Genomic DNA, 72089 nt, shown 5'->3' with positions numbered 1-72089 from the left:
TCTGCAGGCTCAATACCACATAGAAGCTGCCAAGGCCTGAGGCTTGCATGCTCTGAAGCCACAGACTGAGCTCTGTGCTGGTCCCTTTTAGCCATGGCTAGAGTGGCTTGGATACAGGGCACTAAGTCCCTAGGCTGCACACAGCATGGAGACACTGGGCCCAGCCCATGAAACCACTTTTTCTGGATAGGCCTCTGGGCCTGTAATTTAGGGAGGGGCTGCCACAAAGGTCTCTGATATGCACTGGAGACATTTTCTCCATGTTCTTGGTGATTTACATTCAGCTCCTTGTTACTTAAGCAAATTTCTGCAGTTGGCTTGAATTTCTCCTCAGAAAGTGGGTTTTTCTTTTCTATTGGATTGTCAGTCTGCAAATTTTCCAACTTTTTATGCTCTGTTTCTCTTTTGAAACTGAATGCCTTTAACAGCACCCAAGTCACCTCTTGCATGCTTTGCTTCATAAAAGTTTCTTCCACTGGATACTCTAAATCAGCTCTCTCAAGTTCAAAGTTCCACAAATATCTAAAGCAGGGGCAAAATGCCCCCAATCTCTTTGCTAAAACATAACAAGAGTCACCTTTGCTCCAGTACCCAACAAGTTCCTCATCTCCATTTAAGATCCACCTCAGCCTGGATTTCATTGTCTATATCATTATCAGCATTTTGGTCAAAGCCATTCAACAAGTCTCTAGAAGTTCCAAACTTTCCCATATTTTCCTGTCTTCTTTTGAGCCCTCCAAACGATTCCAACCTCTGCCTGTTACCCAGTTCCAAAGTCGCTTTAACATTTTTTGGTATCTTTTCAGCAACACCCCACTCCTGGTACCAATTTTCTGTATTAGTCAGTTTTCATGCTGCTAATAAAGACATACCTGAGACTGGCCAATTTACAAAGGAAAGAGGTTTATTGGACTTACAGTTCCACAGGGCTGGGGAGGCCTCATAATCACGGCAGAAGGCAAGGAGAAGGAAGTCACATGTTACATGGATGGCAGCAGGCAAAGAGAGAGCTTGTGCAGAGAAACTTCCATTTTTAAAACCATCAGATCTCATGAGACAATTCACTATCACAAGAACAGCACAGGAAAGACCTGCAACATGATTCAATAATCTCTCACTGGGTCCCTCCTACAATGCATGGGAATTATGGGAGGTACAAGATGAGATTATTTGGGGGGACATAGAGCCAAACAATATCAACAGTATCTTTTGTATATTCTGAACATCTGGATATGGAAAGGTTAAGAGATTTGGGGAAAATAATGTAAACAAATATTTAGTGGTAAATCCATGATGAATATCTAAATGTTTTGATTCTTATTATATTTATGAATACTTGAAGTACAACAGAACTCACAGACTCTAAAATAAGTATGGCCAAAAGTAGCTTGTTAACTCAGAGGAAATCATATTTTTGCTTAGAGTTTTGTCCATAGGGACTGGAATCATACCTTGACCATAGTATAAATGACTTCAAGAACTGAGTGAATTCAAGATGCACTTATATAAAACTATAGCACAAAATGAAATCTGTATCATACAATGCTTCCCTCCTCTACTCCCACCTCTACACTCAAAGGGAGTTTATATTGGAATGAAAGGATTCATGGAGGATCAGAGCAGAAGCACAATCAGTAATAATGAGTAACACAGTTATTCACTAGTTTCTAAAATGTGGACGCAATCCTGTGTCACTGGATGAAGGGTAAAGAGTTTTACTTATTGAGCATTACATCCTGAAAGGCACTGAGTAATTCACAGATAAAGAGATTTAATTATTTCGTATGTTTCTGGAGGACAGATGTCACTACCTCAGTTGGATGTAATTGGGAGTCTGTTTGAAAGCCTAAAAGTTGAGGTCAAAGAGAAAATGTTTCTGGACTTAGAAGTCCCTTTTCATTCCTTCTGATTAACTCTATTAGAGGAGATGAATATTCCCCAGAGGAATTGGCTTGCCTCATATTAAACGTGGCCTCGATGTTTTTTCTTTTCCTAAATAATCAAATGACCATATATATTAAGAAGTTATTAGTCTGACATTATTTCTCAAATGTAGAAATTATCTTAAATTAATGTAAATATATATGTTTGGTACATCAATGGAGTGAATAATATAAATGGTACTGTCACATTGTGTCCCTCTGGATATTTACAAGAATATAGGAAAGTTTGAGTTTCAAACAGTGGTACACCCAATTGCCTTCCAGGACTTTCCCCAACCACCTACACAAATATAACTGGATTTACAGCAGATCAAATTGCTGAAAATTTTAAGTAACTTTTTAAAAACCTCCACAAATGTCTTAGTTAGAGCAGAATATATACACAGAACATATTATTGGCATTTTTCCAATGTGGAAGTTAAATTGTTTGACTCTTAGAAAAACAATTTCTGTGAAATTTTCAGAACTCATTTGAATTATTTCTCCTTACAGGATAGACTCTTTTGAGACTTTTATCACGTCCTTCCTTGGCTGAAGAAAAAGAGATTAAGCCATTGTTTTCTTCATTTATACAACGAGATAGAAATATTGTCAGAACTGCCCTGAGATTGCACTCGTTGTGAAAAAAAAATTAGATCAGATAAAAAAAAAAAAAAAGGTGTTTGTAGCTTTATAAAAACAAGTCCTTAATACTTCTTAAGGGATCATTTGAACTTCCCGGCTTAGAAAATTGCTGCTTTAATTTTCTTTCAGGGCACTTCAAGCTGAAATTTATAATTCTCCTTTAAGTCTAAAACAGAAGTTACATGATACTACCTGCAATTTTTCTAACTAAAAACAACCAGATTCACATGCTCCGAACTTGGAAAATGAATTTGTTACATGACTGTGGTAGCAAGAGATGCATTACATAAACAGTGGGGAGTTGGTGTATTCCCAAAGTTTTTCATTTATTGGATTTTACTTTCTATAATTTAATATTTGAAATAAAAGAAATTGTAGTAGGTAAATAAAGCCAAGGTCTCTAGAGACAGAAAGTTCTAGATTTTTAATCTGTCTGCACAACTAATGATCTCTATGACTGTGTGTCTCAGTTTGCTTATTTTGAAAATGAGGATGTTCATTTCACATTGTAGTTTGGATGATTACTTGTGCTTACTGCATATAACGCACTCAGCATAATATGTGTTCAAAAATAAAATATCATAAGGCCTAAAATATCCAAATAATCAAGTTATTTTTCCAGAGTTCTTTCATACATAGATCATTTAAGTCAAATTCAGAATAGTTAAACAAGAAAACAAACAATACAATAAGTATTAATATACAGAGATTTGACTGGCGGGATTTTAGAAGTACAAATCATGCCAGCAGGATTTTATTTTATTCATCCCTCACTTGGGTCTTTGTATCTGTTGGCTTTATTTTCAGTAAAGATGTCTCCATATAATAGTAAACTTGTTGGTCATTTGTTCAGACTTATTTGTTTCTCAGAAATTCTAGACACAGAACTCCCCAATGTCTAGAAAAATGCTGAATAAGAGCTTTGGTTGGCCTTGAATTGAGTTGGGTCTCTAACCTAAACCATCACAATTGCCAGGAAATGGCTGTTCTCTGACCTGCTTCATGAGACCCTGTGCTTCACATTATGTCAGGAGAGAATCAGGTAAGCTTCTTTAAAACACAGAAGAGATTCTGTTACCAGGAGATGGGGTGGTTAAGCATGTAGGGAAGAAAAAAAAAATCTATCTAGCTCTCTATTTATCTATCTATCTCTATTTATCTGTCTACAAATCCTAGGCTTCTCTTCCAATTGCCGTCAATCATTTTGGAGTCATCAATAATTTAAGAGTTTTAAAAAGGGGTACTGAGAACAAAATACGATCAACTTTGATGCTCTATTGGTAGATAGATGCAATATGTTAAACAAGAAAATATTAAACACGGAAAAGTACCTAATCACATATTCCACTACCTGTGAGAATAATGTCACACAAGTAATGTAGCTTTGGAAAACTTAACTGATAATATGACAGTAAAAAGGACAAGATAGCATCTTTGTAAATTAATTTTGTCCTCATGGAAGTCCTAAAAGTGTCTAGCAGAGCCCCAGGTATCTGCAGACCCCTCGTTCAAAAAGCTTGCTCGAGCCCATCATGTCACCATATATGGGAAATACACAAGAAATCTTTCCCTCCCCTCCATGCATACAGCCACTTCTGTGGATAAGGTGGAACTAATTCACTCTACTGTAGCCAACTCTAGCAGTTCTAACTGTTATAATGCCACTGGGATAATCTTTATAGGCTTCAAATTTAAAAGCCATAGACTTATTCAGCATATTTAACTATTTTCTATTTCTGTACATAATGGATCAAACCCACTTTCTATTATATAATTTTTTTTTTAAATTTGGGCCTTGCCTCTTCTTTCATCTCTTCATTGCATTCTATATTTGAACAATACTAAACAAGATGATCAGAAAAATGCGCTCAGAGACCTTTACTTGAAACAATGCTCTGGCATCTCCTATAATTCATTTCAGTATTTCTCACCATAAAGTTCACTCTAACAAAACTTTTCAATTTATAGTATTTTATTTGTATCCAAGAGGTAGGTTTACTTACAATTTATATATGTTCCTTGATACTTTCAACATGGATTCAAACTCCCAATTAAACTTAAAAAAACATCAGGGGAATAAACTCAAAGGATACTTGTCTTGAAAGATTGCCCTAGAACTCTGCAAACGACCACTCAATTTGTAAACGGGATCACTAATTAAATGTGAAATATATGCATGTCCATTTGGATGATCAGGATTGTAACTGTAGGACCTCACTTACAAATCCAATTCTGCATCGTTTCTTTTACATTTCAAATTAAGAGAAACAATTCTATTTTTAGATTTGTGTCATAAAACTTTAATATTTTTATTACTAAATTTCAATGGAAATGTTTATGATTATTTGAGTCTGTGTCTGCACACAAAAATCTATGAGTTTGTAAATTGAATATGTGATATAAAATTTCTTACATTTGTAAAAATTTACATTATGTCTCATATAGCTCAAGTGCTTTGTAATAAATTATATGACATAGTCTTTAAATGTACATAATGAAATGTATAATACGGAAATAGCTGTTTGAAAGTTTTTTCTTAAAAATAAATGTCAATGAGAAGGCAAAATTTATTTATTCATTTATTTATTTTATTTTATTTTTTTGAGACAAGGTTCTGCTCTGTCATCCAGGCTGGAGTGCAGTGACACGATCACAGCTCATTGCAGCCTCTACCTCCTAGGCTCAAGTAATTCCCCTACCTCAGCCTCCCAAGTATCTGGGACTACAGGCACGTGCCACAATGCCCAGCTAATTTTTGTATTTTTAGTAAAGACAGGGTTTTGCCATGTTGCCCAGGATTGTCTCGAATTCCTGGGCTCAAGCTATCTTCCTGTCTCTGCTTCCCAAAGTGCTGAGATTACAGGCATAAGCCATAAGCCACTGTCCTTGGAAAAAAAATTAATTTCTAATTGTTGTAATAATTAAAGGAGCTATGTACATGTAAAGCACTCAGAAAAGTGCCTCAAACTTGAGTATTACATATGTTAGCCACTATTATTAAAGTAAATATTGGAATAATTTTAGGATTCTTAATTACTTGAAAAATAATAAACATACTATATTTTACTTTAATTTTTATGAGTATAATTCAAACAAATGAACTACATTAGTAGTTAAAATAGACAATAAGTGGAGGCATGGAAACATTTTAAGAATCACATATTTTACACATTGAATTTGGTGGTATAAAACTTGTACCATTCACAGTGCAGAACTCCTCTGGAATGTTTAAGAATCCTTAAAGAGGGCTGGGTGCGGTGGCTCACGCCTGTAATCCCAGCACTTTGGGAGGCCGAAGTGGGCGGATCACCTGAGGTCAGGAAACCATACTGGCCAATATGGCGAAGCCACATGTCTACTAAAAATACAAAAACTAGCCGGGGCGTGGTTTTGCACACCAAGCCACTCAGGAGACTGAGGAATGAGAATCGCTTAAACCTGGGAGGCAGAGGTTGCAGTGAGCCGAGATTGTGCCACTGAACTCCAGCCTGGGTGACAGAGTGAGACTCTGTCTCAAAATTAAAAAAAAAAAAAAGAATTCTTAAAGAAAGGAAATGGCTACTGTACATACCATGGAGTGGGAGTGGAACAAAAGTAGGTAGAACTTCAGTAGCCTAGGATGGTTTCAGAAACATTGATGAACTGTAGTTAAGACAGGCTTAGAAAACACTGTAATTGAAAATTTAATACTTTTGTAATAAAGGATAATTGGCAGAAAAACAATAAACTGCCTTGTTGGTTTGCTGATAATTGTATAGGTCAAGAGAAAGTATTAAAAAGTAAGGGGCATTTAAGAAATGTTTATTATATCTATTTCAGAAGTTAAAATTCTAAAGAGTAAAAAATATTATAATTATCTTGGAGATGAAGGGGAAGTGGTAGGTTCTGTAATTTGCAAAAAGTATATGTTCCAGAACAATTATCGAGGAAATGAGAGATTGTGCCTTGGGAAAATATACATTTTCCTCTACCAGGCCTGGGAAAGTTATGCCTGATGTTGGCAAACTCTGGTGCTGGAGGCAGTGGGGGCTATCTAAGATATTGTTGAGAACCTTGAAGGCTCTTTAAATTCTACCCTTTTTGCAAGCTAGCATGCAAACCTGTGACAAATTTACAAATGCTGGTAGAAGATATGAGACTCCTTGGTCAGAAACAAAGGATTTTATTATTCACAGCAATAGGATTAGCCATAGTAACAGCATTGTCTTGCACAGTTCACCAAACCTTAATTTTTAGAAAGTAAAGGGAAGGGAATCATTGGACAATTGCACACACGGTGGACCACTTTGGGAAAAGGATTTTTATAATGGGCAGTAAATATGCATATCCACTGCTCCAGATGGAGACATTATCTCTATATTCCATAGCTGTTTACTCTAAAAATATCCTTGAAGATGTAGTTTGGAACAGGGTGGTCAGTGCCTCTATTTGCAATACATATATGAGACAGCTTAAGGATGTGTCTTCCCCTAACAGGTGGATGCTACTATTCTCATCAGCAGTACTGAATACCAAAATGCTAGGATACAATATCTTAAAAATATTTTTAACCCAGTATTTAAATTCCAACAAAACTCAAAAAAGCTAGTGGGAAGGCAGAATAGCGGTTTCTTTTTTGGTCATGAATAAAACCACAAATTTACTTCTAATATAACAAATTCTTAAGATGAGTTTAATCATCAACTATCATTACAGGAAGCAAGTAATTGATGTTTAAAACTGAAAAATCAAGAGCACTATAAATATATCATTTAAGAATAAAGAAATAGGTGCCAAGAAAATCTTAACAATTTGGAATTAATTGCATTTTGAAAGTAAATATGGGGGTTTGGCAGGTATATGTAGTTATAGGTACAATACAGATACAGACAGAGATAAAGATACAGATGTAGAAATAATATGGATGTTTACATGGACATGAATGTGTATGTGGACATGTTTGTGGACAAGTTCATATATACATACATGTATGTGTGGCTGTGCCAGTGAATGTTTTGCAAATTTCAATTTTTTTAATGCTATAGATTTTCTTAAATCTCATTTTTTAAATATTTTATGTGATTAGCCTATTATGTTTTATGTTTTATCTATCCTGAGAATGTATGTTCCCTGAAGGAAGATCTTTGAAATACCTTAAGAACATAGAACATGAAATGAGTACTTGTAGAATCACTAAATTCAGCAACCAAGACAGGTAAGATGGTAGGTCAAATATTACATGGAAGATTACTCATATTTGGAGCTTTTAAGAAATACAAATGTCCTAGACTGTCTATAACACTAATAGATACTATAAACATTAAATGATTGTCATTAAGAAGTCATCAGTAATAGAATACTTAAATAGTAAGCCTAAGGAGAACACTCAAGAAAGAAAAAAAACTTTCTAAAGTCACTGCTTGGTAAATCAAAATATTCTTTTGGAAGAGAAAAAATAAATTGTGAGATGCTAATAACTGATTAAAAACATTTTAGCTTTCAGCGTATGTATTTTTGAATGATCTTTTTTCAGTAGGAGCAAGGCATCATTAAACCTAAAGAATACAAGGTAATAATAAAGTTCCTAAGATGTGATGACACAGATACTCATTAATGAGCTGTAGAAAATTTTGCTTATGACAGTGCGTGTGATGGTGATAATAAATGAATGTCATCAAGTGGCACCTAATTAGCGTGATTAAACAACTTTAGTACTCACCAGAGAATTCATTGAATCAATGTGCTTCTATTTATACATAGAACATGTTTTTCATTTGGGATCAATGTCTTGCCTCTACAGCACCTTTCGTAGAGCTCTTTCCTTGTTTTTACTCTCACGTATCTGACCGGTCTGCTATCAGGCAGCTTGCCTGTATAAGCATGAATGACCTTGGAAATTATGTGGCACCCTGTAAAGCATTTGATGGGACTCTTCACAGTGAATTTGATGAGAATGAATATCAGGAGCTCTAGCATAGTCTGAAACCCAAGCCGTATTCACTTTCCCTTAAATAGCCTTAGACAACTTAAATGAACTTGAAGATTCTAGAGTGAATACATGCAAAAGTGAATGCATATATCACATCACTAGAAAAATTTCTTTGTGGAAAAAGGTCACCAGTTGTAAATTAAGACTTAGGCTAAACATTCATTAATAACAAGCACAACTCAAATCCCATTATATAGTTCTATGTTGGCATTTATAGAAGCAACTTTGCATAATGGATAAGGGTAATTTATGCACATCAAATTTAATAAAATTATGTGATATTATTCCGCAAATGATGAATAATTATATAGTCATATGTATCCCTCAAGTTTATCGTATGTTCAATATCAAACTTATTTATGCACCTAAATTTCACAAAGGCACATTTTAACAATTTGCGTATCTTTAATCCCAACATTTTTACACAAAAATGTTTCTTTTTGTAAAGTTGTTACATTATTTACTTAACAAAGGAACATATTTTAAAAATTAAATTAGAATCTGTAACTATTAGCGCAAGTTGAACCTAGGGAAAGAAAATAAGGCAATAATTCTGGTCTTTTAGGAGTCATGTGTCATGTATGCTCACTTTCTTCAACTAGAAAATTAAAATCTAAGTCTCTTTGTTGCCAGGGTTATTTATGAGACTCAATTAGCCATGGCTAAATACCTTTAAAATTTTTAATTTGCTAAGTATAATGCACTTATTTATTTTGGGAGATAAAAAATAAATTTGAATGTAGCACTCTACTGAGTTCAGTGTTGGGCAAGTAAAGCCTGATTATATGTAAGCTCTACCTTTGATATAATCATTTTTGTTTTCTGAATTTAAATTTGATTCCTCTCCAGTCAACATTCATGTTATAGAAGATTGAAATTTTGTTCTCCCAAATATTGAAAATATTTTGACACCAAGAAGAAGACAGCATATCTGAATGGAAAGAGCCAGAGAATTCGAGTAGAGGAACTTCATAACTTGTTTGCTCCATACAATATGTGACACAACTTCTCAACCTATAATTTGAGAGAATAACATTTATTATCAAAAGTTTTCTTTAATTAAAAATTAAATGAAATAAACATGGAGACAACCTGTCTTATGATGGAGGTACCTGTCATAATAAATGATGACTGAGCCTGAATTCTCTCTGTTTCTTAACTGCATACATACATACATTTAGTTATCTGAAACAAAAACATCTGGCTTGACCTCTTCAAATTAGACTTTACTTCCCATTTTAGGCTTTAAAAAATAGTTACAAATACAATAAGAACACTTATTTGATTAAGTCAAGGGATAGATTCTAAAGCTCTAGGATCATAACTAGCTACATCTGGCAGCTACCAATGTTCTAATTCATTCCCTATCTAGTCTAGTTCTTTATTATTCTTTCTGAAATATGACCAGTGGTATTCAAAATAGCCCGGTTATTATTCCTTTTTTTGTTAGCTCTTCTAGTTAATTAGATGATTTTCCAATTTTCTCAGTAATACTAAAATGATAAGATTGCTTTAGGGTTTCTAAGATTTTTTTAGAAGGACTGAAACCATGTAAATTAATAAGACTAGTAAGATGATACTTTAGGCACAATGTCCAATATATGTGAGCCATATATGTAAATTTTCTAGTGTTCATATTTGAAAAGTAAAAAGAATTGTGATAGCAATATTAATAATATATTTTACTTAATCCTATATGTAAGTTTATTATAATTTAACCATAAAATCCATACTAAGTCTTTTAAAATGATTACTTTACCCTATTCTTTGAAATCCAGTATTTTACCATTGTAATAGCTTTCAATTGAGACTAGCCATATTTCTGATACTCAAAAAAACACCTGTGGGGTGCTGGAGAGGATGTGGAGAAATAGGAACACCTTTACACTGTTGGTGGGACTATAAACGAGTTCAACCATTGTGGAAGTCAGTGTGGCGATTCCTCAGGGATCTAGAACTAGAAATACCATTTGACCCAGACATCCCATTACTGGGTATATACCCAAAGGATTATAAATCATGCTGCTATAAAGACACATGCACATGTATGTTTATTGTGGCACTATTCACAATAGCAAAGACTTGGAACCAACCCAAATGTCCAACAATGATAGACTGGATTAAGAAAATGTGGCACATATACACTGTGGAATACTATGCAGCCATAAAAAATGATGAGTTCATGTCCTTTGTAGGGACATGGATGAAGCTGGAAACCATCATTCTCAGCAAACTATCGCAAGGACAAAAAATCAAACACCGCATGTTCTCACTCATAGGTGGGAATTTAACAATGAGAACACATGGACACAGGAAGGGGAACATCACACTCCGGGCCCTGTTGTGGAGTGGGGGGAGGGGAGAGGGATAGCATTAGGAGATATACCTAATGTTAAATGACCAGTTAATGGGTGCAGCACACCAACATGGCACATGTATACATATCTAACAAACCTGCACGTTGTGCACATGTACCCTAAAACGTAAAGTATAATTAAAAAAAAAAAAAAAAACACCTGTGGCTACTAGATACCATAGTGTTAGCTTATTGCGGATGATAAAATATCTGAGATTCTATGGCTTTTAGTTTATTTTATCTACTTTTTATTAATTTATTTTAGTGAAAGTGCACTGAAATATGTGATTACATGGCATGCCTATAGCTACAGAAATTCTATGGGGATTAGAGGCATAGCTAGGATTCATTAACTGCTATCTTGAAGAAACATTTAAATATCCTTACTTAGATATGCCTATTGTACGGCTTTATTATTTTATATTTTAATGAATCTTATGAGCTTAACTTGAGCTACAGAAGCATGACAAAAATCTTGAGATATTTAGAAGAGATTAGTTGTTTCCACATTTCCTCTAACTATGGCCTTATTGGATCCTAGCACAAGTGTAAGGCAATGGAGTATACTGTTTCCTATAATCTGCATTTTAAAAATACACGAGGTCTCCATCATGTGGTTGTAGGTACCATGGCCTTATATTAGACTGGGTCAATGAAACTCTTTGACTAAAACATTCCTTTCCAGGGGACATTCATGTTATGAAAGATTGAAATTTTGTTCTCCCAAATATTGAAAATATTTTGCCCCCCAGAAGAAGACAACGTATCTGAATGGAAAGAGCCAGAGAATTAGAGTAGAGCAACTTCACAAGTAGTTTGCACTATACAATATGTGATGCAACTTCTCAACCTACAATTTGAGAAGAGTAATGTTTATTATCAAAAGTTTAGTTTTAAGTTTATTAAAAGTCCAAGTCCAACATATGAAGTAAATATTTCACATTTAAAGTTAATTGACTCGTGTAGTTTTTATCCTACTTGACTTACTGAAAATGTTGACCTGCCTGGCTACTCCATTCTTGATGAAATGCTCTCCTTGGCTTTCATGGTACCGTGTTGCCTTTCTTCTTAGGTCTCTGGTGTTTCTTTGGTATTTTTTATACTTGCTCCTCTTTTCTGACCTTCAATATTAGTATAAACTTAATCATCTTTCTTTTTTTCATTTTAAAGTTTTGGGTAACGATTTATATTCAGGCTTCAACAATACCAATATCTACATTTCCAATTCAGATTTGAAAATGCATACTCATATATGCAAATGCCCAATGGATAGCTCTACTTTAATACCTTACTGGTTCTTAAATATAAATGTGATTAAAACTTACTCCATCATTGCTTACCTCAGTCAGTAACAAGACCCTCTTTGTGTCTATGAGTTGCCCATACTGGAAACCTATGAATCATTTTTGACTCATTTTGATTCTTTTCTGGAAACCACATATTCATACGCCAAGCCCAATAAAATAATAATTATTGAGCCTCATAATTATCAGTTATTGACATCAGATTTTTCCACCCATCTAGCTACATTTTTCCGGCAGTGTTCTCTTTCTCCACATAAACTATTTCAAACATGTCTTATTAACTGGCCTTTTACTTCTGGGCTATCCTATATGATCTTCTTGTCTTTCATTTTGATGAGCTCCCGTCTGTTCTCCAGAATTCAGGCATAACTGGAAAACTAAATGCAAATGTGGTTATGACACTCTCTTTACCTGCATAACACCAATAGTTGGGATTTAACTTCGATGCCACTTCTTTCAATAATTGAAGGGCCTGAGCTTCAATTTATTTTGCTAAAGCATTAGTAGTAGTGTAAGTTGTATTATGTATTCTGTCCAGAGAAAGCAGAGAGATAGATTGATGTTGTTTCACTCTTTCCCTTTGCATTAGTTTATTCTCACACTGCTATAAAGAACTACCCAAAACTGGATAATTTATGAAGAAAAGAGGTTTAATTGACTCACAGTTCTGTAGGCTGTACAAGAAGCATGACTGAGAGGCCTCAGGAAACTTACAATCATCACAGAAGGTGAAAGGGAAGAAAACACATCTTCACGTGGTGGCAGGAGAGAGAGAGAAGGGGGAGGAACTACACACTTTCGAAACAACCAGATCTCATGAGAACTCATTCATTAACACAAGCACAGCAATGAGGGAGTTTTCACCCGTGACTGAGTCATCTCCCATCTGGCCCCTCATACAACACATGGGGATTACAATTTGACATGAGATTTGGGTAGGGACATAGAGCCAAACTGTATCATTCCACCCTTGGCTCCTCCCAAACCTCATGTCCTCCCCACATTTCAAAACACAAGTATGCCTTCCCCAAAGCCCCTCAAAGTCTTAACTCATTCCAGCATTAACTTAAAAGTCCAAGTCCAAAGTGTCATGTGAGACAAGGCAAATCCTTCCACCTATGAGCCTGTAAAACCACAAGTAAGTTACTTCCAAGACACAATAGGGGTACGAGCATTGGGTGAATGCTCCCATTCCAAAAGGCAGAAATTGGCCAAAACCAAGGGGCTACAGGCCCCATGCAAGTCTGAAACCCAGCAGGGCAGTCACTACATCTTAAAGCTACTCTTCTTTGACTCCGTGTCTCAAATTCAAGCTGCACTGATGCAAGGGGTGAGCTCCCAAGACCTTTGATAGCTTGGCCTCTGTGGCTCTGCAGGGTACAGCTCCAGCTGCTCCTTTCATGAGCTGGCATTGAGTGTCTGTGGCTTTTCTAGGTGCATGATGCAAGCTGTAGGTTCACATACCATTCCGGAGTCTGGAGGATGGTGGCTCTCTTGTTACAGCTCCACTAGGCAGTGCCCCAGTGGGGACTCTACGTGGGGTCTCCAACCCAACATTTCCTCTCCGTACTGTCCTAATAGAGGTTCTCCATGAGAGCTATATCCCTGCAGCCGACTTCTGCCTTGACATCTAGGCATTTCCATATATCCTCTGAAATCTACACAGAGGCTTGAAAATCTCAAGTTTAGCCTTCTGCGCACCCACAAGCTAAAACACCATGTGGAAGGCACCATCCTTGCACCTTCTGAAGCAACAGCCCAAGCTGTACCTTGGCCCCTTTTAGCCATGGCTGGAACTAGAGCAGCTGGGACACAGCGCACCATGTCCCAAAGCTGCACAGAGCACTAGAGCTCTGGACTTGGCCCACAAAACTATTTTTTCCCTCCTATGCTGCCAGGCCTGTGATGGGAAGGGCTGTCATGAAAGTCTTTGAAATGCCCTGGAGGCATTTTCTCCATTGTCTTGGCTATTAACATTCAGCTCTTCTTTATTTATGCAAATTTCTGCAGCCTTGAAGTTCTCCCCAGAAAATGGGTTTTTCTTTTTTATAAGGTGGAGTTGTAATTGTTCCAAACTTTTATGCTCTGCTTCTCTTTTAAATGTAAATTCTAGTTTCAGGTCATTTCTGTGTTAATGCAATGATCTAGGCATTTAAAAGAAACCAGGCCTCCTCTTGACTGCTTTACTGCTTAGAAATTTCTTCTGCCAGATACCCTAAATCATGTCTCTCAAGTTCAAATTTCAACAGATCTATAGAGAAGGAGAACAATGTCACTAGTCTCTTTGTTAAAGTATAGGAAAAGTGACTTTTACTCTAGATTCCAATAAATTCCTTATCTCCATCTAAGACCACCTCAGCCTGAACTTAATTGTTCATATCACTATAAGCATTTTTGTCTAAACCATTCCACAAGTCTCTAGGAAGTTCCAAACTTTTCCTTATTTCTCTGTCTGCTTCTGATCCTTCCAAACTGTTTCAACCTCTGCCCATTACCCAGTTCCAAGGTCACTTCCACCTTTTCAAGTAGCTTTATAGAAATGCCCCACTCCCAGTATCAATTTTCTGTATTAGTTCATTCTCACACTGCTACAAAAAACTACTGGAGACTGGATAATATATGAAGAAGAGAGGTTTTGTTGACTCACAATTCCACAGGCTGTAAAGGAAGCATGGAAAGAAGGCCTCAGAAAACTTACAATCATGGCGGAAGGCCAAAGGGAAAGCAAACAGGTCTTCACATGGCAGCAGGAGAGAGAGAGAGAAGGGCAAAATGTTACACACTTTTTTAAACAGCCAGATATCATGAGAACTCATTCACTATCACAAGAACAGCAAGGGGGAAATCCACCCCCAAGATCCGATCACCTCCCACCAGGCCTGTCTTCCAACACATGGGGATCACAATTTGACAAGAGATTTTGGTGGAGACACAGAGCCAAACCATATCACCCTCCCTGAAGATTAGGCTCAATTCCACTCTTTGCTGATGCTTGTAATTTCTGAGACTCAGTAATATTGCTTTCCCTTCTTTTCCCAGATTTTGTCTTTCCAACCTGCAGCTTAGTGAATGGTTTCCTTGCCCCATTCAGTGATGAATCCTTAGCAGATATACTGGCTCTCTTGTACCAACTTGGACTACTTGAGAGGAGAAAGAACCTTTGAAAATATCTCTTCTGATGAAGCAAACAAGGTAGACCCCGTGGGAGTAATACTATGTGTGTCTGTGAGGATGGGTAACTATTTTATGCCCCCTTTCTGTGTAAACACAGCACACTTCCATTTCACTCAGCGGTGACACAGATTCTCAACAAAACACCTTTTTACCTGAGTTCCAATGGAAGTGCAGCACCAGCAACTTTCTATATTTTTAACTACGACCTAATTGAATATTTTCTTTTTCAAATTATTTTCAACTACTTTAAATCTTTTTCCAGGTATGGTAAGAGAATTTCTTATTTTCACATTCTGACTTGTGAGACCTTCACTTATATTATGTCTTATTTCTTCCTGGTGGACTATTTGTTTATATCACATTCTGCGACTCTTTTGAATCAACTGTCAAAGCAAAAGTTGAACAAGACAAAGTTAAACAGTGAAAGAACACTCTGCAGAAGGCTCCTATAATAGGGCTGAGAAGCCAGAACTCAGTCTGAGCTCAACTTTCGTGAAACAAGAAGCTGGAGTATTTTTAAGAGATGGGGTTTGAAGGACCATAGACCATGTGTATTGACTTTATGCAAGAAAGAAGAAAACTTTTTCTTATCTTCATGACAGGAGGTGGCTTTATAACTCAGAACAAGGTGCCCACAAAGATAGACTTCCACCCTCTCATAGAAACAGAGAGATTGGGTACTTTTTGATGAAGACATTTCGAAGCAATGGCTCTCAGATTCTTGTGAAAGAGATCCCTGTGTTGTAAGACTGTAAAAAAACCTTTCCCCCCCCCCAATATTTACATCTCAAATAAGATGAGAAAGAATTTACAACATGTGAAAGCAAAATAGAATCCCAGGGTCCCAAACTCACTGTGCCAAAGAAAAAATTAAGCTTGGGAACTGAGTCACCAATACTGTCTTTCTTTTATTCCCAAACAAGTAGCTGTAATTTCAGAACTCATTGTTATAGCCTTATTTCCTCTCCTCTATCTTTTCACGTTTACTTTATTTTATATAAAATGTAGATTCAAGAGTAAGAGACTATGTACCATTATTTTCCTCTATTCCCCCTTTACACGTGTAAATTGTAGATCTACCGAAGCTAATAAGACTCACGAAAGCTAAAGTTGTAGGAGCAGATAGGTGGTAATTCGTTTACTTTTCATCATAAAGGGTCTAAAACAGCACCTCTATAACAGAAGACAGGTTAACAAGAGAAAAACATAACACAATTATTGCATACACATATGTGCACGCCAATATGGAAGTCATACAAAACATTAAAACTTAAGAAAAGGGCCAGATGGTTGATGCTTGAATGCCCTTTTAACTGGGGAGAAGGTAGTGGGGGAGCAGGAGCAAAAGATTTTTAGGGAAAATAAATGGATCTGGAGACCACGATTAAGTTGTAAATATTTCTCTTTAGAATGTGAATGAGGCTTTGAGGCAGACGTTATCTTGTGAAATGTCCAGGTATGGTTGCATTCCTCAATTTTCTTTTCTAAGATAGATAATAAGATATCAGGAAGGGGATGGAAGGCAATTTTGTTCCTTTTTGGGCATCTGGTTTCCAGGTAGATAGTGAACTTCATACAACAGCCTCATCTTGTGCTTTGGGAGAGATAGAAGACTGAGAAACAGAGCAGGTGAGAAGAAGATCACACAGGCCTTGCAGCTGCTTCTACAGTTCACGAAGTCAATGCACTGTATTTTGGGCTATTGGTTTCTGGCCCCCAGCCCTATCTTGGTTACCATAAGTCTTAGATTTTGATCCATAAGGAAAAAATGGAAATTGAGAACATTTGTCTCTCTCTGAAAAAAACTTTTCCTTCCATATCTTATACTGAACCAACAGCAACAACAACAGAAAGATATGTTTTTCTTTCTGTTGTTGTCCTATGTTAACAATGCAATTTCAAAGTCAGTGAACAGATGGTGAGACAGGAATCATACAAAAAAAGACAGAAAGAAAAAAGATGGGGCACTTTGGCGGCCCATGCCCGTAATCCCGCCACTTTGAGAATTGCTTGATGTCAGGAGTTTGAGACCCACCTGGGCAACTTAGTAAGACTCCATCTTTACAAAATAAAACAAAAACAAAAACAAAAACTCAGATATAGTGGCAAGTGCCTATAGTCCCACTACTCCAGCTACTTGGGAGGCTAATGTGGGAGAATGGCTCGAACCCAGGACTTCAAGGCTGCAGTAAGCTATGATCACCACTACAATTCAACCTGGACAACAAACCAAAACCCCGTCATGAACACACACACACACACAGAGGCAGGAAAAAAAGAATAAAAGAGGGAAGGATAGGATATAGTGTGGTTTAAAAGAGGTATCTACTTACAGAAGTCGTAAAGTATTATCCACAGAACTTACTGACTGATTGCAATTGCCTGTTTAATAATTTCCCTTCTAATGTTGATGTTGAAATCTATAAGGGCCAGACCTATTTTGTCCATCATTTTTCAACTAACCTAGGGTCCGAAATATAGCAGCTGCTTCATAAATGTTAATGAATGAGTGAAACTAGTAGAAAACTTCTGATAGGAAGTAAAATATTAGATACTTGTTTTAGACATATATGGAAATTTAAAAGCTTTCTTCCCTCTCTACCTAGTGTTTTTTTCAAATACAATTTAAATATAAGGCTTATTTGGATAAATATTTTTTTCTCTGAAATACCAGAACTCTGCCAGCTTTCCATTTATTTTTAAATTTTAATTTGTTCTTAGTCCCCATTTCATGACAGATTGTTTGACAATATCTCTGACAAAGTAGAGTAATCAATAATCTCACAGCGCCAAACACGGCTCGTTTGTGAGGACAGTCTGTCTCTCTTATTTCTGATTTTTAAACTTTTTTTTTAGCACATCTGCTGAATTACAACAGGAAGAAAACCTAATGTCGTCTTCCTTGAATGGCTGAATCTGAGACAGCAACTTGAAAAAAAGAGCTACACGTTAAAAGCATGAACTATTCTAATTAGGTGTGTAGTAGGGATTGTATTACATCCACAAGGAAATATCCATACAAATACTGATCAATGATAAGCACTCTTTTAAAATTAAGATTGACAGATTTAACAAATAAAAATCCAGGACACCGAGTTAAAGTTATTTTTCAGATGAACAATAAATAATATGTTAGTATATGTCATGAAGCCTTTATGATTCTTTTATTTTGGAATATTATCTTGCTTTTATCTGAAATTCAAATTCAACTGAGTGTCTTGTATTTTCTCTGGCAATGTTACTTAGGATGGATCTTCCGGAAACCAGTCTTTTGTGATGTGATTCAGGAGATTCAGAACGAGAGTAAAACTTTGACACTCAAACTTGCAGCCCACTTTGATCCAGTAATACGGAAGAGAATCAGTTTGAAAATTCAGAGAAAAAAGATAAGTACTTTTTTTTAGAATATCTTTTTTCTACATTAAGTATTTTTAATTGCATTACATTAATCATTTTTCTGATAGTAAATGTTTCTAGGAGTGCTGATTATCCATCATTCTTCAGTTTGTACTGAATTCAATTTAAGAAGTTGTGGAGGCTGTTGGATTATTCAATATAGTCTGAAAAATGCTGCTGTTTTATTCTGATTCGTACAATATACAATTGATCATCCCTCTATAAGAAATGAATTTTCCATAATGCTTTTTTATTCTCTTTTCAGTGTGCTCAACATATTCTTGAGAAATCTAATATTTCATGGCAAAATAATTATTTACATCACAGAAATATGCATTTTTCATTAGCTGTAGAAGAACAAAACATATGACAACTATTAAAAATAATATACTTTTGGCTGGGTGCAGTGGATCACACCTGTAATCCCAGCACTTTGGGAAGCCAAGGCGGTTGGATTGCCTGAGCCCAGGAGTTAGAGAACAGCCTGGGCAACATGGCGAAAACCCATCTCTATTACAAATACAAAAAAAAAAAAAAATTAGCCAGGCATGGTGGCACACACCTGTAATCCCAGCTACATGGGAGGCTGAAGCACAAGAATCACTTGAACCTGGGAGGCGGAGGTTGCAGTGAGCCAAGACCATGCCACTGCACTCCAGTCTGTGTGAGAGAGCAAGAGTCTGCCTCAAATAACAATAATGATGATAATAATAATAATAATATACTTTTGATAATTTTCTATAGACTTTCTGTTTTTAACTTATTTAATTGAATTGTTTCAAGTTAATAGCCATATTAGCGATATCATGTCATTTAATGTGAAAGACAATGATTATATTTATTCAAATGAGATATGTGTGTGCATGTGTATGTGTACATGTCTCTGATGAACCTAACACAACAATCTAAGTGGTAAAATGGTTTAATGCTACCCAACTATATAGAAAATAAATTTCTATTTACTTGTATTCAATACATATTTGTACTCACAAAAAGTAATACATGTTTTGGTGCTGAATATATAAATTAAATTTTTTTAATTGGGTTTTTTGAGTATTCTTGGATTAGGCTTAATATTGGCTATAAAACAGTAAATTCACTAATGCCTTAAAATGAATGCAGCTAATTTTATTTCCCTATGCTCTTGAGAACAAATAACCTTTAGATATTTCTTCAAATTCAGGAAAACATAAGTTATGATGCTGTCCAGGGTCAGAATGCAGCATTCTCCCCTGATTGATTCTGACAGTGCTAGACAATGAAAGTTTATGTGCACATACACAATGAAGTGATGTATTTCCAATTATTGCCAAGTCCAAAAGTGCACAGAGCACTGGACAAGTCCTCTGGGCCTAATGTCTAATTATATGTACCGTATTTATTGATATATCATTTTCTCAGTGGTAACAGGACATCTCATTTCCAATAGATAGATAGATAGATAGATAGATAGAGAGAGAGAGAGAGAGAGAGAGAGAGAGAGAGAGATGACAGATTATTTTTTGAGACGGAGCCTCGCTGTCACCCAGTCTGGAGTGCAATGGCATGATCTTGGCTTACTGCAACCTCTGCCTCCCAGGTTCAAGCTATTCTCTTGCCTCAGCTTCCCGAGTAGTTAGGATTACAGGCGCCTGCCACCACACCTGGCTAAAATTTTTATTTTATTTTATTTTTATTTTTAGTAGCTATGGGGTTTCACCGTGTTGGCCAGTCTGGTCTCAAACTCCTGACCTCAGATGATCCACCCACCTTGGCCTCCCAAAGTGCTGGGATTACAGGCCTGAGCCACTGCACCCAGCCCACAAAATATATTTTTGATGTCAAGTACGGCACCCTTAAATTCTTTGTTCTGAAAACAACTCTCTAGTGAAAATCCTATTTAAAAATACATACATCTTTTAAACATAATGTTCAATATGCATAATATTTTGCTGACAACTATGAATCTCTACAATTTTTAGAATTTTAAATAATTTATAGAGCTAGAGTTCTTGGGGCTTGCTAAAGAATAAGAAGGGCTCAAGAATGACACTAGGAATTATTATTTAATCAAATATATCATATCAATGGCAATTGAATGTGAGAAGAATGGGGGAATGCATCTTTAAAAACAGAATCAGGTATTCTGTTTTAGCAATATTACTTTTGAGATCTCTATTAAACATCTGGTAAGAGATATTCTTGCATTTTTGCTGGTCTGAGCCAAAAGATTAATTTTGTTTCACCCTCTGATGTGAAGTACTTGTTCAAAACTTTAATCTGCTCCTTGGCAAAATATGTTTTCTAGAACTGTTTGTTGCTCTCACAGAATAATTTGGGTTTTACTAGTTCAATTATTTGTAAGGAATTCCTAGGGAAGACGTAATTCCAGAGTGGTTTGGTTTGGGTCTATTTATTTTTTAATAAAAAATCACAATGCAAAGATTTTCTTCTTTTCAATTGCCTCAAAGACAAGAATATTTTCAGGTAGCTTTTATCTGTGAATCTCAACATGGGCTTGTCTTCTATTTGTACACTTAATCAATGGGGTAGAATCAGGAATGTTACTCTTGTTCTTCCTTTCTGACATTGGGCTCGCAACACTGAAATTTCTCCAAGGCTGCTCTCCTTCACTTTTGCATGACTATTATAAAATGCAAATAGCTTTTGACAACCTGAATAAATATTTTATAGTGTTTTTTCTTATTTCTCACAGTGGAGTTTCTACTTCATTCTCCATAGTCTTGTAAACTTCAGAGATTTCCAAGAGAAAACAGAAAATGCTGTGGTACCAAGTTTGTAGTGAAAGCATCCACCATCGTTCTAAATGTATAATATTATGAACAGAATAATAAAGACCACATAAATGTTTTAACAATAACTTTGGTCTAAGTACAATTTGATGTTTAAAGATAAACTGGAATTATTTTATTAAAATTAAAATTATAAGCTATATGATATGGGTTTTGAAAACTACATTATACATTAATGCAGACAGTAAAGTGTAAAAACAAGTTAGAAATCTGTTATCTTTTAGATTTAGCCAACACTTAACCCTCTCCCTAACTTGCAAGAATGACCTATTGGTGTTAACAAATATATGGTGAGAAGGTTTCACGACACAGAAACCAGATCCTTTATTTTTCTGTAGACCCACAGCTAAGGTACATGTTTAGTCAATCTGATGATCCTGCTCAGGATTTTGAATGTTGAGGGCATGTTGCAAAATATAGTTCGAAATGTTTTGTAGTAGCAGTTATACCCTTTGACCTTAGTGCTATAGTGCTGGTGTATTTCCTTCAGCCCATCTCTCTTGGTGACATAACCCTCTGCACAATTTGACTGATCGCTTCTCTTTCCATGTCGTGGGTTTCTCTACATGGCAACCCTGATCTCCATGTACATGAAGAGTTAATGGCACAGAAAACACAATATTTTCAATTAAGAAATTGAAGTCAGCTTTGTAATTGAAAATATTGTGTTTATTGTGTCAATGCAATGTAAACATGCATGTATACACAAAGTAAAAATATTAGCAGTAAGATATTATATCACCAACATGGTTTGTATTAAGGCTTGTACTTTTTACAGTTGTTTGACATTCGGCAAGTAACACTGAAATGTTAAAATGATCTTAATACTATGTAGCATCTGTTTTAAATTAAATAAAATAATAGGTTTAAATGTATAATAACATCACATATTATTAAACATATAGAAGAATTACATCTTTGTGAGATAATTAACATAATCTATCAAAACTTTAAGGGTAGGCTGAGTGTGCACAGTGTCTCATGCCTGTAATCCCAGCACTTCAGGAGGCCAACGTGGGTGGATCACTTGAGGTCAGGAGTTCAAGACCAGCCTGACCAACATGGCGAAACCTGGACTCTACTAAATACAAAAATTAGCTGGGCATGGCAGTGCACGCCTGTGGTCCCAGCTACTTGGGAGGTAGAGGCACAAAAATATCTTGAACCCTGGAATAGGAGGTTGCAGTGAGCTGAGATTGCACCACTGTACTCCAGCCTGAGCCACAGAGTGAGGCGCTGTCCCCACACCACCAAAAAAATAAGAACTTTAAGGGTATATTCCCTACATATCTATGATCCAGTAACTTTGCTTCATGGAATCTTCAAGAGAAACAACAAAAAAGTAAGCACATAACGACAGTGGTAATAATAATAATCATGATACATTTGAAGCAAACTAAATAAGGCAGTGACTAAATCATCTGTCATACTACGGAATATAATGCAATTGCAAAAAATTGACCAAAATTATTAATTTTCTATATGTATGTATGTGTGTGTGTAGCAATGTGAATGTGTTTCCAAAGCAAGTTGTACAGTGTTGACAAAGTTCTAATAATAATATGTGTCGTATCAATGTTTACAAAATGAAATTAAATCTAAGTAATGTTCTGTGTTTTTATGGATACATTTATGTTTGCAGATACATAAAAATTGTCTGAAAGATATGCTTTAAAATAATAATTGTTTCCTCTAGTGAGAGTGTGAGGTCACTGTCAATGTTGAAGTTTGGGTTATCTTGAAGAAAAACGTTATTAAAAAGAATAATATATTTACTGCCTGCGCAATTAAAATTGAATTTAATGAAGAGGGAAAACTATTCCAAGATCATATTTTATTGAATTTGAGCAAAAGGTAATGTTACTATTTTGAATGCAAGCCAACACAAACACACTTTATCTATTTAAATATAGCTGATCTAAAACAAAGTTTTCTGGTGTCAACAGTCTCTATATCTGTAGTGGGTACTCTCGATTTAATAGAAAACTAATTACTGCACAACTTAAAAAAGTGCAATCAAAAGGAAAACAATTAGTTGAATTGAAGTTTATAGAGAATAATGATAATTTAATGAAAAAATAGCAATTGTAGTCAGCCTTGATTAACAGAATTTCTATTTATATAATTTCACTAAATTTAAACATTATAAAACAAAAAAAATCCTACTATCCTATGGGTTTTATGAAAGTCAGTTTTCTGTTATGGACCAATATTTTGTTTTCCATTTGTGGAAGAAAAATTTCACATAATTATTTAGGTTTACTTTGTTTTCTGTATTAGAAAAACTTCCTTTAAGAAGACTATTCTTGACTTCAAGTGAAATTATTCACAGTAACTATCACCCTGTGATACTCCCAAGAAAGAGTGCCAATGGTGTATATTTCAGCCCACTTGATAGATATTGGGCACAACTTGCATGCATAATGTTGGCATTTAACCATTGCTCCAGATATTGTGTTCAGTGGGTTCTAGATAATTGTTAATTTTTGTTGTTTTCCCAAGACTTAAAAAAATTGTATTATTTAAATACTTTCATTCTACATAGTTATTTAAATATCTTTATTAAAAGTTCCTAAAATGCAGTCTCAGAGAACTACAGTTGAGTACCTCGAGAGTAGTCATAGACTTGGTGTACAAGGAATTGCTTCTTACTTGACTGCTCTATAGAGCTGTAGTTCTCAAAGTGTTGTCCATAGATGCTTGTGAAACTCTAACACTCATTCAGGTAGTTTGTGTGTTAAAATTACTTTCAAAATAATGCTAAGACTTATTTCTGGTCTTTTTTATTGTATTGATATTTGGACTGATGGTATAAAAGCAATTGTAGGTGAAACTACTAGTGCCTTACAGTCCTACTAGTGCTCACAGTCCTGACACTGTCTTTGCATTTGCAGGAAAAATTTAAAAAGGAGAGGAGGACGGGTAGGAGGAGAAAGAAAAAGCCATCGGTTTCAATTAGGCATTTCTTCTAGCAGAAACAACAACAACAACAACAAAAACAACAACAACAACAAACCAGCAAAACCTCAACCTTTGGATAGATACATTTTAATACATTGAGTGATGAAATAAAGTGTATTCATAAAGCATTTTGCTGCATACCAAAGTACAATTGTCTCTCAAAGAGAAAATGCTTCTGTGATTTTTTTGGACTACAAACTAAAATAGCCACTTTTAAAAAAAAGGAACACTATTTTTATTTGCAAGAATGACAGATAAACTATGTTTAATTGAATTTCTGCATGCGGTGATAGTTTCTTGAAAATAGATGAAGTGAACCTGTCACCTGTAGGAAAACAAGTGTTCGTAGTCAATGATAAAATCTGAGCTTTCAAGTTAAAAAATTAGAATTTTACAAAACTCATATTTGCCACCATGTGCTTGACACCATTCAAACTTGCAGGATTTGCTGATCAAATCAGTGGAGAGAATAATTTTGAGTTTAAAAAATATTATTTAATAAAATATATCAACATTTGGAAGACTTGCATAGCTCAGTGAATAAATACTTTCCAAATAACCAAGAACCCGATGATACAAAATTATGCACAGATTAAAGATCCATTAAAAATGCAAGACAGAATAACATTTTTTAAATTATTGTCTGAAAAGTTTGTTTACATGTTTTCAGATTCCACAATGCGATTAATCTTTAATAAACGAATGCTTGTTGAATGCCATAGTGTCAAAATTGAGTATCTATATTTATTTGATGAGACTTGAGCACCATGTATTAAGTTAGACCATAAAAAGATGAGGCAAATTAAAGATTTAATCCAGGCAGTCATTTTCTAACCACTACTTATAAATATCAGGTTCAGTGTCAGTTATTTCACTGTCAGTGCAACCTGAGAATTCAAGTTCTTATTTCCTCAGGCTGGGAATGTTCAGCCTGAAGCGCATGAGTTTTGTGGGGCTACTTCTATGGCTCACACGGTATATCTCCCTTTGTTTCCATCCTTTAGAGACTAATTTTATTATAGAAACATATACCAGTGAAGACTTCACATTTTAATGCTGCAAACATGCTGATCAGTACTCTGATAAAAAATAAAGCATGATGAAAAAATAGTTATTGATAAAGGATGCTCTTTTTGTTTTTTGTTTTTTTTTAAGACGGAGTTTCGCTTTTGTTGCCCAGACCGGAGTGCAGTGGCGCAATCTCGGCTCACAGCAACCTCTACCTCCCGGGTTCAAGCGATTCTCCTGCCTCAGCCTCCCAAGTAGCTGGATTACAGGCATGCACCGCCACGTCCGGCTAATTTTGTATTTTTAGTAGACTAGGTGGACAAACAGCTTCTCTGAAGAGGTGACCAGCAAGTAAACAAGCTCTGAAAATATGTGGGTAAGAACTTACCTGGAATTGGGAGGTAAGTACCTGTTTGTCATGTTGGATGGAGAGAAATAAGTCTCAGTTGTGTCAGCCAAAGTTAATTAAGCAGGGAATGATAAGAGATAGGTGGGAGAAGTTGTCAAGTAAGAGGTCATAGAAGTCCCTATGGGCATAAATGAAAATGTATATAGAAGGGTGATATATTTTGAATATCTGCTTCTTCTAAATCTCATGTTGAACTGTACCCCCTCCCCTCCATTTTGGAGGTGGGGCCTAGTGGGAAGCTTTTGGGTCCTGGGTGCAGACCCTTCATAAATGGCTTGGTGCTGTATTTGTGATAGTGAGTGAGTTCTCTATTAGCTCACATGAGAGCTGGTTGTTTAGAAGACATGTAACACACCTGATCCCGCTTTGCCTGCTTCCATAACTGTAGGTTTCCTGAGGCCCTCACCAAATGCAGATGCTGGCACTGTGCTTCTTTTCCATCTGCAGAATCACGAGTCAAAATAAACCGCTTTTCTTTACAAATTATCCAGCCTCAGATATTCCTCTGTAGTAACACAAGTTTAATTATCCTTTGTGTTAACAAAGGGTAATTAAAAGTTAAGATGGAAGTCAAATTTCTTTGGCTCAATTCTAGCTCTATCCTGTATTACCAGTGTCAGGCTGTTTAACCTACAGCACTTCCATTTTTTTCTTGTGGGCTCCTGAGAGTAACCATCATATTTCGAGAAAGAGTATTTGTAAGTATTTATACCTACTTAAAACTCTGCATGACACATGGTAAACATTATAGACACCTTAGCTGTCATTGGTAGTAGTATCAAATGTAATGAGGATTATTAGCTATTATAACTATTAATGATTGTGATTCAAGAACTTTCAGAGAGTGTTAAATGGGAAAATGTCATAACCTGGTTCAAAATTTTAAAAAATCACTCTGGCCTCCATGGAAAGAAATGGCACAGCGAAGGTAAGAGAGAAAATTTGGAGAACACCCAACAGGCTAATGGAATAATCCATGTGGACAGTGATGGCAGTCCAACAGATAGCAGCAGTAAAAGGGGCATTGGTTAGATTCAGGAAATACATTTGAAGATAGCCTATAATTGGAAAAAAAGTACCATTTTATTTCTACTTGTATATGCTTATTTGTTTGTTTGTTTCTGGCTTTTTTCTCTTTTCTTTAGCTTGCTACATTCCATATCTAGTTGACTGGCCTATTATTTTACTTGAATAGTTGACTTCAAATGCAATATTTATTTTTCAAAATGTGTTAAATCTAAAAATAAAATATCGCATTAGTTATACTCAATGTTTATAATTTCTAAACCTTTGTCTCAAAATATTTAGTACCCAAGGAATTAAGAGTTCTCTAAATCTTATGTGCCTCTTGTTATTATCATTTGTATGCTTCTGTCCCCTGAAATAAATTAAACTCCTGGTCCATATATGCTCTCTGAACTTTATATTAAAAGTCTCGCATTTCCTGCACACAACTACTCATTCTCTCTGGGGCAACACGTCTGGCTCATCCTCTTAATCTGAGCTTTCAAACCTTTATGTTCATAGAAGACACCTGGGGATCTTGTCCAATTGTGTATCCTGATTCAGTAGTCCTGGATAGTTGCCTAAGAGTTTGCATTTCAAACAAGCTGCCAGGTCCTGTTAATGCTACTTGTCTGTGGAACACACTTTGTGTAGTGATGCTCTGAATCTCCCCTAAATTTTTAATGACCTTCTATAATATCAGAGGCTTCCATGCTGGTTTCATTTACATCGGTTTTCATCTATGTGCTGAAAGTTAGCCAATTAATACACAAATCTTTTGTATACACACAGAAGCCAAGAGCAGCAAAGTTCTGTTCCAGTGTATGCTTCCACTGAATTTGTGTTTCTTAAGGGCAATTTTAATGTCGATATACATTGTTGATAAATAATTCTTGGCATATAAATTTCAGTATTCATATGAAAGGGACAGGTTTTCTAAACAGAGTATACAAATCTTTCCTTTTTCTTTTCCTAATGTGGTGGGTAATGCTGAAGATTAATAATGAAGGGCGGGCCGAGGGACTGTTATCCTCAGAAGAGAGGGTCTTACAGTGCAAGGACCATGAAGTTAAAGTGGCACAATTGATGAGGTCAAAGCCCTGATTTATGCTCACTTGGTCATCCCGCCTAATTTGAAGTTGTGTTTTATAAACTTAAAGTCATGTTTGTTTATCACACATTTAGTATACACGTTGCTTTGTTCATTCCTGGACACTGAAATATTTAATAGCAGAAGAAAATTGTCAAGGGCCATGTGCTTTGAGATTGGTAAGAGGTTTTTACAGTTTGAAATTGTTTTCAAAAGCTGCCATCAGTGCCTTCGAGGAATGCTTGTCATAAAACAATGGTTTAATTTGCTCCCAATGAAAAAGATGAAGAGGAAGGCAAGTGGAGAAAGAACATGAAACTAAATGAAGTAAGGAAAACACTGAATATCTCAACTGATTTTTATTATTGATGTCCCCCTTTCATTGTTACAGAAACATTATTTCCATAGACGGTTTGATCTTTGTAACATCTTAGTGGGTCTCCTGAGAGTCAGACAGAAATATACCAATATAATAAGAAATCATTATGAAGCTAGGCGAGGTGGCTCACGTCTGTAATCCCAGCACTTTGGGAGGCCGACATGGGTGGATAACCTGAGGTCAGGACCAAAATGGTGAAAGACCGTCTCTACTAAAAATACAAAAATTATTAGCCAGGTGTGGTGGCTTGCACCTGTAGTCCCTACTAATCAGGAGGCTGATAAAGGATAATTGCTTGAACCTGGGAGGTGGAGGCTGCAGTGAGCCGAGATCGCCCCACTGCACTCCAGCCTGTGTAACAGAGCGAGACTGCATCTCAAATGAAAAAAAAAAAAAGAAATCATTTTGAGTCCTTTGAAAATACTTCAAGCAATAAGCATCACATTTAAAGAACATAATATAGGCTGCATTAACAACCTTCAGATTTGTTTTCCTCTGATTTGGATATATATATATATATATATATATATATATATATATATATTTTTTTTTTGAGATGGGGTCTCGCTCTGTCGCCCAGGCTGGAGTGCAGTGGCGCAATCTCAGCTCACTGCAAGCTCCACCCCCCAGGTTCACGCCGTTCTCCTGCCTCAGCCTCCTGAGTAGCTGGGACTACAGGCGCCTGCCACTACGCCCAGCTAATTTGAAATATTTTTTAAATGTTATTAACTCTTTTGACAAAATATACATGCATACTCATACACACATATGCACACCAGAAAGCATCATGTCCACAATTATATGGAATCAAATTAATAAGGAATCCTAGTTTTTAAAAAATAGTGAGTTTTTAATTGATTCACACCAGCAAAATTTATTAAGAATAGGGTAATCATTTTAGAGTTTCAGTACATGTATATTTGTGTCTTTATATCTCCACAAAAAGCTGTGCCTTTCCAAGCATCCTTTCTCCCATTATTACTTTTTTAATTAATTTTTTCTAATTTTTCATTTTTGGGGTACATAGTAGGTGTATACATTTGTGGATTGCATGAGGTGTTTTGATACAGGCATGCCTTGTGTAATAATCATATCATGGTAAATTGGTATCTATCACCTCAACATTTATCCTTTGTGTTACAATACAATTATACTATTTTAGTTGTTTTAAAATGTACAATTTTCATTTGTGACTATAATCACTCTGTTGTGCTAGCAAATACTAGGTCTTATTCATTCTTTCTAGTTATTTTTTATACCTATTAGCCATCTCCACTACCCCCCACAACCCACTACTACCCTTCCCTGCCTCTGGCAACCATCTTTCTACTCTCTGTCTCCATGAGTTCAATTGTTTTAATTTTTATCTCCCACAAATAAGTGAGAACATATGAAGTTTGCCTTTCTGTGCCTGGCTTATTTTACTTAACATAATGACCTTCTGTTCCATTCATGTTGTTGCAAATGACAAGATCTCATTCTTTTTTATGGCTGAATGGTACTCCATTGCATATATGTACCACTTTTCTTTATCCATTCATCTGTTGATGGACACTTAGATTGCTTCCAAAGCTTGGCTATTGTGAATAGCGTTGCAATAAACATGGAGTGCAGATATCTCTTCCATATACTGTTTTCTTTTTTTTTTTTTTGGTATATACCTAAAAGCAGGATTGCTAGATTGTATCGTAGCTCTATTTTCAGTGTTTTGAAGGACCTTCAAACTGTTCTCCATAGCGGTTGTACTAATTTACATTTCCACAGACAGTGTATGAGGATTCCCTTTTCTCCACATCCTCGCCAGCATTTGTTATTGTCTGTCTTTGGGTAAAAGCAATTTTAACTGGGGTGAAATTATAACTCATTGTAATTTTGATTTGTAATTCCTCTGATAATTAATGATGTCGAGCACCTTTTTATATAACTATTTGCCATTTGCATGTATTCTTTTGAGACATGTCTATTCAGATATTTTTGCCTGTTTTTAATCAGATTATTAGAGTTTTTCCCATAGAGTTGTTTAAGCACCTTATATACTCTGGGTACTAATCCCTTGTCAGACAGATAGTTTGCAAATATTTTTGTCCATTCTGTGGATTGTCTCTTCACTTTTTTGATTGTTTCTTTTGTTGTACAGATGGTTTGTAACTTGAAGTGATCCTATTTGTCCAATTTCGCTTTTGTTGCCTATGCTTGTGGGATATTACTCAAGAAATCTGTGCCCACTTCCATGTCCGGGAGAGTTTCCCCATGTATTATTTCAGTAATTTCATACTTTGAGGTCTTAGATTTAAGCCTTTAATCCATTTTTATTTGTTTTTGTATATGGAGAGAGATAGAGTTCTAGTAGTTTCATTCTTCTGTATATGGATATCTAGTTTTTCCAGCACCATTTATTAAAGGGACTGCCCTTTCCCCAAAGTACATTCTTGGCAACTTTGTCAAAAATGAGTTCGTTGTAGATGTATGGATTTATTTTGGGGTTCTCTGTTCTGTTCCCCTGGTCTATATGTCTGTTTGTATGTCAGTATCATGTTGTTTTGTTCATTACAGCTCTGTAGTATAATTTGAATCAGTTAATTTGATTCCTCCAATTTTGTTCTTTTTGCTTAGGATAGCTTTGGCTATTCTGGTTCTTTTGTGGTTCCATATAAATTTTGGGATTGTTTTTTCTATTTCTGTGAAGAATGTCATTGGCATTTTGATGGGGATCACATTGGATCCATAGATTGCTTTGAGTATTGTGGACATTTTAACAATATTGATTCTTCTAATCCATGACAATAAAATATTTTTTCATTATTTTGTGTCTTCAATGTCTTTCATCAATGTTTTATAGTTTCCATTGTAGAAAACTTTCACTTTTTTGAATAAGTTGATTCCTGGGTATTTTACTTTATCTGTAGCTATTATCAATGGGAATACTTTCTTGATTTCTTTTTCAGATTATTCATTGTTGGTATACAAAAATGCTACTGATTTTTGTATGTTGATATTGTATCCTGCAACTTCACCAAATTTGTTTATCAGTTATAATAGGCTTTTTTTGGTGGAATCTTTTGGTTTGGTTTTTTTTTTTGGAATATATAATCATATCATCTGCAAATAAGGATAATTTAACTTTTTTTCTTTCCAATTTGGATGCCTTTTCTTTTTCTTGTCTGAATGCTCTAGCTAAGACTTCCAGTACTATATTGAATAATGGTGGTGAGAATGGGCATCCTTGTTGTGTTCCAGATCTTAGAGGAAAGGCTTTCAATTTTCCCCCTTTCATTATGATACTAGCTATGGACCTGTAATATAAGGCTTTTATTATGTTGAAATATGTTTCTTCTATACCCAGTTTTCTGATGGTTTTCACCAGAAAGAGATGTTGAATTTTATTACATGTTTTTTTCAGCATCAATTAAAATAATCATATAGATTTTGCCCTTCATTCTGTTGATAAGATGTATCACATTGATTGATTTGCATATGTTGAACCATCCTTGCATTTCTGAGATAAATCCCCCTTGGTCATTGATATGGTTAGGCTTTTTGTCTCCACCCAAATCTCATATTGAATTGTAATTATCATAATCTCTATGTGTCAAGGGAGAGTCCAGGTGGAGGTAATTGAATCATGGGGCTGGGGAGGGGGGTATTCCCCATGCTCTTCTCATGATAGTGAGTGAGTTCTCATGATCTCTGATTGTTGTATAAGGGACTCTTCCCCCTTCACACAACACTTCTTCTTCCTGCCACCTTGTGAAGAAGGTGACTTGCTTCCCCTTTGTCTTCCACCATGATTATGAATTTCCTGAAGCCTCCCCGGCTATACTAGACTGTGAGTCAATTAAACCTCTTTCCCTTATAAGTTATCCAGTCTTGAGGAGTTCTTTATAGCAGTATGAAAATGAACTAATACAGTCATAAGGAATAATCTTTTTCATGTGTTGAATTTGGTTTGCTAGTATTTTTTGGGAATTTTTGCATCAATATTGATCAGTGACATTAGCCTGTAGTTTTGTTTTGTTTTGTTTTGTTTTTTTTTTTTGATGTGTCTTTGTCTGGTTTTGCTATCAGGGTAATACTGGCCTTGTAGAATAAATTGGGAATTATTCTCTTCTTTAGTTTTTGGAAAAGTGTGAGTAACCCTGGTATTAGTTCTTCTTTAAGGATTTGGTAGAATTCAGCAGTAAAGCATCTGGTCCTAATGTTTTCTTTGCTGGGAGAATTCTTATTGTGGCTTTGATCTCATCACTTGTTATTGGTCTGTGCAGGTTTTGTATTTTTTTTATGATTCAATCTCAGTAGGTTGTATGTGTCTAGGAATTTGTCCATTTCTTCTAGATTTTCTAATTTATTCACATATAATTGCTCATAGTAGCTACTAAATATCCTTTGAACTTTTGCTATATCAGTGGTAATATCTCCCTTTTCATCTTTAATTTTATTTATGTGGGTCTTTATCTTTTCAAAAAACCAATTTTTCTTTTATTAATCTTTTGTATTGTTTTCTTTGTTTCAATTTTATTTATCTGTGCTCTGATCTTCATTATTTCTTTTCTTCTAAGTCTGGGTGTGGTTTGCTCTTCCTTTTTAGTTCTTTAAGATGTATTGTAAGATTGTTTATTTGAACTTTTTCTTCTGTTTTGATGTAGGCACTTATATCTATAAACTTCCTTCTTAGTACTGCTTTTGCTGTATCATTAGGTTTTGGTATGTTGTGTTTCCATTATCTTTTTTTTTTTTCAAGAACGTTTTCAATTTTCTTCTTAATTTGATACTGATACAATGGTCATTCAGGAGCATATATTGTTTAATTTCCATGTGTTTGTATAGTTTAGAAAATTATTCCTTATTAATTTCTAGTTTTAGTCCATTGTGTCTTGAGAAGATGCTTAATATTATTTCATTGTTTTTTTAAATGTTTTAAGACTTGTTTTGTGACCTAATATATGGTCTATCCTTGAGAATGACTCATATGCTGAGAAAAAGAATGTGTATTCTGCAGCCATTGGATGGAATGTTCTGAAAATATCTATTAGGGTCCATTTTTTCTATAGTGCAGATTAAATCTAATGTTTCTTTGTTGATTTTCTGCCTGGAAAAATCTGTCCAATGCTGTGAGTGGGATGTTGAGGTCTCCAGTTATTATTATATTGAGGTCTCTCTTTTAGCTCTAATAATATTTGCTATATATATCCAGGTGCTCCAGTTTTGTGTGCACATGTATTTACAATTGTTGTATCCCATTGCTAATTTGACCCCTCTATCATTATACAATGACTTCTTGTTCCCTTCTTATAGCTTTTGTCTTGAAATTTATTTTGTTTGATATAAGTAAAGCTAGCCCTATTCTTTTTTGGTTTCCATTGGCATGGAATATCTTTTTTCATCCGTTTATTTTCTCTTTATAGGAGAAATATGTTCTTATAACCAACAGATCAGTGGGTCTTATATTTTTTATCCATTCAGCCAGTCTATGTCTTTTTGTTGGATACTTTAGTCCATTTACATTCAGTATCTCATTAATAAGTAAGAACTTACTCCCGTCATTTTATTTGTTTTCTGGTGTGTGTGTGTGTGTCTGTTGCATGTTTTTTGATTTGAGAATACTATGAGGCTTGCAGATAATATCTTATAATCCATTATTTTAAGCTGATAACAACACTGCTTGCATAAATAAACAACCAGGAAAGAAAAAAATAGTAAAAGCTCTACATTTTAATATCATCCCCCTCCATTTCTTAACTTTTTGTTCTTTCTATTTTGTAGTATTTATGCCTTGAGAAGTTGTTCTGGTTATTATTTTTGATTGATTCATCTTCTAGTCTTTCTTAAGATAATAGTAGTTAACACACAGTTTAATGTTATAATGTATAGTGTTTTTCTGTGTAGCAGTTTACATACCACAGTTTAATGTTATAATGTACAGTGTTTTTCTGTGTACTTACTATTATCAATGAGTTTTGTACCTTCAAATGATGTCTTATTGCTCATTAACGTCCTTTACTTTCTGATTGAAGTATTTTCTTTAGCAATAGGACAGGTCTGGAGTTGATAAAAGTCCTCAGCTTTTGTTTGTCTGGAAAAGTCTTTATTTCTCCTTCCTGATTGACAGATATTTTTGCCAGACATAATAGTCTACTGTAAATTTTTTTTTCTTTCAACATTTTAAATATATTATGCCACTTTCTCCTGATCTGTAAGGATTCCACCAAGATGTCTGCTGCCAGATGTACTGAAGTTCCATCTTTTCTCTTGCTGCTTTCAAGATCTTTTTTAAATCCTTGACCTTTGGGAGTTTGAATATTAAATGCTGTTAGGTAGTCTTCTTTGAGGTGAATCTCTTTGGCATTCTGAAACCTTCTTGTACTTGGATATTGATATCTTTCTCTAGGTTTGGGAAGCTCTCTGTTATTGTTTCTTCGAATAAACTGTCTACCCCTAACTCTTTCTCTACTTCCTCTTTAAGGCCCTCTGATATGTGCCATTTTAAGACTATTTCCTAGATTTTGTAGGCATAAGTCGTTTTTTAAATTCTTTTTTCCTTTTGTCTCCTCTGTGTATTTTCAAATACCATGTCATCAAGCTCACAAATTTCTTTTCTTTTGCTTGATCAATTCTGCTATTAAGAGACTAGTATGCATTATTCAATGTCAATTGCATTTTTCAACTCCAGAATTTCTGTTTGATTTTTAAATATTATTTCCATCTTTTTGTTAAATTTATCAAATAGAATTCTGAATTCCTTCTCTGTGTTATCTTGACTCTCTTTGAGTTTCTTCAATACGGCCATATTGAATTCTCTGTCTAAATGTCACATAGCTCTGTTTCTCCAAGATTCGTCCTTGGTGCCTCATTTAGTTTGTTTGGTTATAACATGTTTTCCTTAATGGTCTTGATGCCTGTTGATGTTTGTTGGTGTTTGGGCACTTATTGTTGTCTTCTGTCTGGGCTTGTTTGTACTCGTGCTTCTTGGGAATGCTTTCCAGGTATTAAAAAGGACTTGGGTGTTGTAATCTAGACATGTCTACAGTAACAGGGCAGCCCAAATGCAGTAATGCTGTGGTTCTTGAAGACCCTTAGAGGTACCACCTTGATATTCTTAGATAAGATCCGAAAAAAATTGCCAGATTACCAGAAACATAATCTCATTGTCTTTCCTTACTTTCTCCCAAACAAACAGACTGTCTCTCTGTGACGAGCTGTCTGGTGCTAGGGATTGGGTGATACAAGTACTCCTGTGACCACCACCCTTAAAACTGCACTGGGTCAGACTTAAAGCCAGCACAACACTGGATCTCCCCCAAGGTCTGCTATAGCCATTACCTGGCTACTGTCTATGTTTTCTCAAGGCTTTAGGGCTCTACTATCATCAGGAAGCAAAGCCAGCCAGCCTTATGTGCTTTTCTTCAGGGCAGTGAGTTCCCTCTGATTTCACACAGGTCCAGAGATGCCTTCTAGGAGCTAGGGACTGGAGCCAACAACCTTAGAAATCTACCTGGTGTTTCATTCCACTGTGACTAAGCTGGCCCTCAAACCATGAAACACAGTCCTTCCTACTCTTCCCTCCCCTTTCCACAGGCAAAAGAGCCTCACCACATGGCCAACACCACCAGAGGCCCACAGGGAGTACTGCCAGGATACCACCGATGTTCACTTAAGGCTCAAAGCCTCTTCAGTCAGCTTTTGGTGAATGCTGCTAGGCCTGGGACTCACCCTTCAGGGCAGTAAGTTCTCTTCTGGCCCAGGGAAGGTCCAGAAATGCCATCTAATAGCCAAGGCCTGGAATAAGGGGATTCAAGAGTCTGCTTGGTACGCTACTCTACTGTGGCCAAGCTGGTATCTAAGGTGCAAGATGAAGTCTACTTTACTTTTCACTCTGCTTTTCTTATAAAGAAGGAGTCTCTTACCACAGCCATCACAACTGGGAATGTGCTGGGTCTCACCTGAAGCCGTCTCAGATTCTCACCCAAAGCCCATGTTGTACTATCTCATTATTATTGCTGTTTATTCAGGTCCCAAGGGCTTTTTAGTCAGCAGGTGATGGTTTTTGCCAGGACTGGGTCCTTCCCTCCAAGGTAGTGGGTTTCCTTCTGGCCTACTGTGTGTCTAGAATTGTCATCCAGGAACTAGCACCTCGAATTAGGGCTTCACAACTTTGACTGATGCCCTATCCTACTGTGGCTGAACAAGTGTGCAAGATGCAAGAACAAAGTCTTCTTTATTATTTCCTGTCATCTCCTCAAGAGGAACACAGGGGTCTCTTTTGGAGCCATGAGCTACCTGGGCTTGGGAGAGAGGTGGTACAAACACTCCCTTAGCTGCCCTGGCTGGTATCTCAGTAGTTGGCATGTCCTCCAAGTCCACTGGCTCTGAGCCTAGTTCAGCTCTAGGACTTGTGGACTAGACTGCCCTTCAGTTTATTTGCAGTCCTTGTGGACTACACTGCCTTTCCAGTCTATTTATGGCCCCAGAGCACTTCAGTTCACATTTGCAAGACCTGCTGGAACTCAAGTTCTGACCACTAGGATGGGCAATTCCCCTCTGTCTAGGGCTGGTCTGAATGCTCTCTCTGTGGTCAGGTATCAGCTGAGTTATGCCCAGTTTCGCTTTCCCTTGTGACAGGGCACCACTGAGTTCAATGCAAAGTCTTACAATTGCTGCACTCTCCCTCTTCCAAGTGCACAGGTTTCTCTGCAGCATGAGGGCACTGTGGGATGACAGGGGAAGGGGTAGCATTGACAGTTGAAGACTGTCTGTCTTCCCCTCTCCAGTGCCTCTTTGAAAAATATGAAGTCAAAACTAGGTACTGTGAGTGCTCACTTTATTATTGATTCTTACGAAGATGTGTGTGTGTGTGTGTGTGTGTGTGTGTGTAGATAGTTGTTGAACTTGGTGTTCCTGTGGAGGGCAGAATTGTTGGAGTTTTCCATTCCACCATCTTGCTCCACCTCTTCTCCACAGTGTCTTCCATTATTTTCTTTTTGTGGTACTAAACAATCTCTAGCATGGCTGTTTTGGCAAGTCACAAAAGCTCATGCAGATATTTTATTGTGCTGCTGCTACTCTGGAATGTGTGCAGAATCACCATGGGCATTATCATCATCAACACCATCACCAACATGATTAACAGAAAGAAAAATAAAACCAAGAAAACTGTAATATGAAAGGAGAATCTGAAGACATAAACTTTATACAATAGTTATGGAGTCAAACTGGCATAATTGCAGTGTTTTATTAGTTGATACTAAGCCATTTACTTTGAGAAACACTCATGCTAAATGACATAGAGGAAAAATAACATAAAGTGATTCATGTAGCAAATTTAAATTTTGCATCTGTTTTTCAGTTAAGATTAAGAATATGGAATTCAATTAAATGCAGTTATATATGCTTTTACTTTCATGTATATGCAAGAGTTATGAGCTTGTCTGTTGTTAAACTGTCATAATTGCAAATAGAAATAGAAACTACAAATTCCGAAATATTTCAAGTACTATGAAAGGTTTGGTTTTAAAATGTCTAGCATCATAATTATTGAGGGTTAGGTACATCATTATTTAAAAGATCAAAAATTGTGTATTTTATTTAGAAAACATTTGCTGATATAATTAGGCATTTTGGAATATGGCAGTGCATGAATGCATGCTTGTTGTGTGAGTATGTATGGGGATATGCACATACTACAACATATTGAACATGTATATAGATTTTACCCTAAACTAAAAGTAACCGTATAGTAGTAATTGAATAGAATTTAACTATCATTTCCATCATGACTGTAATATATTTTTTTAAAAAGCATGAAGAGTGGAATAGAGACTTATTTAAAAGAGTTAACTGGCAGATGAGTCACAGTAAAATTTTTTTAAAAATAAATTGTTTGGTTAGAAAGTTAAAACATGATTAATGTTGAAAAATAACTAATAGAAATAGAGTGAGAAAGTTTTACTCAGAAAATTGAGTAAATAATTCAAAATAGTTAAGAAATAGACACACTCACAATTATAATTTGGGTCCTTAACACACCCTTGTAGACACACAACTGTATGAACTATTGACCATAAATCAGTAGACTATTGATCTAATCAATATTATCAACTAACAGGATGTATTTGACATGCATAGAATACTTCAACAAAAAACAGAGGAATACACTTTCTTCATGAGTCTATAGAACATTGAACAAGATAGACCACAACCTGGGTGATGAAACAAAACTCAACATTTCAAAGAATTAAAATCCTGCCGAGATTTATATCTAACTATAACAAACTCGAACTAGAAATCAATAACAGGGAGATAACAAAAATTATCTAAACACTTGGAAATTAAACAGCACACTTATAAATAGTTCGTGTGTCTAACACATGGGAAGCCTCAAAATAAATTTTTTTAGTGCATAAAACTTAAAAAAATGGGGACAAACATTCATCAAAGTATGTGTGATGTGGCCAAGACGGTTCTGGGAGGAAAATTTATAGCACTAAATTTTACATTAGAAAAGAAAGTTATCAAATAGATAATAGAACTTGCTTTCTCAAGAAATGCAAACCAGTAGAGAAAAAATAAACTCAAAGCCAGCAGAAGGAAAATAATAAAGATAGCAGTAATAGTTGAAATTGAAAATATAAAAACAATAGAGAAAAATCAGTGAAAGGAAGAGTTAGTACTTTGAAAGATTAAATAAAAGTGTTGAACTGCTAGTGAGACTGCCAAAAATAGAGAAGCTAATAATCATTAATGTCAGGAATAAACTAGAGGTATTACTATAGATTCTGCTGTCATCAAGTGGATAATAAGGGGATACAGTGATTAACTTTACACTCATTAATTTGATCAATTAGGAAAAAAAATAACCAATTTCTTAAAACGACAAACCACTGAAGCCCAACTCAGGATGAAATAGGCACTCTGAATAGTCCTGTCACCATTAAGGTACTGAATTTGTATTTAAGAAGCTCCTGAAACAAGATTTCTTCTGGCTTAGATGGTTTCAGTTGAGAATTATTTCAAATGTTTAAGGAAGAATTAACACCAACTTCATACAATCTCTTTCAGAAACTAGAATTGAAGAAAGGATTTCTCAACGAATTTTATGAACCCAGTATTTCCCTGTCCCAAATCAAAATTAGCTCAAATAAGAAAAATCTAGACAAGTATCTTATGAACTCAGACACAAAAGCTAACAAAAAATATCTGCAAACTGAATTTAATAATGTATACACATCATTATAAACTATGATCAAGTTAGATTTATTTTTGTTATGCAAGTCCAGTTCAATATTTGAAAATTAATCAGTGTAATCTACCACATCAACAGACTAAAGGAAATTTCTATGATTATATAAATTGACTAAAAACAAAACCCTTTTGTCAAACTCCAACACACAGGTCAACAATTAGAAATAGAGAATTACCTAAATGTAATATGGAGTGCCTACCCAAAACAAAACAGAGCAAAACAGAAACCAAAAAACTGCATCTAAAATTATTTGTAATGGCAAAACCCTGAATCCTCCCTATACCTCAAGGTTAGAAACAAGACAAATATGTCCACTCATATGAACTTTATTTAATGAACTACTGGTAGTTCTTTCTACTGTTGTAAGTCAAGAGAAGGAAACAAAGAGCAAGTGGATTGAAAAGATGTTGTCTGTCTTTGTAGATGACATAATTGTTTATGTAGAAAATCTTAAGTAAGTTACAAAAAAAATCAGCTGAAACTAATAAGTGATTACAACAAGGCCACAAGACCCAAGAACACAGGACAAAATATACAACCAACAGGACAAAATATACAACCAACAAAAATCATCACATGTCTATATACTAACAATAAACATTGAAATAAAATTTTAAAAAATACATGTATACTTCCTCCAAAAAACATATACTTAATTATAAACTTAATAAAACATATACAGGAAATGTCAGTTGAAAAATGCAAAATAATGATGAAAGAAATTTTCAAAGTGCTAAATAAATGAAGAGATATATTGGGTGAATAGATTGAAAGACTTGGCAAAGTAAAGACATTAATTCTACCAAGTTGATCTATAGGTTTAGGCACGTGCTACCAAAATTCCAGCAAGGGGTTTTTTCTGTAGACAAAAGACAAAAATATTTTGAAATTTACACAGAAAGTCACAGTCACTAGAATAGCCACACCAGTCCTGATAATGGAAAATAAAGTAGAAAAAATTACCCCACTCAACGTAAAGTACTATATAGCTATTAGTAATAATATAGTCTAGTCTTGGTGGAGGTATAGATACATAGCTTAATTGAAGGGAACAAAAAGCCCAAATATACTAAATCCACAAACATACCCCTAACTAATTTTTGACAAAGTTCCAAAGGCAATTCATTGCAGAAAAGATAACATTTTCAAATAATGGTTCTCAAGCAATTGAACACTTACAGATAAAAAAAAAAAAAAGGCAAGTAAAAAATAAATAAGAACTCAACCTTCAAACCTCTCACATTTTATACAAAATTTAACTCATAATAAGCCACAGATTAAATGTAAAATATAAAAGTGTGAAACTTGTAGCTAAAAATATAGAACAAATACTTGGAATCTATGATGGACAGAATCCTTATTGTTTACATCAAAAGCATGAACCATAAGGGAAAAATGATAAATTGGACTTCATTGAAATCTAAATATTTCACTCTATAAAGAGTGAAAGAAAGCTACATATGGGAAGAAAATGTTTGCTAGCCATGTATTTGACAAATGGATAGTATCTACAATATGTAAAGAATTCTCAGAAGAAAACAACCCAATTATGACATGAGCAAAAAACAGCAAGATACATTTCATTGAAGAAGATGTCCCAGGGGCAGGTAAGCACATGCAAAGATGTTCAACATCATCAGACACTGGAGAAACCCAAAATGAACCATACTTACAGTAATCAAAATGAACCAGGCATACACACCTATCCAAGTGGCAAAACAATACAGAACAAAATCGATAAATACATAAAAAATCAATGCCAGTGTCAAATGTGAGTTAGGATGTAGAAGAACTGGACTCAAACATTTCTCATACAGGGCAAACTAGCCCCAAAGTGGAGTTTAGCCTGTGAGGGTTCTTGGCCTTGCCCAGGAAAGAATTCAAAGGCAAGCCAGATGTAGAAGAAAACAGTTGTATTGAAGAGGCAGTGTTACAGTCTGACGGAGTTACAGCTCCACGACTGCTCCTGCAGAGCATGGCTACCCAGTAGGCAGACCACCGCAGCTCAGGGCATCTTTGCAGTCATATTTATACCCACTTTTAATTGCATGCAGATTAAGGCGTGGTTTATGCAGAATTTTCTAAGGAAGGGGTAGTAACTTGGGTCATTGGGTCATAGCCATGTAAAGAGTCGGTAAAAGCTGGGTGTTGCCATTGGAATGATAAATTGACATGGCACATTGGTGGGCATGTCTAATTAGAAAACTGCTTCTTACCAGGCCCTGTGTTAACTTGTCCTCAATCTGGTTCCGTGTCTGAGCCCCACCTCTGGAGTTGTGTCCTGCTTCTTACATCATTTCTATTGGGATTGTGAACTGGTACACCCACTCTGGAAAAAAAAATGTTTAACAGTTCTGCATTAAAACTAAACATACAATCTAGCGAATTGACCCCTGGAGATTATTCCTAGAGAAATAAAACTTATGTTCAAACAAAAGCCTACAGGTGAATGTTCATAACAGCTTTATTTGTAATAGTTCAAAACTGGAAACAACACCTATATCAAAATATGGTGCATCCATGCCATGGATTATTACACAGCCAAAGGGAATGAACTATAGATGTACAGTTTGGATGAATCTCCAGAGAATTACATGGAGTCAAAAAAGGCAATCCCAATAGGCTTCATACTTCGTGATCCCATTTACGAAATAAAGCACAGATTTGTGATTGCCAGGTAGGAGAGACATAGTTGGGTTTGAGACTGACAGGGAGTTGAATATGATTTAAAAGAGCAATACGAAGATAATTGCAGAAATGGAACTGTCCTGTACCTTGATTGAGGTAATGGATACAATAAATTACACATGCGACAAAATTGCACTGAGCTCAATATATACACAAACATAAAAACATGTAAAACAGGGAAAAAGTGTATCAATGTTAATGTACTGGTTGTGATATGTCCTATGGGTTTCAGGATGTTATCATGCAGGGAAACTGGGTAAAGCATAGGCGGAATCTCTGTGTTATTTTGTATACAGTAACTACCTGTGGATCTACAAATACATCAGAACAAATATTTACAATGCAAATTTTAAAAAGAAAATAAAGCTATGCGCTATAAATTTCAAAGTGATATGTTAAAAATATAAAATAAAATAGTCAAGAAAACTGGCCAGGCACAGTGGCTCATGCCTGTAATCCCAGCACTTTGGGAGGCTGAGATGGGCAGATTACTTGAGGTCAGGAGTTTGAAACCAGCCCGGCCAACATGGTAAAATCCCGTCTCTACTAAAAATAAAAAAAAATTAGCCAGGTGTTGTGGCGAACGCATGTAGTCCTAGCTACTCAGAAGGCTGAGGCAGGAGAATCGCTTGAACCCCGGGAGGCAGAGTTTGCAGTGAGCTGAGATCAAGCCACTGCACTCCAGCCTGGGTGACAGAGCAAGACTACATCTCAAAAAAAAAAAAAAAAAAAAAAAGTCAAGAAAATTAACCTACAGACGAATATTCTTCATTAGTTGTGGTAAAAGGGTAGCATGTGATATATGATAAAACCTCAAATGATTACCACAAACTAAGGTCCAGCACATGACAAACTTCTTCATTCAGGATTTTATATAGATAGGTAGATTTTGAAGCATGAAATTAAAAAAACAATACTCTATCTGAAATCACTCGAGACTTATTATATATGATTTGATTATGTTTTTAAATATCGAGTTGAATATTCCATGTTTCACATATGCTGAGAGAAATTGGCAGCAATGACCATATTCTATTGAATTACTTTTATAGTATTCGCTGTCCTTAAAAACAAATGTTGAGTAGTATCTATAAGAAGTATAATGTTGTTTCAAGTATCAAGGATACTCTTATCTGTAAGGTACACTTCGGCCTACCAGGGAGCAGTTTTAAGAGTGTTAATACACTAACAAAAATGAACAATAGCCACTCATTCATAATAAAGGTATGGAAAGAGAGAAAACAGACATTAATATAACACCTGCATTCCAATAACCCCTTCTTTTCTGAAATTTCTTTTTTAACCTTAATTTTGTCTTCCTTTTTCCTTCCATTTGTTTTTTAAATCATGATTCCTCATGTTATCATTGCCATTTTCTATCTGTATATCTCTTTTCTATCTTTCCATCTTTTCTCTACTGGGAAATTCATATGATTTTAAAAATGAAATTTAAGGTTTTGCTTAGTTTTTGCAAAATAATATTTTATGGTAATACTAGGAATATTCATAAATAATAATTCTTTGTACAAAGTACCAGTCAATGTGCTGAATAATTTATTTTAGATTTTTTGAAGTCAATTCACAGTGATTAGGTTATGATTATACATTAACAGAAGAAAGTCAAAAAAGAGATTTTCATTTCTATGAACGATATGTTCAGAAGATTGTATTATGTATACAATCATGCTCTTTCCTAGAAGGGAAAAATAATTACAAACCATATGGTTAACATAAAGTAAGAAAAAAATACAATTAAGATTTATTTTTCAGTTTGAACAGTAATAAATTTATTCCTTATTTCCTTTGCAATTTAATTTGTTCCAGATGGTTCCAATGTCTATTTTTACTCTAACTCTCATTTCAATGGAACAGTGTAGTTCTTCCACACAATTTTTCAATTTGCTTTTGTATTCATGTTTTGAAACTAAGTTATTTGATGTTTATCTATGGAAAACTAAGTATTTTTAAAGCAAAAATAAAATAACATATTTCTCATGGCTTTCTACACGTTTTAGCTTTCTGAGATAATCATAATCAATTAGTCATAATAAATTATGGTGCCAAATGTCAAAGACGTCTATAAACAAGGAAAAACTTTCTTTTCAAAAGTAAAAACTTACAAAAAAGTCCAAATGGCTCGATAGATAATTTGCAATAGAAATTGGTAGTTAATTCCAGATAAAGAAATACAAATTTTTAAAATTCTAACAAGAATAAACTTTACACATAAATATCACCTGTATCAAAATAACTTATTTTACATTTAATGAAATCAATACATCTTGTATTCTTTTTATATGTCAGTTTTTATATGTCCTATATATGCAATATATATAATTGTTTACATATAAACAATTTGAAACTACTTCAATAGTTGAGACAATGACAATATGATAAAAATGAATTACTAATATAAAAAATTGCCAGAAAATGGGTTAGCTAACTTAGGACTTACAAATGGAATCTATGACCTCAATACAGGTTTGCAAAGATCTAGTGTTCAAGTGATTGCACATATTTTTGGAGTGCTAAAAATTAAAATAAACAGCTTAATTATGAAAAAATGTATATATAGATATAAGTATACATATATGCACATAAGTACATATGTATATGGATATTATATACATAACATTGGTTGTTAAAAAGAGTCAGTTCATTTAAAAAGTTAATATTATGTTTAAATTAAGAAGGTAGAATACACAGACACCCTTTCTTTTTGGGTGAATATATACGTATCATATAGAATATATTTAATATTTATTTTTTGACTGGTGAACTTGACTAATTTAACATTAATAAGAATTGATTTATCTTTTTAATTTTGCCTAGCTATTACGAAGAAAGTGGTGCAAAATTTGCCTTAGTGCCATAAACAATTGGCAAATAGGACAAGATATATGAAGAAAAACTTATTAGAAATCAGGTGGAGCTGAACACTGATTCCTGAGATAATAGAAAGAAATAAAATTAGTTCAGTGATTTGCTGGTAAAACAACTGGTTACATACACACACACACTCTAAAACAAAAACCAAACAAACATCAAATGTGCCCTGGTCTTTAGCATTTGCAATTTTTGTGTTACAAATACTCACAACATGATTGAATATGTTTCCAATTCATGTTTCGGAAAAGAATGTGGAGCATATTATCAGATCTTGAGAAAGTTATGAGTAGTCTCCAGTGCACAACTGAGTGAGCTCTATAGTTATTCCAGTTTCTGACTTGAAGACATTTTTCAGACCACAATGTAGGGTTGCTCAAAGCATAGGACAGAATCCTGACAGAGCCAAGAAAAAAGATAATGTATTTTGTGGAAGCCAAGTTGGCTGGATTTTGCAAGACAAAGTCCCAGAAAGGAATAAGTTGTCTAGAGAAAGAGGTCCAGAAGTTTGCATAATGATCTCCTCAAGTCTTTAACTGAGTAACTGAGCTATATACCTAAGGGTAAAACACCATAAAGGGACCACTGGGATCTCTAAGCTGAAAAATTGCCAGACAGGTCTAGGAGCCATTCAGATTTTGATGAGAGTAAAGAGCTCATGTCAAACATACTAGTGACCCAAGGAAAAGTATTTCTTGAGAGTAGAGCCAACATAAATGTAGAGTAAAGTCTAGGCTAGTCCTTGGAAGGGTTATCAGCAAGTTTCAGGAAGATCAAGTTGATGCATAAATAGCTTAGAACCTGCCAAAACAAAATCTCACATGTTCTGCAGGAACGTAACACAACTTAGATATTGAATAATCTAATATTTGTAATATGACATTTGATATAAAATTGCTAGACAAGTGGAAAACCAAAACTATGTTACCTCTTATCAGAAAATAAAATCAAGTAAGCTACAGAAACAGACCAAAAAATATATATAATTATGGACAAGGATTTGAAAACCACCATTATATATATAATGAGGCATGTAAAGCAGATGTTGCATATAATGGGAAGAGAAATGGCAATTATTAAAAATAAAAACTTCTACCGTGTCTGAAAATACAAAATACTAATGTAATATTTGAAATTTAAAAATAATAATTACATGAGCTTAACAGTGAGTAGTACGTTACTGACAAATGGTCTGTAAATCCAGAGACATAATAAAAAAAAATCTAAAGCACACTGAGGAAAAATAAAACATGGAAAAAAGTAAACTTAGTCTCAGTGACTGGTAGGACAATATCAAGCAGTGTTTCATAGCATAATTAAAGCGCCAAAGACTATAAGAAGCGTTTTAAAAATATTTTCTAACTTACTTGAAATGGGTTGTAATGTATTTTCATAAAAATGTTTCACCACTATTGTCACATTTGTTTGAGAAATATTGATATAGAATCCTTTTACATAATATTTTTGCTTATCAGCTCTTTGAGTTTCTCTACCCTTTTCTAGTTGAAGTTATTTATTTGAGTTTTTATTATTTATATATTACTCATCTTTATGAGTTTACATTTAATATTGGGCTTTTACAATTAATGAGGTTTCTGGATATTGGCCTTGGCAAAACATTTATGACTAACTCCTGAAAAGCAAATGCAACAAAAACAAAAATTGACGAGTGAGAACTAATTAAACTGAAGGACTTTTGAACAACAAAAGAAACTAACACAGTGTAAATGGGCAACCCACAAAATGGGAGAAAGTAAGTTGCAAACTATGTATCTGAAAAAGGTCTAATATCCAGAATCTATAAGAAACTTAACTCAATGAGCAAAAATCAAATAACCCTATTAAAAACTGTGCAAAGGACATGAACAGACACTCCACAAAAGAACACATACAACTGGCCAAAAAACATGAAAAAATCCTTAACATCACTAATCATCAGAGAAATGCAAATCAAAACCATAATGAGATACCATCTCACACCAGTTAGAATGACTATTATTAAAAAGAAAAAAAATAACAGACACTGAGGGGAAAAGGGAACACTTATACATGGTTGGTGGGAATGTAAACTAGTTCAGCCACTGTGGAAAGCAGTTTGGAAATTTCTCAAAAAATTAAAAACAGAGCTACTATTTGACCCAGCAATCTCATTACAGAGTATGTATATCCAAAGAAAAATAAACTGTTGTACAAAAAAGACACATGCACTCACATGTTCATTGCAGCACTATTCACAGTAGCAGAGACATGGAATCAACCTAGGTGACAATGAATGGTGGATTGGATACAGAAAATGTGGCACATATAGACCACAGAATACTACACAGCTATAAAAACGAATGAATTCATGTCCTTTACAGCAACATGGATGGAGCTGAAGGTCATCATCTTAAGCAACTTGATAAAGGAACAGAAACCCAAATACCACATATTCTCACTTATAAGTAGGAAATAAATATTTATTATTTATGAACATAAAGATAGGAGTAATAGACACTGGAAACTACTAGGGGGGGTGCAAGGGTTGAAAAAATGACCTATTGGGTACTGTGCTCACTATTTGGGTGACAAGATTATTCATATCCCAAATCTTAGCATCACCCAATATATCCGTGAAACAAACCTGAACGTATAACCCCTATATCTAAAATTAAAATTATAAAAAAAGTACAAGAATTAGGATTTTGTAATTTTGTGCCTGCTTATTTTTCTTTTTAACTAACACATATTTTATACATTAGAAATTATATTTGGTTATTTTTTCAGGAAGTGTATTTTTTACATTATTTAATTCCTCAGTTAATTAATTTTTACATTTGGCTCTTTTCTGATACATTCAAGAAGAAATATATATATTCCTCATAGTAAATCTTAGGCCTTGTATTTCCAAGGTCTTACTGTGATTTTTACCTTGAATAATTACTGATATTTCTTCATAGTTTAATTTTTGTGTATTTCTGTGAAGAGCAGCCTTGGTTTTGGATGCCATGAAAGGTTCATTATATTGCACCTACTTTATATTTTTAATCATTCATATTGATTGATAATCTGTCCATTGCAGAAATGAGGAGTTTCCAAAAAGTTTATGGAAATATGTATTATAAAAAAAACTATGCATAAATTTCAACTTTTTGCACAAAAATAAATGTATACTAGCTTGTTATAACATGTCTAAACAGGATCCAGTTGAAGGCACTGAGAAGAATAAGACATCAGTTTGAAAAGAGCCTCTATTAGAGCAACTTGAATTATGCTAAAATTGAAGTAAGAACAAACATCAAATGTATGGTGAAGCTTGGGTAGAAGAATGGTATAATTGCTGATGCTCTACAAAAAGTTTATGGGGATAATGTCACAAAGAAATGAGCAGTTTACAGCCAGGCACGGTGGCTTGCACCTGTAATCCTGGCACTTTGGGAGGCCGAGGCAGGCGGATCACGAGGTCAAGTGATTGAGACCAGCCTTGCCAACATAATGAAACCCCGCCTCTACTAAAAATACAAAAAATTAGCTGGGCGTGGTGGCGGGCGCCTGTAATCCCAGCTACTCGGGAGGCTGAGGCAGGAGAATCGCTTGAACCTGGGAGGCAGAGTTTTCAGTGAGCCGAGATCGTGCCACTGCACTCCAGCCCAGACTCCGTCTCAAAACAAACAAACAAACAAAAATTAGCAGTTTACAAATGAATAACTTGTCTTAAGGGATGAGACAACATTGAAGATGAACCTTGCACTGGCGGACCCGGTGCATCAATTTTCAAGGAAAAAAAATAATTATGTTTGGCTTACTTCAAAATTATATTATAATGATTAAGAGCAGAACCAATATCCAACATCACAGATATCTCAATTGCTTCAGCTTACATCTTTCTGACTAAAAAATTAAAGTTGAACAAACTTTTCACTCTATAGGTGCCAAAATTGTTCACCCCGATCAGCTACGAATAAGAGCAGAGTTTTCAATGGAAATTTTAAACATGTAAGATCAAGATCCTGAAGTGTTTCTTTGAAGAATTTTAGCAGACGAAACATGGCTTTACCAGTATGATCCTAAAGACAAAGCACTACGAAAGCAATGGCTATAAAGAGATGAAAGTGGTCCAGTCATAAGCAAAAGTAGGCTGGCGATGAGCAAAGGCCATGGCAACAGTTTTAGGGTTGCTCAACGAATTTTGCTTGTTGACTTTCTAAAGGACCAAAGAACAGTAACGTCTGCAATAATGGGAGTATTTTGGGAATGCTAAAGCTTCAGCATAAAAACACCTGAAAAAGCTTCACTAGAGAGTCCTTCTCCATCACAACAATGCTCCTGCTCATTCCTCTCATCAAACAAAAATAATTTTGAGAAAGTTTCAGTGGGAAATCATTAGGCACCCACCTTACAGTCTTGATTTGGCTTCTCATGGCTTCTTCTTACTTTGTAATAATAACCTACAAGGGCACTCATTTTTGTTCAGTTAATGATATAAAAAACACATTAACCTGGTTAAATTCCAGGAGTCTCAGTTCTTTAAAGATGGACTGAATGGCTGGTATCATTGCTTACAAAAGTACCTTGAACTTGATGGAACTTATATTGAGAAATAAAGTTTTTATTTGAATTTTTTATCTTTGAATTCAATTTTCCCACAAAATCTTTGAGTCCCCTCAAAAAGTAAGCATGTTTACTTTTAAATAGTTGCATTAAAATTTGTAAATAGCTATCACTTTCCCTTTAAGTGTGATTTTCCCAAAATCACATTTCTTCAGATGAAGAAAAACTGTTAAGAACTGGTTAACCGTTTCCACAAGAAAAAAAAAAATCGTAGTGAATTTAATTTTTTATTTTAATCCAGAAATATGGCTATGAAATGTGACCTGGGTTGTTACTTAATATGTAACAGAAAGTGCTAATAATTGTGGATAGAACTGAAGTCCCTTGGGCACTATAGAGTTCTCTTTTCTTAAAAAATGCAGGAATGCCAGTTGACCATTGGTGAATAACTCCTAGCTATTTAGCTTGAAGTCATTCTGTGTTTTTCCTATTGCCATGGCCTTTTCAAAACTATCTTAATTAGCTAGAAATTATTTATTTGCTTGTTTGGCTTTTGAAAGATTTTAGAACCTCCTTATTGTTTTTTTGTGTTGTGAAATTTCACCACAGCACAAACTAGTGTAAGTTAATACTAAAGTGGACTTTTTAATAGGAAGATTCATACTATTCTACATTTCTGAACAATTTTATTCTATCTATCCATCTGGTCTCTATCTCTTTCTTCCTTACATTTTCCCCTTTTCTCTCTCTTATTTTTCTCTTATTATTTAATTACTCTGTTATTTTTCTCTCTTATTATTTAATTACTGTTGCATACATATTAGAACTACAAGATCAACTTCATGTCTCAACATTTTCTCATTCTTTACAACTCCTTAAAATTTAGATCTCTATTTTGGAAATATTTATTCATCCACATACTCTAACTTGCTTTTATAGTTTGTTATTTTTTCCATCAATCCCCATTATTATGTTTTAAGTTTTATATTTCAGTCTTAAATTGTTAGGTATTACAGATATCTTTTATGTAATATCTGTTAGTTTTAAACATCATTATTAATATAATATTAGTAATTTGCTACATGCTTTGTTGTTATCTCTCATTATTGGTCTCAGTTTTCCTAAAAAGTTTGGCGATTTATGGTTAGTTTAACTATTAGTTCTTGCAGAAAAACAACTAATAGTGAGGAGCAAATCAAACATGATGCTCAAAAGTGCTCGTTAGGGTGATAAAAAGAATAATGGGCCTGAAAAGTAGACTAAGAAGAGCAAGCAGAGTGTGAGAGAAAATATATAAAAAAAGGATGTGTTAGAGAAGCCAACTGAATTGACAGTTTCTTAATTGTAGCAATTAATAGTTTGAAGTGTTGCTAAAACATCAAATATAAGCTAAAAAATAGATTTAGAAAAATAATTTATTATTTCTTTCAAAAAATATTAAATGATAAGACCAGGTGCCACGATTAAATGGGCTGAGACGAATGGGGAAAAAAATATTTGAAGTAGAGTGTGGTGATAAGGAGAGAGATTGAGACTCTATATAGAGGTATTTGAAGAGTTGAATGAAACAAAGATTCTGGCCTTCGTTTTAATGGAAAAAAAATGTTAAGTTTTCAAGAAATATTTTCCTGAGAAGGAGTGGTTGAATATCCAAGTGAAGAAAGGAAATGCCATAAATTGTAGTTGGTTCTTAATAAGGCAGAAAGAAAAGAAACTTAAAACACTGGTGGAAAAATTCCGATTATTTAAGAGTGAAAGGAGCTTCTATATTGTAATGGGAAGACAAGATTGTAGGTTGATTTGAGACACGGATGAGTGATCAGAAGATGAAGCATTTTTAAGTGAAGTTTATGTTTTCTAAATGAAAGTAGTAAGACTGGCCAGAAGCTGAGATTAAAGAATTTGAGGTTTGGAGACATTGTGCATAATTATGCATACAATTGAGCTGAAACAAAGAGTGGATATATCAGAAAAGCACATTTCTGGTTAGGTGCCATGAATGTATAGAATAATTAAATTATCCTGTTGGGAAACTTGATCTTACAATTCTTGATCTACAAAGCATCTAGCTCTTTTGTGGTAGCTGTGGAGGGTGTGATGAGTTAGTTGCATTCGTGATTGGATTATTTTAATATGTAAAGTGAAAAAAGAAAGGTGCAAATAATTTAGCAGACAAGTTCATTCAACATTAATTTGATTCATAAATAATAATTAAGCACTTAAAATGTGCCAGAAACACATCTAAGTGACATTGATATAGCAATGAAAATATACTTTTCTTCTTCTGGAACTCACATTCTGATGAATTGATAAGTCTATAACTTTAGGTGGCAATAAATGCTCTAAAAATGTGGGACAGGAAATAATGAATGGTTGGGATAATATTTTATAGAGAGTGTTCAGGAAAGGCCTGCAAAAGATGACATTTGAGCAGAAAAATTATTTAAGTATAGGAATAATTGTATGTGCAAGGGAAGGTGGGGGAAGAAGGTATGGAGAGCAAGTGCAAAGGTCTGGATGATAGACTTGTGACACATCAAAAAAAAAGGGGGAATTAGTGTAGTTAAAAGGGAAATGAGCCAGAGAAAGGGAGGAAAGATGTAACATCAAAGAGTTAATTGAGAAGCAGACTCTTTCATGCACGTCTGTGTGAAGAGACCACCAAACAGGCTTTGTGTGAGCAACATGGCTGATTATTTCAACTGGGTGCAGGTAGGCTTAGTCCAAAAAGAAAGTCAGCGAAGGGAGATAGGAGCACGGCCATTTTATAGGATTTGGGAAGGTAATGGAAAATTACAGTCAAAGGGTGTTGTTCTCTGGTGGGCAGGGGCGGGGGTCGCAAGGTGCTCAGTGGGGGTGCTTTTTGAGCCAGAATGAGCTAGGAAAAGGACTTTCACAAGGTAATGTCATCAGTTAAGGCAAGGACCGGCCATTTACACTTCTTTTGTGGTGGAATGTCATCAGTTAAGGTGGGGCAGGGCATATTCACTTGTTTTCTGATTCTTCAGTTACTTCAGGCCATCTGGGCATATATGTGCAAGTCACAGGGGATGCGATGGCTTGGCTTGGGCTCAGAGGCCTGACATTCCTGCCTTCTTATATTATTAAGAAAAATAAAACAAAATAGTGTTGAAGTGTTGGGGCGGCGAAAATTTTTGGGGGGTGGTATGGAGAGAGAATGGGCGATGTTTCTCAGGGCTGCTTCAAGTGGGATTAGGGGTGGCGTGGGAACCTAGAGTGGGAGAGATTAAGCTGAAGGGAGGTCTTGTGGTAAGGGGTGATATTGTGGGGATGTTAGAAGAAACATTTGTCGTATAGAATGATTGGTGATGGCCTGGATACAGTTTTGGATGAATTGAGAAAGTAAATGGAATAACAGAAGGAGAAAAACAGGTATGAAAGGTCTAAGAATTGGGATGACTCAGGATATCTGATTAGAGAGTGCCTAAGGAGATTCAGCATAGTCCTGCCTGCAAAGATTATTTATTTACTTCAAGAGTTAAGAGTGGCAGTTTGGGGATAGCACCAGGAGATATCAGCTGTGATGGCTTGGGAAAACAGTGTAAACCGGCCGTGTAAACAAGAGCAGGGCATGTATGAGTAGTTGAGAACGGTGAATAGGAGTATGACTAGACAGAAGATAGTAGGGATGACAAGTTTTTGGGGGCACAGTCTAAGTTGGTCTGGTGTCTGGAATGAGACTGGGGCCTAATAAAAAGGAGTGTCTATACAGGAGCTTAAATGGGCTGTACCCTGTAGCATTCTGAGGACAGGCCTGAATTCTGAGAAGGGAAAGTGGTAAAAGTATTGTCCAGTCCTTTTTAAGTTGGTGGCTGAGCTTGGTGAGGTGTGTTTTTAAAAGCCCTTTAGTCCATTCTACTTTTCTTGAAGACAGAGGACCATAAGGGATATAAAGGTATCACTGAATACTAAGAGGCTGAAAAACTGCTTGGCTGATTTGACTAATAAAGGCTCATCTGTTATCAGACTGTATTGAGGTGGGAAGGCTAAACTGAGGAATTATGTCTAACAAGACGGAAGAAATGACTGTGATGGCCTTCTCAGACCCTGTAGGAAAGGCCTGTACCTATCCAGTGAAAGTGTCTACCTAGACTAAGAGGTATTTTAGTTATCTGACTCAGGGCATGTTGAGTAAAGCTAATTTGCCAGTCCTGGGTGGGGCAAATCCTCGAGGTTGATGTGTAGGGAAGGGAGGGGGCCTGAATAATCCCTGAGGAGTAGTAGAATAGCAGATGGAACACTGAGAAGTTATTTCCTTGAGGATAGATTTCCACGATGGAAAGGATATGAGAGGTTCTAAGAGGCGGGCTAGTGGCTTGTACTATAGCATAACCTGCCTTTGCTGGTGTGTGTTGATTAGGCCTGGTGGAACCGCCATCAATAAATCAAGCGTGATCAGGGTGAGGAACAGGAAAGAAGGAAATTTGGGGAAATGTGAATATCAGGTGGATCAGAGAGATACAGTCATGGGGGTCAGGTGTGGTATCAGGAATAATGTGGGAGGCCGGATTGAAGTCTGGGCCAGGAACAACGGTAATTGTGGGAGACTCAACAAAGAGTAAGTATAGCTGAAGGAGCCAGGGAACAGAAAGTATATGCATCAGGTATGAGGAAGAAAATAGATTTTGGAAGTTATGAGAACTGTAGAGAGTGAGTTGAGCACAGTTTGTGATTTTGAGGGCCTCTAAAAGTATTACAGCAGCGGCAGCTACTGCACGCAGTCATGAGGGCTAGGCTAAAACAGTAAGGTCAAGTTGTTTGGACAGAAAGGCTACAGGGTGCGGTTCTGGCTCTTGTGTAAGAATTCTGACCACGCTAACCATGCCTAGGAAGGAAAGGAGTTGTTTTGTAGAAGGTGCTTCGGTTTGAGAGATCAGTCGGACACGATTGGCAGGGAGAGCACATGTGTTTTTATGAGAATTATGCCGAGATAGGTAACAGATGAGGAAGAAATTTGGGCTTGATTGAAGTAATGGGGGCTGTCTGTGAAGCTTTGCGGCAGTACAGCCTAGGTAATTTGCTGAGCTTGATGGGTGCCAGGGTCAGTCCAAGTGAAAGCGAAGAGAGGCTGGGATTAAGGGTGCAAAGGAATAGTAAAGAAAGCATGTTTGAGATCTAGAACAGAATAATGGGTTGTAGAGGCAGGTATTGATGAGTATATGGGTTTGGCACCACGGGGTGGATAGGCAAAACAATTTGGGTGATAAGGTGCAGATCCTGAACTAACTTGTAAGGCTTGTCTGGTTTTAGGACAGGTAAAATGGGGAAATTGTAAGGAGAGTTTATAGGCTTTAAAAGGCCATGCTGTAGCAGACGAGTGATAACAGGATTTAATCTTTTTAAAGCATGCTGCAGGATGGGATATTGGCATTGAGTGGGGTAAGGGTGATTAGATTTTAATGAGATGGTAAGGGGTGCATGATCGGTCACCAAGGAGGGAGTAGAGGTATCTTATACTTGTGGGTTAAGGGGGGGGGGATACAAGAGGAGGACGCAAAGGAGGCTTTGGATTGGGAAGAAGGGCAGCAAAGAGATGTGGCTGTAGTCCAGGAATAGTCAGGGAAGCAGATAATTTAGTTAAAGTGTCTCAGCCTAATAAGGGAACTGGGCAGGTGGGGATAACTAAAAAGAGTGCTTAAAAGAGTATTGTCTAAGTTGGCACCAGAGTTGGGGAGTTTTAAGAGGTTTAGAAGCCTGGTCGTCAATACCCACAACAGTTATGGAGGCAAGGGAAGCAGGCCCTTGAAAAGAAGGTAATGTGGAGTGGGTAGCCTCCGTATTGATTAAGAAGGGGACGGACTTACCTTCCACTGTGAGAGTTACCCGAAGCTCGCCGTCCGTGATGGTCTAGGGGGCTTCCGAGGCGATCCGGCAGTGTCAGTCTTCAGCAGCTAAGCCAAGAAGATCTGGGAAGGAGTCAGTCAGACAGCCTTGGGCGAGAGTTCCACGGGCTCTGGGAGTGGCAGCCAGGTGAGTTGAACAATCTGATTTCCAGTGGGGTCCCACACAGATGGGACGCGGCTTAGGAGGAATCCCGGGCTGTCGGCATTCCTTGGCCCAGTGGCCAGATTTCCGGCATGTGTAGCAAGCTCCTGTGGGAGGAGGTTCTGGAGGAACGCCTGGCCGCTGTGGTTCAGGCGTTTGGAAGTTCTTGTGTGCTGGGGATGTGGCTGGGGTTTGTCTCACAGTGGAGGCAAGGAATTGCAACTTTTTTCTATTATTGTACACCTTGAAGGTGAGGTTAATTAAGTCCTGTTGTGGGGCTTGAGGGCTGGAATTTAATTTTTGGAGTTTTATTTAACGTTGGGAGCAGATTGGGTAATAAAATGTATATTGAGAATAAGACGGCCTTTTGACCTTTTAGGGTCTAGGGTTGTAAAGCCTCTCAGGGTTGCTGCCGAACGAGACATGAACTGGGCTGGGTTTTTATATTTGATGAAAAAGAGCCTAAACGCTATCTGATTTGGGATAAAGAAAAAGCAGCATTAACCTTGACTATGCCTTTGGCTCCAGCCACCTTTTTAAGAGTAAATTGCTGGGTAGTTGGGGAGGGCTAGTCACAGAATGAAACTGTAAGCCAGACCAGGTGTGAGGAGGGGAGGCAATAAAAAGATTACAGGGTGGAGGGGCGGAGGCTGAGGAAGAATTGGGACCTAGCTTGGGCTGGTGAGGAGGGGAGAGGTCAGATGGGTCTGTAGAAAAGGAAGATTAGAAAGACTCAGCGACGCTTGGGGTTGGGACTGAGGGGACAGGCGGGAGGGAAAGAAGGAAGATTTGGGACAAGTTGCACTGGGCACAGAGACTAGGAAGGGACTGATGTATAAAAGAATGCCTGGATGTCAGGCACCTCAGACCATTTGCCCATTTTACGACAAGAATTATTTAGATCTTGTAGGATGGAAAAAATGAAAGTGCCATTTTCCGGCTATTTGGAACTACTGTCGAGTTTGTATTGGGGTCAAGCAGCATTGCAGAAGAAAATAAGTCATTTAGGTTTTAGGTCAGGTGTGAGTTGAAGAGGTTTTAAGTTTTTGAGAAGACAGGCTAAGGGAGAAGAAGGAGGAATGGAAGGTGGAAGCTTACCCATAGTGAAGGAGGCAAACCCAGAGAAAAGAGTAGAGACATGGAGAAGGGGTGGGGGGTTCTAGCTCTCCAGAAAAGCAGAGAAGGGGTTGGGGCATGGAAATAAGGGATTGGGGCACAGAGATAAGAGGTCAGGGTGCGGAAATAAGGGATTGGGGTACAGAGATAAGAGGTTGGGGTGCAGAAATAAGCGATTGGGGGGTTCTTGCCCCCTAGGAAAGCGGGACTTGCCACTAAGGGTGAAGGAGAAGGGGTTGAGGGGTACTTTCCCCTGCCCCAGGAAAGCGGGACTTGCTGCTAAGGGTGAAGGAGAAGGCGTTGAGGGGTACTTGCCCCTCTCCCAGAAAAGTGGAGAAGGGGTAGAGACAAGGAGAGAAGGGGTTGGGGTACTTGCCCCTTCCCCAGAAAAGTGGGACTTGCCGCTAAGGGTGAAGGACCAAGGCAGGCGTCCCTGCGTGGTCTGACACCCTTGAAATGTGGGTGTACAATCAGAGAGGCATCCCTGCAATGATTAAACACCAAGGGAAGGCTGCCTTCCCAGTCCGTGACCGGCACCGGAGTTTTGGGTCCATGGATAAAATGTGTCTCCTTTGTCTCTACCAGAAAATGAAAGGAATTGAAATTAAGAGAAGGGAGAGATTGAATTGTGATGCCAAGATTGAAAGGAGAAAGAGGTTGAGAGATAGTGGGGGAGGTTGGAGAAGAGAGTAAAAAGAGGCCGCTTACTGGATTTGAAATTGGTGAGATGTTTCTTGGGCTGGTCGGTCTGATGACCTGAGGTCGTAGGTGGATCTTTCTCACGGAGCAAAGAGCAGGAGGACAGGGGATTGATCTCCCAAGGGAGGTCCCCCGATCCGAGTCACGGCACCAAATTTCATGCGCGTCCGTGTGAAGAGACCACCAAACAGGCTTTGTGTGAGCAACATGGCTGTTTGTTTCACCTGGGTGCAGGCGGGCTGAGTCCGAAAAGAGAGTCAGGGAAGGGAGATAGGGGTGGGGCCGTTTTATAGGATTTGGGAAGGTAATGGAAAATTACAGTCAAAGGGGGTTGTTCTCTGGTGGGCAGGGGCGGGGGTCACAAGGTGCTCATTGGAGGTGCTTTTTGAGCCAGGATGAGCTAGGAAAAGGACTTTCACAAGGTGATGTCATCACTTAAGGCAAGGACGAGCCATTTACATTTCTTTTGTGGTGGAATGTCATCAGTTAAGGTGGGGCAGGGCATATTCACTTCTTTTGTGATTCTTCAGTTACTTCAGGCCATCTGGGCGTATATGTGCAAGTCACAGGGGATGCGATGGCTTGGCCTGGGCTCAGAGGCCTGACAGACTGTTTATGAACTAATAGGAATTTGAAAAATGTTTGGATTTTAATGATATTGAGATGCAAAGACCTTGGAGAGTTTTCGGCAGAGAAATGACATAGGACATACACATTTGATATCTCATGATCAGATTCTATATGAAAAATACATTATATGGTCAAGAATGTATATGGGAAGACAAGTTAGGACACCGTTGTCATGGTTAAGTCAAGGCTAAGTAGGCAGTATTGAAATGATGGCCAGAATTCTTTATTCAATGTGTTCAGAATCATCTTTCTGAAAGAAAATCAAAATTTGTTCTTGTTATTGTTTTGCTTAAACTTCCTCACTAACCTTTCATTTTCCTCAATATTAAGTTAAAATTTTCCAACAAATATTTCAGGGACATTTATTACCTGCTCCGTGTTTGCCCCTTGTCATGTCTTTAGGACACCAGTAACAGACTTAAATTAATTTCATGTATCAAAAAACCTTTTTTCTGTACTTTCCCAGATGATTTTATCCTATTTAGCAAATACTCATTCTGTTCATTCCATCTCTGTCATCAATTTACTTGGCAAATTTCTACATGTCCTCAGGTCTTAACTTAAATGTAACTTCTTCCGGAAAGTCCTTCATCAGCTCATCTACCATATTACAAACTGCTCTGTGGTTTTCATTGTACCTTGCATTCTGCTTTTTGATATGGATTAGGCTTTATTTTTATTTCCTTTTTTACTTCACTCCCTTAATGGCTGACATTTTCTCGCTATTTCACCAGAATTTTATTCCATAGCTTTTGAACAGTTGCAGGCACTTAGTAGAAAAAATTATTAAACAAGTAAATATGTATCCCCATATTTGGTTTCCTATAAATTTCCATCAAACTAGATTTTTATTCTGTACAGACTAAGGATACCACTATTTGTCTTAGGTTGAGCTGCTATAACAAATTACCAAAAACTGGGTGGTTTAAACAACAAACAAATATTTCTCACTGTTCTGGAGGCTGAGAAGTTCAAGATGAAGGTACCAGTAGATTTGTTACCAGGTGAGGGTCTTCTTTCTGGTCTGAAAATGGCCTTCTCATTGTATTCTCAAATGGCCTAACGAAAATCATCTCTCTCATGTTAATTCTTATTAGGGCACAAATTCCATTCATGAGGGTTCCATCTTCATGACTTAATCACCTCCCAAAACCATCACATTGGGAGTTAGTATTTTAATATATGAATTTTGGGAGGACAAGACATTCAGTCCATAACACTATTTATATTAACATGTGAGATGCTTTTATTTGTTTTTTATATCCACAATTAATTGATCAAGACATGAATCATTAGCTTTTAAATGCTCTGTTATCCTGTTCTCTTTTATTAAAGTTATTTGTTCTCTAGCTACAGATGACTATTATGTGCTAATATAACTTTAAAATATTCACTTTCTCAGATATGCCTTATACCATTTATGCTCTATACGCATATCTTTAATTAGAGAGTCTTACTGAAATGTTGGCCAAGTAATGCCATAAAATATTTTATATTAAATATTTTTGGTTGAAGAAATATAAGACAGAATTGTTGGCCCACGTAAGTGCTGAACACAAGGTTTTATTTAACAAAAGACAAAAAAATGGTCCCAATATTAAAAGAGAAGATGATTTAAAAATCATTTTCCTTAGTCTGTCTTGTATTTTGAAAAGAATTTATGGGAAAAAAATAGTGAATCTGTAAGTCCTTTTTGTTCCTACTAGATGTATCACACCACAAGATGTATGTGTGCTAAACCACAGCTATTATTAATTAGGAATTATTTCGGTCACTCTGAGAATTCCCACAGATGTTTGACTCTGTTTACTGATTGTTCACATGTTTGTTTTCTTCCTACTCCCTTTGAGAAGCAAGCAGAGGCTCCTGAGATGTCACCGATCTAAAATGATTTGAAGAATAGCCTAGTTTTATCAGCTCTACCATTATTGCTTTAGAGAAAACTGTAACCCTGAGAATCTTTTGCTTAAAATTTCCTGAGTTTAGAACAAAAGAAAGAATGAGGAAAATAGGACATCGTGTTTCCTATTTTAACTATAGTTTTCTTATTAGCCCCAATTTGAAAGCTTGCAAATTTAAATGTGCACCAAAAAGTCAATTCTACATATGCTGGGAAAGTTAGGAGTGAAAATTCTTCATTCAGCAATTCAAATCAAGCCAGAAGCCATTCTAGAAAGGAAATCACATTTTAAATTCTTTTATTTGAAATTTCTCTGTTTGTATACAGATGTAGCCCTGATTGAATGGGACTTATTTTTGAATGAGAGTATACCCTATGTTACTATTTTTCCCTTTGTTCTCTTCCAATGCTATGGAGGCACTGACTAATGTGGCAATTGCTAGTACAGACAAATATACTCTAAAATTCTATCATTTAAAGTAAAAAAATATATATGTACTTGAGCTCTCATTATTGTTTCAAGACTGCTATTTTAGAAAAACAGTTATTTCCTGCTTTGTCCCCGTTTATAAATTGTGTGAATGAATATGAAATCACACACCCCCTTTAGTTTCAATTTTTGACTCACTGAATAATCTATTTTTATTATTATAAATGTCCAAATAAAGTTATCTTATTTTTCTGTAAATTCCTGAGTTGAAAATAACATACACATATATAGTTTTAGATAAATTTCTCATAGTGACTATTTAGGTTTATTCAAAATATAAGAATATTTAATAATAGCTTATGTACAATTATCCTAGTAGGGTGAATTACAGAATGTATCTTTCTTTCAGATTTTGTTAGGGCTTTTGAAACTTTTCTGTTTCCAAGCTATCTGCTATAGTGATAGAGAGAAACATTTGGTCACATGAAATTTGTTGAGAGGGTCATTGCCAAAAACCAGTCGTGACAGTCCATGTTAAATGAATGAATATATTCCCCAATATTGTAGTTTTGTATCATAGCAATATTATAGTTTATTTTTAAAAGGTTAATATAACATTCTTTCTGTATTAATAAATAATCTGTAATAAATTTTATTGAAATTTATTCACTATAAATTCACCCACTTTAAGCGTACAATTTATTTTTATAAATTCATAAAATATATATATTATTTTGTAAATTTATAGAATTCTCCAATCATCCCCACAATCCAGTCTTATAACATTTCTATAACCACAAAAAGTTCCATCATCCCTGTTTGCAGTTACTCCGTGCTCTAGGCAAATATTAATTTACTTTCTTTCTCTAAAAATTTGCTTTTTCTGAACATTTCATACAAGTAAAATTATATCACATGTAGTCTTTTGTGTCTGCTTTCATCCATCGTGCATAACATTTTTGAGATTCTTCCATATTATCGCATGTACTTTGTTCATTTTTAATGTTGACTAATACAGTATTGTACTGTTGGGATATTACAATATCTTGTTTATGGACTTACAAGCTGATGGACACAGGGATTATCTTCAGTTTGGGGCTATTAGGAAGAATACTGTTATAAGCATTTGCATACTTATCTTTTGGTGAATGTATGTTTTTATTTCTCATGGGTAGAATTCTAGAACTAGAATTGTTGGTATAGGGTAAGTTTATGTTTAAGTTTTAAGGATATGCTAACTTTCCAGATTGGTTGTATCATTTTTCATACCCACCAGTGATATTTGTTGAAAATATAAAGAAATTGAAATACTCAAATGCTGCTTGTGAATATGAAAAACAACTTTATTTCACCTTCCTTTTTGAAGAAAAATTTATCTCGATATTGATTATTGGTTAACAGATTGTTTTGAATATGTCATTTACGCCACTACACTGTCTCTGGTCATGCTGTTTCATGCAAAAAGTCAGCTGTTAAACATGATGATCCCTTCCCCCAGCCTCCTCCCCTACCATGTAATCAGATGTTATTCTCTTTCTGCTTTCAATGTTTTCTCTTTGACTTTGACTCTCAATAACTTGACTATAATGAGTTTAGTTATGAATCTCTATTTTTCCTACTTGAGGTTTCAATTTTTTTTGAATGTGTAGATTAGTAGTTTTCATCAAATTTGGCAAAGTTTTGATGGTTACTTCTTCCAGTAACTTTTCTTCCTTGTCTATCTCTCCTTTCTCCTGAGATCATCATTAAATATATGTAGATATATTTGAAATTGTCTCATAGATCTGTGAGACTCAGTTAACTTTTCACCAAGTTTTTTGTCTTTATTCTTTAGATTGGATAACTTATTTTGATCTGTCTTTAAATTGAACAATTCTTTAGTGTGGTACCTTAAATCTACTGTTGTGCACGTATAGCAAACTTTTAATTTTTTTTCAACTCTGGAATTTCTATTTCGTTCTTTTCATAGTTTTTCTCTCCCTATTAAGAATTCCTCTGTGTAAATTTATTGTTGTCAAACTTTAATTATTTAAGCATGTCTTCTCTGTCTTTTTAATATATTTATAATAGTGTCTTCACAGTATTTATCTGCTAAACCCAACACTTGTGGAAACTCAGAGACAATCCTATTTAATGTGATATTTTCCTGAATATGGGTAGCACTTTATTTTTTCTTTGTACATTTCAAAAATTTTAGTTGAACACTGGACATTTCTAATATTTTGTTGTAGAAACTCTGGATTCTGATAATTTTTTTCTCCCTGAAAATTGTTGTTTTCTCTTTGTTTAATAACTTGCCTTGGCTAAATCTATGAAACCTATTTCTCATGTAGTATGCGGTCAGTGCCACATATTGGCTGAGTTATTTGACTATATTTGCCTTTATTCTTATACATGACTGTTGGGCTTACTCTTACATCTTTGTAGTTGAGTATTCAGCCAATGATGGAATACAGTGGACCCAAATGTTTTTGAATTTTTAGAAATGTAATATATTAGTACTCAACTAATTGTTGTTTAGATTAATACAGGAAATTCCTAACAAAATTGTTATTATTGTTGTTATAATATGAATTTACAGTAACATAAAATAAAAAAAAATTTTCTCTGACACCCTAAGGTTAAATAATGTTTTATTTTTAGGTTTCCATTTTTTGAATGACTACAAAATATTTCCATTTCTTCTGGTCATTTTTATCACTTTATATCAAACTGCATGATCTTGAATATGTAGATGAATAGAAAAGATCTAATTTATGTCAAATACAAATAGTACATGCCAATATCTTCCTAATAAGTGCATTTCTGCAATAGTAATTTTCAAATATCTGTAACTAATAATTAAAATCTGTAAGAAAGGGGAAATATCAGTAATTGATAATCATATATTTCAGAGTAGTTTCTCACAAATGATTAGAGACCTCATGTAGAGAGAAAGAGAAAGGGAGGGTTAACTGGCAATCAGAACCAACATTCTTGACATGGGATTGATATTTTAGACTGCCTAGTCCCAGAAGAGTCCCAATCAAATAAATATAGGGCCATGAGTAAGCTCACGCCAGTCCAGCTTTAGAACAACCACACTAAACAGCTTAACTTGCAAACTGATAAGCAAATACTGAATTCTTGTTATTTTTAAGGAATTACATTTAAGATAAGTTTTTATGCAGTATTAGATTACTAATCCAGTTTGTCTCTTAAATAGAAATTGTCACTCATGAAGAAACCCAAATGGAATGTTTAAGTTGTGCTTTAAAGAAGAAAACTAGTATATGTATAGAAAGGCAACTCCATTTTTATGAATAACAAACATATCAATTACAACTACAATTGATTATCTCCATTTAAACTTTAAAGAGGAATTACATAATACATATACTCATGACTATCTTGAAATATTTGGAAAATCATAGAAGAGTATGTACTGAATATGTCATAAAAATCCTACTAGTATAATTAAAGTTACTTAGTTGTAGTATAAGGCTATGAAAGTCATCTGTTGATTTCCATGTACAAGAACATGTATGAAAGTGAAGGAGATCTTATCAGAGTTCCAGCAGAAGTATGAACACTCAAGATGGGTAATTTGTCTTGAGTTAATAAATTGGCTGTGTACAGGTGAATGGGTAGGTTTTTAGAAAATTGAGAAGTGAGCCGGGCATGGTGGCTCAAGCCTGTAATCCCAGCGCTCTGGGAGGCCAAGGTGGGTAGATCATTTGAGGTCAGGAGTCCGAGGCCAGCCAGGCCAATATAGTGAAACCCCATCCCTACTAAAAATACAAAAATTAGCCTGGTGTGTTGGTACACGCCTGTAATCCCAGTTACTCAGGAGGCTGAGGCAGGAGAATTGCTTGAACCCAGGAGGCAGAGGTTGCAGTGAGCTGAGATCACGCCACTGCACTCCAGCCTGGGCGACAGAGTGAGACTCCGTCTCAAAAAATAAAATTGAGAAGTGATAATGTAGTATCCTCACTTTAGTAAGAATGGGAAGGCTTAGCTATTCCTAGACAAGGTGAAGAAGTTGCATTCAAAAAACACTGTTTAAGTGACCTGGCAGGAAGTGATCCAGGTTATTTAATTCCCTCGAATTATTCCTCCTTTCTCTCATCTTTTGCCAGTGTTTCCTGATGTGATTTGTCTGTGTTCCCACCCAAAATCTCATCTTGAATTGTAATCCTCGCAATCCCCATAATCCCCACGCATCAAGGGAGAGACCAGGTGGAGGTAATTGAATAAGGGGGACGGTTTCCTCATGCTGTTCTCATGATAGTGAGTGAGTTCTCACAAGATCTGATGGTTTTATAAGGGGCTCTTCTCCCTTTGTTCAGAACTTCTGCCTGCTGCCTTGCGAAGAAGGTGGCTTGCTTCTCCTTCACCTTCCACCATGATTGTAAGTTTCCTGAGGCCTCCCAAGACATGCTGAACTGTGAGTTAATTAAATTTTAAAGAAATAAAATTTTCTTTATAAATTACCCAGTCTTGGGCAGTTCTTTACAGCAGTACGTAAATGGACGAATATATTACAGCCTAGTGGAGCTGGGAGAAGAGGGCCACCGTCCTATAGACCCCAGAATGGTAGATCTGTCCACAGCTTGTACCATGTGCTTGGAAAAGCCACAGACAATGCCAGCCTGCAAAAGCAACCATGAGTGGGCCTGTACCCTGTAAAGTCATAGGGGCGGAGCTGCCTAAGACCATGAAAACCAGCCTCTTGCATCAGTGTGACCTGGATGTGAGACATGGAGTAAAAGGAGATCATTTCAGAGCTTTAAGATTTGACTGTCTTGCTGGATTTTGGACAGGCATGGGGCCTGTAGTCCCTTCATTTTGGCCAATTTCCCTTATTTGGAATGGATGTATTTACCAAATGCCTGTACCCCCATTGTATCTAGGAAGTAACTAACTTGCTTTTGATTTCACAGGCTCATAAGCAGAAGGGATTTGCCTTGTCTCAGATGAGACTTTAAACTTTTACTTTTGGGTTAACGCTGAAATGAATTAAGACTTTGGGGGACTGTTGGGAAGGCATGATTGGCTTTGAAATATGAAAGGGACATGAGATTTGGGAGGGGCTTGGAATAGAATGATACGGTTTGGCTGTGTCTCCACCCAAATTTTATCTTGAATTGTAATTCTCATAATCCTCATGTGTCAAGGGAGAGACCAGATGAAGGTCATTGAATTATGGGAACTGTTACCCCCATGCTGTCCTCATGATAGTGAGTGAGTTCTCATGAGATCCGACGGTTTTATAAGGGCCTGTTGCCCATTTGTTCAGCACTTCTCCTTCCTGCTGCCGTGTGAAGAAGGAGCCTCGCTTCCCCTTTGCCTTTTGCCATGATTATGTTTCCTGAGGCCTCCCTAGCCATGCTGAATTGTGAGTCAATTAAAACTCTTTCCTTTATAAATTACCCAGTCTTGGATAGTTTCTTTACAGCAGTGTGGTAGTAGACTAATACATTGCCCCTTAACCAAATCCAACATGAAGCTTAAAAGACGAGAACTATTTAATGTAGTCCATTCATAATACCCAGAACAAAGGTATAAATTTGATCTGAGGGGAAAATTAAAGACATCTAGCACTGAGGTCTATTCAGCTTTTTATTTTATTTGTAACACAAACAAAAACTGCTATCCTAGTTCGTATTTCAAAGAGGTTACTTTATACAACACTATGCAAATAAACTCTAAGGATAAGCAATGTTCAGTTTCATAATTTCTATATAGCTTTATTGCTGTCTACATCCGAGACTACTCAAGTTACCAATTTACTTTTCTTCTTTAAACACCTCTTTAGATATGTATGTGAATCAGTATTTTGTCACTGGGTGGTTAGAGATTATCATAATAAAAGCAGCAAGTAAATGACATAATAAGTTACTTTTAAGCAAGATAAATCCAATTATTCTTAACGATAGAACCTGTAGAAAGATAAACATTAATGAAAGACTTCTAAAATATGCAGTAAATTGATCTAGAAGAGTAAAAGTGTTTCTCCATCATAAAATTTAATACAATAGAGTAATTATTAAAAAAAATTACATGTAACTTAGGTTCTAACACCCAAATATCTGTTTAGATGTTTTGCTTTCATAACGTGTGCAAGAATTGTTACATGTGAAATATAGTTGGCTAACATTTCAAACTTCATCTCTCTTTGTGTGCTTTTATTCAATATTTCATTTACTCATTTATTCATTTACTCATTAATTTTTTTATAAATATTTATCAAGTGCCTTCTAGGTGTCAAGGAATTTTCAGGTGCTTACAAAATCAAAGCCTACCTTCAGGGAATTCATTTCTTTTCAAGTTTTTCAAAAGTAACTGAGTTTCTGACTATCAATTTTGGAAAGCTTTCTGTCATATTATTATACATTTTATTGTATCAATGATAGCACATATTAAACTTTCATTGTGTTTTTATACTTCTCTGCTTGGTTCAAACATGCGGGTTGCAGGGCCTCAGAAAATGGTTCACTGGGGATTAATTCTAAAATATTACAGTTGTCAACAGACTGTTTAATGTGTGCATGTGTGTGTGTCAGACAAAGAAAGGGAAAGAGAGAGAGAAAAAAAAACAAGAATCTATGGGTGGAGAGGTATCTTAGGGTGTTGTACCTAATTCTTTTCATATAAGTTTTGGGCAATTTTATCAATATGTATTTTGAAATGTTGATTTGTAAGTACTTAAATTATGTTATCTTTATTGCCTCTAGAGCCCTTTCCTTTCTTGTCATCTATATAGTCCTAGAAACATCTTTTAAAATTAATTTATATTCACTAAATAGATTACTTTTAGGGATTTGTGATAAAAATGACTAAAGTTTTCAGTTTAAAATGTCATATCCAAAGATTTGTCATAAAAAGTTAGAAAACCGTTCTCTAAAAGTAATTTAATTGTTAATTTATCAAAGATGGCAAACTCGTTAGTTGTTCCTAACATAATTTAATCAGTACCTCTTTTAGTGTAGCACACTCTTCCTATAATTGTAAACATATAGTTAAGTTATTCATAAATGAGTGATTTAAGAACAAAATATTAAGGTAATTTAATCATAAACTATAAAGTCATGATTTGTAAAACTAAAAAATGCTTTTAGAACCTTCTAATCATTTAAAGCCGTAGAAATTTGATGCTGATTCTAGGTAGCACACTGCTTACTAATGCATTTCCTCGGCTCTCTGATGGAACATCTCTACCTGTGATGTTGCATCTGTTCATAAGTAAAGTTGGAAGAGTCGAAGAATAGGTGACATTAGAAAATGACCAGAAGGAAAATGAACAAATGAGTCTTAGAAACTTTGTCTAAAAGCAATGCTATGCTAACTTTCTCCATAAATTTCTCTTTGATTCTGGTTAACAGTATTTTGTCAACTCAGTGGCCCATTCCAATTAAAAATAAAAAGCAATGTAGCTTTGGGTAGATTTCTACCTCAGGCCACTGCAGATGATAGATAGTAAAATTTAATACAATAGTAAAATTCACATGTAACAATTCTTGCACACATTTTGAAAGCAAAACATCTAAAAAGGTATTTGAATGTAAGAACCTAAGATATGTGTAATATTTTCCAATAGTTACTTTATCATATTAAATTTTACCTTGTTACACAAAGAAGATATCTGCTTAGGGTATCTTCTTTCTCTCTGTGCTTTGAGAATGCAATTTGAAATTTGAAATAGATATTTTTGTCTAACCCCACAAGTCTATAGGCAAGACATAAATAATTTTACAAAAATTATATTCCAAAAAGGGGTCATCGTGCATAAAGTATGGATTATCTATCATAGAGGAACAAATGTTGAAACCAATATATTGTATATATATGTAAGGAGGCTTTAGATAAGTTTCAGTTTCTGTTTGCTTTGTTTTGTTTTTGTTTGTGTCTTCCAGGACTATGGTACCATTGTTCCCTTCCAATTCCTTCCTTGTGTAGTCCATCACTGAAGAAAAGAAGTACTGGATATCAAACTAATTTGGTACCATTTATTAGGAAGAATATGCTATCTTTATTGTGTTTCAGTGTACGAATTTACAGCATTGTTTTCTTCATGTACTCTTTTCTGTGCCATTGGTCAATATATAACTGCACGATCGTACTGTAATAGTAATCTAGCTTTACAATAGGTCAATTGGTATTATAAATCCTCCAGATTTGTGCTTTAATCATCTTGAATATATTTAAGTCCTTGCACTTATAATAATTACAGAATAAAATGGTTAACTCTCAATGAAATTTTGCTTGATATATCAAGTTTATAGATGAATTTTTTTAAAACGGAAATGTTTACAATAGTCAATTCATGATTAAGGTATATCCCTCCACTGATTTTAGTCTTTATCTTCTTCAATAACATAATTTCATTTTAAAGGTAGACTTCTAATTATTCTTGTTTGCAGTGTCTTCTTAATGCTATTGTAAATATATATATTTTTTACATTTCATTTCCATTTGTTTTCTGCTGGCAGATAATAATAAAACTTATTTTGTCTATTTACCTTGAATACAGAGATCTTGCTAGAACAGGTTAATCCAGATAGAATGGTAGGTACATTATTATTTTATTTGCAAATGATCCTTATACCTTTGTATTATACCTTTGTATTTTCACACTTGCCTTGTGTCTAATTATAGGCTGAAACTGCCAATAGTTCAGCTTAGAGAATGATGTTTGTGATAGTTGCATTTATTTATTTATTTTCTTCTTTATTCATTTATTCATTCATTTAATGTTTGTAGGAGATACATTTTGCTAAATATAATTTTTAATTATACAATTTTTAAAAAAAATTCAATGCTCTTTTCCAACACATATTAAAGTGATCATATAATATTTTTCTGTACATATTTAGATTAAGATGTATTCAGGGTAAAAGTCCCCTGGGTAATATTTGTATTTTGAATATCTACTCCAGTCATATGACCTGCCTAAATTTATGGTGGCCTCACTATTAATAAATGTAGTATTTTGATTTTTTTAAACACTAATGGAATAAAGCTTTAATTAAAAAATAACAAAATAAATACCACTTGGCTATGATATATTGGCCTTTTCATATATATCAATGTTCCATTTATTTATATTTTGCATACTTTTTAATCTTGCTTCTTGAGAAAGATTGGTCTAAAATTTTGCTCTCTTGAATGCGCTTATAAAGTTTTTGAATTAAGGCTATTACGGCTCAAGAAGAAGCCAATAGCTTTTTTTTTCTTTACTAAATATGTCATCTGTGCCTTGATTTGTTTTTTTTTTTTTTTTTTTGCTAGAAGCTTTTTGTACTGAATTTAATTAATAGATACTAGACAGATACTAGATTATTCTTCTATCAGTTGGATACATTATAATTTTTTTAGAAATGTGCCTCTTTTACTATTTTAGTAGCACATTTTATTGTTTCCCTTTCCGTAGCCTTGGAGAGCTGTGTCCAGATGTCCTCTGAAGGCTTTTCTTAGCATTCCCTCGCTGCCCTCAGCCCTCTTCATGCCTGTGCACCTGTGCCGCAGTGTGGCTCTCCTTCAGATCTACTTCTGCTCCAGCCTTAGGTACTCTCTCCAGGTTTCTCCTGATTTTGCAGTCCTGAATTAGTCCTCAGCAGGATATGCTGGCCCACACCTCAGCAGCCTTTTCTCAGTTTGTGGTCTTAGTTTGGCCACAAACTTCCATTAGACTAGGCAGTGAAGGCCAAGAGTTGGCAAGTTGTGCACATTTTATTTACGTCTGTGGATCCTTAGGATTCTACAGCTTCATGTCAGAACACAGTTGGTCATTAAAAATGCATAGGGAGTTCGGCTGGTTCCTTCTTATCTCCTTTGACTTCTGCCTCCTCCCTGAGCTGCTCAGCCAGGGATGAAAGCAAATTTGTGCCTTTTCTTTTGCTTTCTCTCCTTACTCTTAAAATTTACATTATTTAGTATTCTCTGCATCCTCAGGCCCATTATGGGGTTAGAATGGTAGGTTTTATAGGTTATTCTCATTATTCAGAGCCAAGGTTTTTTATTTCTTTCTACTTCCTAAGTTGAAACAAAAGTTCTCAGTCTACTTTTAAGCTTTTCTTTCTCCTTTTTTCCTTTGGCAGTCAGCAGTTTTGCTTGGTTTGGTTTGGTTTCCTGCCCATAGGTATGGCTCTATTTGTTTATCTTGGTTGGTGTTTCTCTGCTGTATTCATATGTTGAATTTCTTGTATTTGTGGACTGTTGTTTTTCCTTATTTATGTAGAATTCTCAATCATTATTCTTTTAAATTTTATTTTTGCCCCATACAGTCTCTCATTTCTCGAATTCCATATATATGTATGCTAGAACTTCTTAACACATCTTGCATGCTTCTCACTCTGTTCTTTTATTCTCATTTCTTTTCCTTTGTGCTTTCCTATGGGTATTTTCTATTACCCTATCTTTAAGTTCCAATGTTCTGTGTTCTGGGGTATTTGAAATGTTGTTGAACTCACCCGTCTTGTTCATAATTTCAGATATTTTATGTTTCAGTCCTGTATTCATTTTTTGATATTGCAATTTTCTGTGGAAACTCTTAGTCATTTTTTCTGTAAAGTCCATTTTTAATACCTTCTGGAGCACAATGAACAATTTGTTATTTAATTCCTTGGGTAATAATTCTAATATCTCTATTTTCTATGAACTGTTATCTAGCTTTTCTCTTCATGTTGGTCATATATTTTTTCCTCTTTGTGCATATACTTTGTTAATGTGTGCCAGATCCTATGTATAAAAGAATGACAGATGCCTCATTATGTGTTATGTTCTACCAGAAGTGTTTCTTACTGTTTTGCCAAGTAAATAGAAGGAAGGACTGATTATTTCTTTCCAAACAGATATTGATCCTTAATAGTTGTCCTAAACCTATTCTAAAGTATATTTCATATGTTCTAGTGAAGAGCTTGTTCCCTCTCTATCATTTTAGTCCTTTAAACACTGCCAATTTAGTTGGCACATTAGAGTTTCCAGCCAAACTTTTTTAGCCCAATGTTTCAGATGGCTTCCAAATTTTGTAGCTATGTCATTGAAGAGAATGGAAGCATGCGCAAGGCAGTAGTTATTTACTAACCATTCTGAGACTGTCGGGGATTTTGCCTAATTTTAGACCAAGCTTTTACTCTAGTTCCCCAGGCTCCAATGCAGTACTAGAATAAAACAAATAACCTGTACATAAAGCCAGCCGTGCATTGAGTTCCTTTTATGTTTAAGACTTGCCATGTCAAATTTTAAGAAGATTGACAACTTTGTCTAGTCATGGTGTTACTGGAAAGACGTCCCAATCCAGACCCCAAGCAACGGTTCTTGTATCTTGTGCAAGAAAGAATTCAGGACAAGTCTGTAAAGTAAAAGCAAATTGATTAGGAAAGTAAAGGAATAAAGAACAGCTACTCCATAGACAAAGCAGCCCTAAGGACTGCTGGTTGCCCATTTTTATGGTTATATCTTGATTATATGCTAATCAAGGGGTGGATTATTCACGTTTCCCCTATTTAGATCTTTTAGGGTAACTTGCAGATGTTACCATGGCATTTTTAAACTGTCATGGTGATGGTGGGAGTATAG

The 72089-nt window shown here is 35.6% G+C and overlaps 1 long non-coding RNA gene across 1 annotated transcript; it reads right to left on the bottom strand.

The window, feature by feature from the left end:
• Positions 1-39609: 39609 nt before the first annotated feature.
• LOC129143991 (uncharacterized) lies at positions 39610-57803 on the bottom strand. Its single transcript, XR_008548030.2, has 3 exons — positions 57580-57803; positions 55575-55862; positions 39610-41974 (listed from the first exon to the last, which is right to left on the bottom strand). It is a non-coding gene; the product is annotated as an uncharacterized LOC129143991 (long non-coding RNA).
• Between the last annotated feature and the right edge of the window lie 14286 nt (positions 57804-72089).

The sequence above is a fragment of the Pan troglodytes genome, chromosome 4 (genome assembly GCF_028858775.2).
Source record: "Pan troglodytes isolate AG18354 chromosome 4, NHGRI_mPanTro3-v2.0_pri, whole genome shotgun sequence".
Taxonomy (NCBI): Eukaryota; Metazoa; Chordata; class Mammalia; order Primates; family Hominidae; genus Pan; species Pan troglodytes.
This window is presented reverse-complemented; position numbering and strand designations above follow the sequence as displayed.